This window comes from Cyphomyrmex costatus, unplaced genomic scaffold (genome assembly GCF_001594065.2).
Source record: "Cyphomyrmex costatus isolate MS0001 unplaced genomic scaffold, Ccosl1.0 scaffold273, whole genome shotgun sequence".
Lineage (NCBI taxonomy): Eukaryota > Metazoa > Arthropoda > Insecta > Hymenoptera > Formicidae > Cyphomyrmex > Cyphomyrmex costatus.
In genome coordinates this window covers 1-66174 of record NW_017276833.1, presented here as the reverse complement: position 1 = coordinate 66174, position 66174 = coordinate 1, and the positions used below count along the sequence as shown (strand labels likewise).

At 33.2% G+C, this 66174-nt stretch overlaps 4 protein-coding genes across 4 annotated transcripts; 1 reads left to right on the top strand and 3 right to left on the bottom strand.

Annotated features, from left to right (window-relative positions):
* Positions 1 to 1107: 1107 nt before the first annotated feature.
* On the bottom strand, positions 1108 to 5945 carry LOC108774758 (VWFA and cache domain-containing protein 1). Its single transcript, XM_018540937.1, has 9 exons — positions 5444 to 5945; positions 5009 to 5374; positions 4640 to 4810; positions 3954 to 4426; positions 3667 to 3868; positions 3324 to 3570; positions 2580 to 3246; positions 2129 to 2498; positions 1108 to 1755 (listed from the first exon to the last, which is right to left on the bottom strand). The coding sequence occupies exons 1-9, from the start codon at positions 5943 to 5945 to the stop codon at positions 1217 to 1219; spliced, it is 3537 nt and encodes a 1178-aa protein (XP_018396439.1). The 3' UTR covers positions 1108 to 1216.
* A 1960-nt stretch (positions 5946 to 7905) lies between these two features.
* Positions 7906 to 15214, top strand: Sbf (SET domain binding factor). Its single transcript, XM_018540976.1, has 10 exons — positions 7906 to 7993; positions 8202 to 8421; positions 8505 to 8746; positions 8818 to 13127; positions 13204 to 13351; positions 13677 to 13822; positions 14019 to 14245; positions 14347 to 14553; positions 14640 to 14722; positions 14926 to 15214. Exons 1-10 carry the CDS (start codon positions 7934 to 7936, stop codon positions 15016 to 15018), a joined length of 5736 nt encoding a protein of 1911 aa, XP_018396478.1. The 5' UTR covers positions 7906 to 7933; the 3' UTR covers positions 15019 to 15214.
* A 2858-nt stretch (positions 15215 to 18072) lies between these two features.
* Positions 18073 to 32851, bottom strand: LOC108774726 (neuromedin-U receptor 2). Its single transcript, XM_018540896.1, has 4 exons — positions 32438 to 32851; positions 32035 to 32371; positions 20363 to 20589; positions 18073 to 18742 (listed from the first exon to the last, which is right to left on the bottom strand). The coding sequence occupies exons 1-4, from the start codon at positions 32849 to 32851 to the stop codon at positions 18101 to 18103; spliced, it is 1620 nt and encodes a 539-aa protein (XP_018396398.1). The 3' UTR covers positions 18073 to 18100.
* A 5546-nt stretch (positions 32852 to 38397) lies between these two features.
* LOC108774696 (neutral ceramidase) lies at positions 38398 to 61233 on the bottom strand. Its single transcript, XM_018540856.1, has 10 exons — positions 60921 to 61233; positions 47929 to 48062; positions 45807 to 45929; positions 45528 to 45722; positions 44825 to 45055; positions 43889 to 43984; positions 42898 to 43068; positions 39474 to 39589; positions 39118 to 39286; positions 38398 to 38759 (listed from the first exon to the last, which is right to left on the bottom strand). Exons 1-10 carry the CDS (start codon positions 61231 to 61233, stop codon positions 38715 to 38717), a joined length of 1593 nt encoding a protein of 530 aa, XP_018396358.1. The 3' UTR covers positions 38398 to 38714.
* Between the last annotated feature and the right edge of the window lie 4941 nt (positions 61234 to 66174).

Here is a 66174-nt window from a genome sequence, read left to right as displayed (position 1 = left end):
CCCTCTCTCTCCCCCCCTCTCTCTCTCTCTCTCTCTCTCTCTCTCTCTCTCTCTCTCTCGAATTGTTAATACATGGTAGATATCAAAAGTGGCTTTTCGTGTCCAGACTTTTATTAGATCTCTAATTTCGTCTTATACGCCATAAAAAATTCTAAACGTAAAAATAAGTTTTTTTTCTCGTTGCTTAGTGTCTCTTAGATTATTAATCATTAATAAATTCTTTACTCTTCTGATTTAATTATGGAACGTGATGATGGCAGTATTTCAAACATTAGGCTAAAATTCACTTATTTAAACAGGAAGTTGCCATTACTAGCATAAATATTTCATATTATTAGTTTTCTATACTTAATAATAACAACTTTAAATTTCTTAATTTATGTACAAGATGTAATATAATATGTCAATTGCTTTAAAGTACTGAATTCTTTTCAAATGAATCTTTCCTCTTATGTTACATCCTATGTAATTACGAATACATAACACCTATCTGAATATACTAGGCCTTACTTTGTCACAAAGATACTTGGCAAGTCATAATATTATCTGTCTAAAATAATGTCTAAAATACTTTAATATTTTACATATTTCTAGATTGCTCAATTCATATAATCCATTATTATTTTATCTACTTATAAAGTACACTTTAAGTTCTTCGCTTATACATTTATAGCAGCCATCTGAAGTATTTTTATATATAAAACTCGCACAAAATTGCTTTTAATACTTGTTTAGAAGGCTAATACTTAATCAAATGTTTTTAGATTTATGGAAGGCCTTTGTATTGAGTACAATTTATAAATTACGCTTTTTTTTTTCCAAGTATAATAAAAAAGTATTTTTATCTTTTGATAGTAATAAAAATAATATGAAAAGTTTCATAGTAAAATAATACATTATCTAACGCATCAAAAATCGCAAATAAAATAAATCACTATTATATGATACTATCATAATGGTACTCATCACTTAATTCTGATGTTCTGAGATTGTATCTACAAAGAAAAAGCAATTGTGACGATTTCTTAAAACAATGGCTGTATTGAAGCTGGACGAAGCTGCTAGAATGATCGAATGTGATTGATAAGTAAGAACTAATCATGTTCAACTGCTAAACAAACAGGCTAACTGTTTTGTTTGCTTAAACATGCTTAATGTTTCGAGGAAATAACGTCTTATCTTTTTAAATAAATGACAGTGAATTCAGTTTTATCAGTCAACAGTAATTCGTTTCCATATCTCGATGGACAGTCACAAGTGCTAAAACATGATGTGGCGATCCTAAACATGTCGTAGGAGAAGGTATTTCAATGCCGGATTGTTTAATCAAATCCGTTTCGTTGTCATTTTCGACGGCTAATAGGGGTTCGGAGGCAAAAGTTTGTTGTTCTGAATCATCGTGAGGTGTCATTGTACTATACCCATGATCACTGTCCCCACCAGGAGGTCTTCTGTAGTTAGTAGAAACTCTGTACGGTGATATAGGCGCCACACTGTCTCTCACAAGACAATCTAAATTATTTTTAATCTGATCTAATTCTGCAGGTTCCGGATCGCCATCGATATGTGTCATACGTAATGTATCGGGTGAGGTATGAAGATGCAAACATTGATGCTCCAGACCCGAGTGCATCGATCGGAGTCTGTAGCAGAACAGAATGAAGCCTAGAATCAAAAACAGTGCAAGAATTCCACCAGCTACCGGTCCAACTGATGGCCATTCTCGTACCGCAATCTCGTCGGTCGATTGCGAATCTGAAAACGCATAATTTTGTTATCTATTAGGTTAATGCAAATATAAACAAAAAAGAATTTTAAAAAACAATATATTATAAAAGGCTCGTAAGAATAAAATTCTATGATATGAAGGACTATTCAGCCAAGCCGATTGTTTTTGCTTCTAAATTTTTTAATGTCAAATAAATATAAATAAATAAATTGTCAACACATACGTTTCAACCCTTTACATTGGGTTATCTTCAGTATAAATTAACGCTTTAAAATCTTATGGACCGTTGTTAGTCGTATATATTTATATTTATTTGACATTAAAGAATTTAGAAATAAAAATAACCAGCTTGGCTCAATAGCCCTTCATTATCTACATGGAAAAAAAAAACGAACTTACTATAAGTGCCGTCGCTGTAAGGTACTAAAGAACCGAAAATTCCTTTAAAACATACGGACATATCAGAGCAAAACGGTTGTTGTAAAGGAGACTCCCCATCGGTGTCGACATGACACCATTGACAATCCGCTACACCTAAACAGTCTCTCTCCGTTAGATACGATTTGCAGTTGGTAATTGGGCACGATTTCAAATTCATCGGCTCTATCCACGGAGTTTGTAAATTAGATCCTTGCTCATATATAGGTGGACAAGGATCCAAATTGTCGATATTTTGTTGCATACAGGTAGAAGAATACAAGGAGCATTCGCAAGGACATTCGCAACCAGTTTGTTCCATACTTTTGCAATTCAGGCATGAATGATCCATCTGTAATGTTTAATAAACAGACATAATATATTATTTAGTAAATAAAAAATTTGTCTTAGAAAATAAAAATTGTGAGCTTACCGTACTGCACGGACAAAAAGCTCTAAGCAAATTACATTGAGTAGTCATATTCACAACACCAAGGAATACATTGGTGCCTGGTACAGCTGCTACCTGATATCTAACACAGTGCTCGCCATGTGCCATATTAGTGAGCACCTCGTCGAGCGACGTATTAAATTGATAGTATCTTTGCACAGTACCATCTAAGTAGCTAGCGCATGATTTCTTTTTCACGAACATTCCATGATTCAATATATCATTAGCCACTAAAAGTTCCTTGTGTGTTAAATGCTGTTGTTCGATCTTGCCTGTTGCTTCTAACAGCTTTGGATGTGATACCAAATAGCCTTTGTCATCCATCAAGAAACATTTTACAGTTGCATCATGACAGAATGGAAACGTTTCTAACAACAATCTCATAATGTAACCCATTGTAACATCCATAGATAGAACAGCAATTACGTAATTTGTACTTCCATTAATCTTCACAGAATATTTGACAGTTTGACTCAGAGTGACAACATAGCCTGATCCACCTGCATCTAAGTAAGGCGGAGTTAAGATTATCTTATCAAATTGTTCCAGTATCTTCCCGTACCATATTCGCCTTTTGGGATCAAAACCAGAATCCAATACCATTCCTGGAAATATTTCCAATACACCACTAACCGTACTAACAACATATCTAAAATCAAAATAAAATTAATGTAATCTTATAAGTCATTGATAATTATGTGTAAAATTATAATTACTTATAATTACCTTCTTATAATAAATTTATTTAACGAACTCTCGGCGTGCTGTTTTTTAAAATATTCTAAAACTGGTGCTAACATCGATACATCTGATTTAACAGATGGATGTAAACCAGGATTAGCCAAAAGACCCGTTACATCTTTTAGATATGCCATGTAACTTTGTACATTGACGGTTGAACCTGTTTCTAGTAATTTCAGTTGTTCCATTGGAGATTGAAAGCACCATGGTGATAAATAAATTACACCTGTTGCTAAAAAAAAAAAGAAAGATGAGTTTTTACAATATTTTATATATTATTAAGATCTTACAAACAAAATAACTAAAGTAATAGATTTTAATCTCTTACATAAAGTTACAATCTTGTTTCTGTAAATGCAAAATATATCTTTATCAACGACAGTTTGAAGCATAAGATCGAGGCGGTGATGTAATATATTTGCCGGTAGTGGAGGTGCATTTCTCGCGATTGGCAATATTCCTTCCTCAGTCGTCGATACCAAGCATATTATCAAATCATTATAATTTAAATGTTTCCATCTATATCGCTTCTATATTATACATTAAAGAAAAATATTTTGTGTTTTATTTTTTCTTATTTTATCTTCAAATATATTTACAGATATATTATCTTACCTGTTCCCCTAATTTTGTTTTTACATTTATGATTCCTTTAAACTCATTTATCATCTTCAATACTGTTTGACTATCTATATTTTCAATGTCTTGTAAATGCACTTTAAGCGGTTGCTCAACCATTGTTTCAAATCTAGGAAAATTTTTATGCATCCAAACCACTCCTTTGCTATCAAAGAATATAGCATATATGTTTGAACCAACATTGAAATATGTTACGTCATCGAGGAAATCACGTAGTTTTATATCCAAGGATAATAACGCAGTCTTTCTAACTTGCCCGATAGATATTGTCATTGTCTTGCTATACGGCTCAATATATGGGTCTGATATATAAAAATCTTTCTTAGTACGATCAGGACATTGCAAACACGAAAATAATTTTCCTATCTCATATCCAAGAACATTTTGCATTGGAAAAATGATGATACTGTCATTGCTTAATTTTTTAGTAACAGTGGACGCTTGCTGATCTAAAAATAAATTATGGTATAGAAACATTTTCTATGCAGGGTCTGGTCAAATAATATGTAAAAGCAAACACCACATGATTCCTAATGAAAAAATAAACAAACATCAAAACATTTTATTCTATGTTTTAATTTTTCATAAGAAATCACGTTGTGCCCGCTTTTATATATTATTCGGTCGGATCCTGTATAATTAAAGTAATAAAATTAGTTTACCTGTAACAATAATAGTTTTTAGATAGACTTTAAACTGTTCTGAAATAATTTCAAAAATTCTTTGTGCATTTGATGTATTTTGTAATCTATTAGTTAAATGTAAAATAAGCACTTCACCCTTTAGATTTTGTGTTAATTTTATAAAATCAATCTTTATTACTTCATTTGAATCTAAAAGAAAATTAAGAAAGGATAAGATTAGCATATATTTTATAAACAATATATACATTTCATTAATAAGAACGATAATAAGAATAAAACAAAATAGATAGACTGAAGATAACTAGATTATATAAAAGATAACAAATCATATATTATAAATAAAAAATTCAAAAATAAGAAAAAATATAATTACTCTCATCTATTTACCTATTCTAGTTAAACTATCAATATAGCGGGTCAATTGAAATTTATTAATATCCGTCGCTTTTAACAAGCTATCATTACAAAGCAGAGGAACAGTATGAGCCAGGCCCACAACAGTAACATTATCTGCTTCAGAAAGCATATCTATAATAGTTTTGGCTGTCAATTGAACCAAGGCTAGCTCGGATTCAGACATGAATGTGCCATGTTCCAAAAGTAAAATGACATTTTTTTCACGACAATACTGGGATAATAAAAGAGGTCCTACATTATAAGCCAATGTAGATAATCCACACATTGTATCTGGTTCATTTACTGGCAGTATATGTATGCTTTTCCAGTCTTGACCTCTTAACTGCCTTGTAAGTTCTGTAATCAAACTTAATAATGTGTCACATTATCTCGAGAAGCAAGAACTGTATATTTAACAAAAAATACCTTTCGTAATTTCCATACATATATTTGAAACTCTGTTCATCTCCATCATATCGTAATCGACTAATTGACTAGAATAAGTATTAGGCAGTGGATTGTGTTCCAGTATACGGTGTACGACTTCGTAGACTTGATTGAAGACATTGATGTGCGCCACCAATTTATTATTAAATTTGTCAACTAAAACGCTCAATTTTGCATCCAAATTGCTGGAGACATTCGTAAATTCTATTTTATCGATCATCTCCTGAAACGAGGAAGCGCCGAGCTCTTCGTTGACGATAGATTTCAGCATCTTCGACAGGTGGATCACGACATCGCGCAAGCACATGCCGTTCAGGGGTTCCGCTGGCACCTGTTTACGCATCGACTTGCCAAACTGGCACCTGGCGGCATCGTCATTAGCGGCTACGCACAGATTTATCAATATTAACACCGAACCCAAGCACAAAATCTTGTTTGCAGCCATTCCAGCGAAGCTTCGGTGGCAAGCGTCTTTTATCATAAAATCATAACCTTACAAATTCATACTATGATAACAACAACAGTTCATGCCGGCGATATTTAAATCTATTCTAGAGAGGAAACTGAAAAAGAACAGACTTGAGCGCCGCGACTTAACGCCACAACGTCGGAGTGGTCGGAGTCCGAATGTCGGAGCGACGGAGACGCGTTTTCTCATCATCCGTTTCGTAAATCGTGGGGATGTTTCGGCTGGTTTCGGCCCGTGTGCTACGTGAACGTGAACTCATAAACACCCAATGTGGCGTTCGAGTTTGGTAGGTTATGGATTGAGGTTTCGGGGTGTGGCATCGTTATTCGGCGGGTGGAACGTTGCGAAACGCGGGCAAGTAGCAGCACGATTGGGCGCGATGTCACGTTGTTGAGATTACGCTTGAAGCGCGCGCGACAATCGCAAAGTGGGTCCGTGCATACGAGATTACCTCCGGTTGTGTGTATCTTTTTTTTTTTTCCCCCCTTAATGCGGATACTCGACATCTCGATGCGGTCCCATGATTCGATTTGACGTTTACTGACGTTTTCGTGCGTTAACAGAAGCGAGAGAGATCGTAACGTGGACCTAATTGCAAAAGCTATGCCCGGGACGTTCTTATGTCGTTCCTCACGTTAAAGCGCTCTCGTCTTACGTTTTTGACGCGAGACAGAACGAGTTGCTGAGCCGCAACGACGAGGCAGGCCGTGGTCCATGAAACCACGTGTAACAAACACGACGTGGGATGTTGAGCGCAACCACCCCCACTCAGCCCCACGAGTACACCGAGATGTCTCGGTTAGCCGACTACTTTGTTGTGGTCGGCTACGATCATGAGAAAGAAAGTAAGTTCATTGTCGAGACGCACTTGACACTCCATCGTTCGCGTCGGCATTTTTCTGTTCTTGTTCGGTATTTTCTGAGTTCAATTTTGTTGTATCTTTCCCATTAAAATTAACAATGTCTAGACTTTGAAGAAAAGTTGAAAGAAGTTAAGTGAAATGTTGAAAATAAAACAGAATGTAGACTATTTTTGGTTTCAGGAGATACGTGGTGTATTTCTGAAAAAAATATACAGTGATTGTTTCATCTTTGTTTAACATCGTTAAACAATAAGTAATATTACACTGTGTCATCTTTATTTCTTGTTGGAAAGTACCTACTGATAAGTTGTTTTTTTGTTTCTATCAACATTTGGATAATTCTCATTTGTGACATTATAACTCAGTTGAATGCACATTCCTTTTTATTCTGATCAATTTGAAACCTTTATGCATAATTGATATTAAAAACGAGATTATTAATCTGTGTTGTTATGCAATAACTGTCAGTGAAATATTTTATTTTTGTTTAACATTAATGAACAAGGATATAATGATTCACTGTATTATATTGTGTCAACAATATTTCTTACTAGAAAGCATTTTGCAGCATTTAATATAAAACAGAATGACACTTGTATTGATTGTGTCTTTTAAAAGTAAAGAGAGCAACCATAGTTTAACTTTCTATACAAATACATATAGCAAATTCTTGGTTGATCCATAACTTATTGCTGTAATAGTTAACATCAACAAATATATAATATAATACGTTTGTTTTATATGCATGTGTTACCATTGCAGGGGGTGGTGTAAGTAGTGGAGTTATATTACAACGATTTCCAGAAAAAGATTGGGTGGATACACCTTTTATTGAAGGAATAGAATGGGTAACTATTTCTTTCTGAGGATTCATTATATCATATTATTTACACATGTACTGTTTTACAGTTTTGTCAGCCGCAAGGATGGGCTTTATCGACGGAAAGGCAAGAGCCACGCTTCTTTGTTTCAATATTAACAGATATTGATGCAAATCGACATTATTGCGCTTGCATGTGCTTCAATGAAACGGTATCAATCGTGCCAAGCAAACCCGTAGACGAGGAAGAGGATCCCGTAGATGGAGATAGTCGCCCTTTGGTCAGGGCAATACCCGCCATTGCACATCATAGCATTATGTATGCACCCAAATGTCTGGTGCTGGTTTCCAGACTTGATTATATAGAAACATTTAGAGTATGTGAATATTTATACATTTAATACAAGATCTGTTTTCTATATCTGAACTAGTGTACACTTTAAAAAATTTAAAGTAAAATAGATGTATATTTGCTATTTAGCAAAAGCGAGAAAGTTCTAGTTCAGGAATAAAAAACAGATTCGTAATTAATACTTTATCAACTGTGCTTTCCATCAATTTAATAATGATTTATTATTTTTGTAGAACTGTCTTGGTATTATATACACGGTGTACGTGGAAAATCTTGGTATACCATTAGAAACGTTAGTCGGAAACATATTAGGATGTATCCAAGTACCTCCCGCTGGTGGGCCACAGGTACGATTCAGTATTGGAGCAGGGGATCGTCAGGCACTTCAACCACCCATTAGTCCTTCTCTTCCTATAACTCATACTAGTGTAAATTTATTATTTCAACAATTAGGTAAGAATGTAATAAAGCACGCAATTTGCAATGAACTGTCGATATATATTGTGTCACTAGCTAATATATAATGTTATTTTTAGGTATACGCAATGTGTTAGTATTATTTTGTGCAGTTATGACAGAACATAAGATACTTTTCCACTCTGCCAGTTATTCTCGACTGACTGAAGGGTGTCGTGCTCTGACAGCGTTGATGTATCCATTCAGATACTCACATGTTTACATTCCTCTTTTGCCAGCGGCTTTAGTTGAAATACTCAGCACCCCAACACCATTTATTATGGGTGTACACAGTTCGTTAAAATATGAAGTTGCTGAACTCGTAAGATTTTTATATATAATTTTGAAAAATTATTTTAATTTCAACGCTTATTACGATCTTTACGTTTACAGATGGATGTAATAGTCGCCGATCTGGACGGAGGTTCGTTGACAGTTCCGGATGGTGTTTCGCTTGCTTTACTACCGGAACCGTTGCTCTCGCAGACGCAAGACGCGTTATCCTTAGTGTTGCAGCCAGAACTGGCGTGCGCGGATTACGCATTTCCTCCACTCGCTACTAGGGCTCCACATTCTCCTATGCTCGACAAAGAACTCAGGGCAGTATTTATGAGAACCTTTGCTCAATTGCTGCAAGGATACCGAAGCTGTTTGACATTGATACGAATACACCCGAAACCTGTTATCACTTTTCACAAAGCGGCATTTCTAGGAGAGAGAGGTTTAACCGACTGCGACTTCACCACGAGGGTTCTGGATTGTATGTTTTTTACATCTTTTATCGCAGAAAGAGGTCCACCGTGGAGACCTTGCGATGTATGGGATGAATTATACAGTAATTTGAGTGATCAGTTGAAACAGGAAACACAGGATCATCGAGTCATCTTGACACATATTCAAGAGCTAGCTCAGCAGTTATATTTGAACGAAAATCCGAATCCTCAACCATATGTGCAGAAAATTTTGAAGCCACCCGAGGGCGCATTTGCGAGGATTCACCAGCCTCTCTTGCCACGTATCAATCCGGAGCAAGTTCAAGCGATTATCGATGAAGGCCTTGCGAAGAATAATCTTAAAGTCCGATTGTCGTCCCTGCGGCCGATTCAACCTCGTATCGTGCCTATAGGCCCGCACATTTCATTCGTTCATGACACTAGACACCTAGTTAGTAATTCAGCTCGCAGATTAGAAGTATTACGCAATTGCATCAACTGTATATTCGAAAATAAGATTTCGGATGCTCGCAAGACATTTCCAGCCGTCTTGCGAGCTTTAAAAAGTAAAGCTGCTCGGTTGGCACTCTGCATGGAGTTGTCACAGCATGTGGTCGGAAACAAGGCTATGTTAGAGCATCAGCAATTTGATCTGGTGGTACGTTTGATGAACTGCGCGCTGCAAGACGACTCGTCGATGGATGAGCACGGAGTTGCCGCTGCATTACTGCCGCTCGCCACCGCTTTCTGCAGGAAGTTGTGCACTGGCGTAATTCAATTCGCATACACCTGCATTCAGGAGCACCCGGTATGGCAGAATCAACAATTTTGGGAAGACGCTTTCTATCTAGACGTACAGAAAGACGTTAAACGTTTGTATTTGCCAGGGGACAATTCACCACCTAGGCTCATGAACGATGTTATTTTGAGTCCTATCAGTCCACGAGATGGTAAAGAGTTTCCATACCGTGACCGATATTCCATTTATCAGGCTCAGGAGCCATCAGCGTTAGAGATAGCTGCGGATCAGATGCGTATCTGGCAGTCCATTGATCCCGAAAAACAAAAAGAACTCGTGAATAGTGAAGAGAGTACCATGTACAGCCAGGCTATTCATTATGCCAACAGAATGGTCTATTTATTAGTGCCGTTAGATATTGGCTCGAAAACGCATCGTCAGGATCACATCTACGACGAGGAGCGTGCCAGTAATAGTATCACGAATAGCGTGGCGAGCGACAGCGGCGACGCCGAATCAGGATTCGAAGAGACCGATCCAGGTGAAACTGGCAGTGCTGTCATTCGAATGGTCTCGCGATTTGTCGATCGTGTGTGCACAGAGGGTAGTGTTAGCGCCGAACATGTACGTTGTCTACATCAAATGGTTCCGGGTGTTGTTCATATGCACATCGAGACACTCGAAGCAGTTCACAGGGAAAGTAAGAGACTTCCACCGATACAAAAACCGAAGATCCTGACACCGAACATGTTGCCTGGCGAGGAAGTGATAATGGACGGCTTGCGTGTTTATCTGCTGCCGGATGGCAGAGAGGAAAGTTCCTCAGGATTACCCAAGATACCGCCTCTCTTGCCAGCCGAAGGTGCAATCTTTCTCACTAATTATAGAATAGTGTTCAAGGGTATACCTTGCGATCCATTTGCTTGCGAACAATTGGTCGTTCGTGCTTTCCCTGTGACGTCTTTAACTAAGGAGAAGCGTGTCGCTGTGCAACATTTAGCGCACTTGGATCAATGTCTTCAGGAAGGCCTGCAATTACGTTCCTGTACGTTTCAGTTGATAAAATTGGCCTTTGACGAGGAAGTCACTCCCGAAAATATCGACACTCTGAGGAAATTAGTTCATAAAGCTAGATATCCGCCTCACATCTTTCATCATTTCGCGTTCAATGGTCAAGTCTTGGTTACACAAACAGCGCATCACAAAGGCAAGGAAAAAAATGCTACTCTAAAGGGTTTTGCGAAAAAAACGTTACTGAAAACCGCGCGAAAGGCAGGTTTTAAGCCAAAACAATCATCCAAGCGGCAAAAGTATGTTCTACCGAATATGAATCTCATCAACAGCAACAATAAGTACATGACATCGCCTGGCCGAATGAGTCTACCGATGACCGACAGCAACGAGCTCAGCCATGATGATGACCTTAGTGTAGATGATTTCGAGATACCTGGCGTAGTAACACAACCACCGACTGACGCCAAGACTCTCGAACGTTTGTCTGAGCGTAGCTACGTCAGAGACTGGTACCGACTGGGTCTCTATTCGAACGGACCACATAACAATCGGCGTAATGAACCTTTCCGATTGACTTCGGTGAACTGCGCCTACATGATTTGTCGGAGCTATCCTGCACTTTTAATTGTGCCTACTTCCGTGTCAGACGAAAGCATTAGACGATTCTGCAGACTTCACCGTCACAGTAGAATGCCAGTTGTCACCTGGAGACATCCGCGAACAAAAGCATTGCTAATTAGGGGCGCGGGTTATCACGGAAAAGGCGTAATGGGCATGCTGAAAGCCCATCCAACCTCCGGCAGCAATCTAAAGACTACATCCTCGGAGACCACTTCCTCTCTGGAGCAGGAGAAATATATGATGGCACTTGTTGCTGTAACACCGCTTTCCGTACTGCGGCAAGGTTCCGCTTGGGGTATGTCTGACAGCTCTCTAAGTATAGACTCTCTATTACTAGCAGCAGAAGATCGTAATGCCACGCCTGAACAATCGCGCCGCAATCCATTCAACAAACCCCTCGGTACTCTCAGTTCGTCGGGCGGCAAAGGTCCTAAAAATTTCGGTCGATGGGGTTCTCTGAAGGACAAACGGCACAATTCCCAAGCTTCCTTAACTTCAGTTCATCACCAGCGCGGAACTGTCAGACATTCCGCGGATTCTGACAGCGGTACGGAATGTGTTCACACGTTTCAACGCGCCGCTCTCTACATTCTGGGTGAAAAGGCGCACATGAAAGGCGTGAAGGCAGAATCCACCCCTAAAACGGACTTCATTCCGGTAGAATATTATGATGTCAGGCATACGAAAGCTGCATTTAAGAAGTTGATGCGAGCATGCGTGCCTAGCTCGCCGAATGTAGAACCCGATCAAAGCTTCTATAGACTCATCGAGAGTTCGGAGTGGTTGCAGCAATTGCAGAGCCTGATGCAATTAGCGGGAGCAGTCATAGACCTTATGGACATGCAGGGCTCGTCAGTAGCTGTTTGCCTGGAAGATGGTTGGGACACGACAACCACCGTTTGCTCCATAGCGCAGGTGTGTCTCGATCCACATTATCGAACAATCGACGGCTTTAGAACTTTAATTGAGAAGGAGTGGCTCGGTTTCGGGCACAGATTCGGCCACAGGAGCAATCTTGCCGCAAATTCGCAAACGACGAACTTCACGCCTACGTTCCTACAGTTCCTTGACATAGTGCATCAGATACAGAAACAATTTCCTCTGGCCTTCGAATTCAACGAATACTATTTGAAGTTCTTGGCTTATCATTCGGTGTCCTGTCGCTTTCGTACATTTCTGTTGGACTGCGAGTTTGACAGAGTAGAATGCGGTATCACTGCCATCGAAGATAAAAGAGGTTCCTTAACAAGTCACCACAAGGGTGTGGATACCGGTAGCGACGACGACACGATTTATCCTGGCGGTAGATTAGCGGGAACAAACAAACAAACACTTGGCTGCAATCTCGGACAGAGTATATTCGATTACATAGAGAAGCAACACGCGAGATGTCCGTTATTTTATAATTTTATGTATACACCGAATACGGAAAATCCTGTCCTGCGACCAGTCTCCCATCTGCCGAGTCTGGACATCTGGCAGTTTTACTTGGAAGAAGAACTAGCACACGGTCCGGCATATGATCTGGAAGTGTTGCAACAGGACTCCCAACAAGAGGAAGAGGCTGAGGCTGCAGATGGCGTGGTTAAGAGTAATCGTAAAGTGGTCACTCAGGGGTGATTATTACTTCAAATGCCACATTTAGCGCTTTCAAGGAAATCATCAAATTACAAATTACAATCTTTTTCGTAGATACGACGGAGTTAGCACAATGGTACCCGATCAGTTTTCGCATCTTTTAGAAGAAATTCACAAGTTGGAAACCGAATTGGGACATTTACCGCAAAAATGGAAAGTACTTTGGGATAAACTTGAATTACCAAACACTGATTCACTTGCTGTAAGTCGCAACAGAATGTATTCCTACAAGAAATTCTTTATTCTTATCAAAATATATTTTATTCTTATTAAAGTGTTCCAAATCGTTTTAATCATTTAATTTGCATTGCAAAAAACGAGCAAAATTTATTAATATTAACATTTGTAATAATTAAGAAAGAATATATGAAATATTTGTCAAATTTATATATCGATGTGTATTAAAGATACTTCGAGACTTTGTAACACAAAGTTTCGAGGTATCTTTAATACACATTAATATCAGATTAGTCTGAATATATTTAGTCTAAAACTGTTGCAAAGTCCTATTTGTAATTAATTTCTAGCGACACGCGTCATTCAGCACGGCACTCGTACGGTACCATGGTCGATTGATTCATAAACGATCTACGTTAGAACTATTATTGCGCGGCAAACTTGCTGGTGGAAGCACTACCGGAAACGAAGGCTCTGTGTACGCACATCCACATAGGTAAGAGTTCGTCCTAATGAAGAAAGAAACAGCGGAACGGAATTATAATGGAATTACTCTCATTAGTAATCCCCCACCATCTCTTTCCCGTTGTCGTTCCGTTCCGCTGTTTCTTTCTTCATCGGGACCCTAATGTCGATTTACACAGTTTGCTCAAATTGGTTAAACATATCATTAATGCGAACGTTTGCCAAAGGTTCGAACGATTGGATTCCGCGACACCGACTCATTGCGATGCGTGTTCGGGCGTGTTATGGGGTCCCGTGAAGGCTGGATTAAGATGTATTGATTGTGGTCACGTGTGTCACGACAAATGCGCAGATGCTGTGCCAAAGAATTGCACAAAATACAAGGTTGTGACAGACAATCTCCAAACTCACACACTTACTAGAAGCGGTGGCGATAATGGAAGCGTAAATTCAAGTATGCGCTGATTTCATTAATTTGAACGGATATTAATCAAGCATTTTTCACATATAATCTTCATAGCAGCAACTTTATATTAATATGAATTTTTCTTACAGGTGTAACAACTATACAAACTTCTTCCCAGCAATATTATGAACAATTCTCAAGTAATGTGGCGGAAAATAGAACGCACGAGGGCTATCTTTATAAACGAGGAGCTTTATTAAAGGGCTGGAAACAAAGATGGTTTGTACTAGATTCTATAAAGCATCAACTGAGATATTATGACGCAGTGGAAGATTCGCACTGTAAAGGATATATAGGTATGTAATCAAATTTAAAAAATATATATGAGTAAGAAAACGTTTGAAAATAGATATATACAAAATCACATTTTATCCATATATAGATCTGGCTGAGGTGGTGTCTGTTACTCCAGCTGCGCCAATGCCCGGACCACCAAAGAAAACGGATGATAAATCTTTCTTTGATGTGAGTATACATTTTATTTTAATAAAAGACATTTAAATATTTACAATATTTTTACAATATTTTATTTTAAAAAATGTATTAACTTTTCAAGATAAATAATTTTAAGTAAATTAAGTTTAATTCAGATACAATTTATGATATTTAGCTTTTTTAAATTTTGTATCATACCAAAACATCTATTACAAACATGATATTCTTCACAGCTTCGTACAAATAGACGAACATACAACTTCTGCGCTGCTGATGCAATGACTGCGCAAGAATGGATCGAAAAAGTTCAAGCGTGTTTACAATAATGTGACACAGCGTTTGATTATAGTACTAATTTCAAATTCTGGATGTGACTGACATAGAGAGGAAGACACAGATTTTAATTCTGTTATATAATCTTGTATAGTCTAATTGTATGCGTCATAGCAGTAATCTTGCTTTAAGTATATTTTAAAATGCAAACTCTCGTTGGACTGAAAAATAGTATCATAAATTAAATGTGATACATATCTTCAATATAGGATTAGTAATGTGAATATACTGTACATTCTTTTATAATTATATCGTTATGTTAAATTTGTTTATTCATTCAGCTGGAAGATGAGAGATCGTTATATTATACGTCGCGCCTAAAATTTTTTTTATTTTGTTTAATATATTTTCTAATATTAAATTATGGATTATATAAAAACAAATAAAGTTCATATATAATAAATTGTATACGTTCACTGAAATATATATACAGGTCGTCTCAAGACAGTTTCTGTAAGTTCTTTGAATTTTGGAATCAATTTTTCTTTAATAAAGTACTGATTATAAATGACTAAAAATAAATGATTGCTAACTGCAAACTACTTTTTGGCACAAATAAATTACGCTAATCTTTAAATAAATCTTTTCTCAACGGAATTTAATTTCTGTTGTACTATCAAGAGAACTAATATTTAAAATGTGAGAACAGAAAAACAATATACATGTGAACACTGTATCTTTACAGGAAATTTCTTTTTACTAGGTAACATTTCTTCTGCAGGATCAACACTGAAATAATCTGAATTTGATAAACTGGTCTCAAATGGTTCTGCTTCTTTGAAAAAGCTATGAATAGTCACGATTGCTTCATTTTTTACTGGAGGAGTCAGGGTGATGGTATACGGAATATACGGAGTATGGTGAATTGATCTTGCAATTCAGGATGTTGAACTTCATATTCTGTAGTTCTGTAATAAAATATTAACAAGATAAGAAATCTTTAAATTGACACAGTCATAAAAAATCTGATAAATATGTATATATTTCTCATTATGCTTTATATCAGATTTTTTATGACTGTGTCAATAGATTTCTTGTTAAAATATATTAGGAAAGAAAAACAATTTTTAATCTCTTTTACTAAGATACGAAGAAACTTGCTCCACCCGCTTCATCTAAGTATTTAGTGCTACTTACAAGAGACTGATGCATTTTCAATTCATAGACCGATTCAAGATCATAATAAATGGGCAAAGTTTCCTCCGCATCCTCCACTGTGAGCAGTGTGAGCATTATCTCATGTTGATGAATGCCACTGCATAGATCATTTAGGTTTTGCTAAGTTACGGTATCATATATTTCTTTTAATATATTTAAGTACATTTTTTGTTATAAAGAGCAATGAATGTATTGTAAATTTTAAAACTACTTGTTAATCTCGTTATTAATACTAACATGATTATTATGTGACAAAATGTTTGCAATTATGATATTCTTCAAAAAAATTCTACATACAAAAATATTGCTTCCACCAGGAACATCGTATTACGGCAAGAATTTTTGAAATTTGATAAAAGATAATAATTAACATATTGAAAATATTTGTAGGATTCACTTGTACCATTTTAACGATTCGCATCTGAGTTAAATTCAATCCTACTGTATTTAAAAGTAAGGGAGAAAGATAATAAATAATCAGATAAATTTCATACATATATTACACATGTCTTATCTGTATTTATAAAAAATATCGATCACCCAAAGGTATTTACATTTTACGTACAGCATACAGCTATGATCAACATTCAATAAGCACGTGAATAAAAAAAATAAAAATAAATAAAGAATTTTACAATTAACGGTTTATATATAATACCTATATTATTTACATAATGAATAATATCACATTATAAAGATCAATGTGAGAAAAGCCACAGTATTTTACATTAATTTATTATATAAATCTACACCCTACAGCATAACATTCCACGTAACAAAATATATACATATCTATCTCTGTACATTCATACATTAAATTTCAATAAATTCGTCACACACACACATACAGATGCTGCAGTTTATATCAATTTTATCAGATCAACTGAATTAACTCTGCAGTATATTTCTATACAGAATAAACTTACATAGGTGAGAGAATATTTAAATTTTATTTAAAAATTAATGTCGTAGTTTGCACAATTAATGACACGCGATGCGTTTCAAGACGCTTTATACGTCTATGAAACTGGGTTATCTGAAATCATTACTCTTGTTTTCATTACTTACTTTTAAGCGCGTATTATATTAATAAACTATGCAATTTTCGCATTTAGGAATTACAATTGGATATCTTTAGTGGTGCACTCTTGCTGTAGTATACGCACCATGAACTGTATAGTCTAGAATTATCTGGTCATAATTCCTGAACGCATTCCAGTAGATTTACTCAAAACTGATTTCATTATTGTATCCAATGATAATTACATCACGATATTTACACGTACTATTACAAAAATGAGTTACAAGTAGTAGACATAAAAAAAAAGATATAATTTTGATTTAGTTCTTTAATTACGTTTTTAGAAAAAAAATTCTCATTGCTTATTTATTAAATTAGTAAACGTACAAATGATTTCCAACAAAAATCAAATAAGTCTTTTTTAATTTGCATTACAGCGCTAAATTTTTTTTTCTATCATTCAACATTACATTATGAAAAAAATTTTATTTCGATAAAAATAAAATAAAAACAGGAATATATACACTAAAACCTCATTATAAAATGCACGGTAATTTTGAACTTAACATTCTCATTTCGAAACCATGAAAAATGGTAAAACATATTCTCTTTACACAACCAACTCCAAATGACTTCCTAGTGACTTTGACCATGTTCGTTGAACATACATTAGGATGTTATTAAATTAATCATGAGGCAGAGCTGCAAACGTCACTTATCTTAGCCTTCTCCAGCCCTCTCATAAAAAAAACTTTAAACAATCTCGCTTTTATAATTAGGCCTCGAGAACATATCGCCGTCATCAAGTCAACGTTGCAATGTATCGTCGATGCAAATAAATCGATGCAGAAAAAAAATCAGTCTTTTCAAAGTTATCAAAATCACGAAAATATTTGCTAATGTTCTACCGGTTTGTTGTTATCGCGGACATTCCACATTGTCATCGATAGCTCCTCGTGGGGATTCCTGGTCTCGTCGAACATGTGATCCTCAGGCACGGTCGAGCCCCTGGAAAACCCGAGGACTTTCAAATCGGGGAACCACTTAAAAAATCTCCACCATTTTTTATTAGAACTATCAACGTTGGAGATGTTGTGCACGTTTTTATACTGCGTTCTCTTTATCCACGAATTTTCTTCATTCCTACGAATTGATCGATTCTTGCGATGCTCGCTGATTAGTAACCGCGAGTTACTGCTCGGCGAGGTATTCCTCGGCGGAATGTCGTTACTGTTTTTCGTTTCTTTAGCGTATTCACTTCGTATCGAGTTTGTCCGAGTTGTAGCTAGAACTCTAGTAGATACTGGTAAATTTTCTGGATTATTTATAGACTGTTGTTGATTCTCCTCCATGGAATTTCCCGAGCCTTCCATGCTGTCCGCAATTATATCAGATTCTCCATTCGCTTCCGCTATCCTTGACCCACCGATGGTTCTTTGTTGGGATCGCGACAAGCTAGAATAGGATCGTTGCACATTACGTGCTGGCAATCCAGCGAGTCTGAAGCTCTTCGATAATGTTTCCTGAAATGGGCCAGACTGAATTCATTTGAAATTGGTAAAATAAATCTCATTCTTTAAAAACGAACGAAATGCACCAATGAAAGATTGCGGTAATCAGAAATAGGAAAAGTCGTTAAAAAAAAAAAAAAGGATTTAACTCTTTGGTATCATTCATAGTATGGCATACTTAAAGCTTCTTTTATTTTGTATGTATATGCTATAACCTTAAGAATACATAAAGCTGACCGCACACGATACATGATTTCCTGCATAATGAGCTTATATATCCTTATATGCTGCTGCGCCTGCCCTGATGAGTGTTAAACACCTTCGTGCATTGAACTAAGTATGCTATCATCTTCAACTTCTGTGCTTGATATGGCGCGTTAAATTTCATGTTTATTTCTTCTTGCACGCGCCAATGAAAACGTTAAGAATTAGTCATGCGACTGATTATGATGTCATGCGTGATGTATTAGTATATAGATGTAAATCAGGAGACGCGATAGTGCCTCCGGCTATTCAAAAACTGAAAGCACTACAAGTCTCTCATCACCACCAAAGTCCATCTTTCGAGGATGCATAACTACTAAAATATAGAAAATTTTGAATCGAACGTTATCTGTCCTGAAAGGCGGCTATGAGTAATTTGAGTCAAAAAAATGTTCAATGAGTCAAGCCGATCTAGAAGATATAAACGGTCGAAAAGTGGTGATTTTAATGAAAAATTAAGAAACGTCTTCTTCTTCTTCTCCTTTTCCTTCTTCTCCGTCCGCATCCACGGCCGTAAAGTATTAAAACTTTTTAACATTCACCCCCACCACCCCTCATCTCTTTCGCCGCATTTCACTCTCTTTCGTTATATAATATTTTTTAATCATTTTTTAATACTTATATTGTGATACATTTGTACTCTAAAAAGTAAATGACACCCGAACAAAATCATATCACAAAAATGAAAAGTTCAAGCCATGTTCAAAAAAGGAGAAATACACAAAAATTTAAACCTTTTTATCTAATAATAATATATTACCATGAAAAGTAACTGATATATTATTAATTAAAGGTGCCAGTACAAAGTGAACATACATAAAGTGTGTGGAACTTTCGGCCGATTTTCGAATCGCCTCCGCCTTCCGCTGTCCCCCTCATCTCACCGCCTCGCGCGCAGATCAAAAGTCGCTCGAGCATCGTGCGGCATAACGACACGCATAATATATTATGGGAAGAAGTAGCGATGGCGCGCGCGTTCCGGAAGTTGAGAAAAATGTATAAGAGACGGTGGTGATACCATGCATGATGCAGCGCCACGCAAAAGAAAGAGGGCGAAATAAGATAGAATAAGATAGAACAAAAATTTCAGTTTAATTTCAGCGATTTTTATTGGAAAATTAATTTTTAGCCAAATTTCAAAGAAATTTCAGCAAAATTTCAGTATGTCAGTTAAAAAGTTCACTTATTGTAAAATGTCAACAATTTTTCAACGATTTCAACTGCAATGTTCCAAGACGCGGAATAATTTCATTGAAATTTTTCCTCAGGGTTGAAGTCACAGAGAACAATATTTACATTTAAATTTAAAGATGTCATAATGTAATTTTTAATTTCATCTGAAAGAGATATCTCTTAGAGAGAAGAGATTTTTGTTTTGCTTACCATAAACGCCATACGAAATTTGTTTGACATGATATTGTAAAGGATTGGATTGATCGTTGTGGACACATAATAGAATACGCCCGACACGTAAGTCATTAGAAGATAAAGAAACTCCATCCATGGACCATTCGATGTGATGTGATCTTCTGTATTAGTGCCGTATATAGCGATCAATCGTTGCACGTGAAATGGGGCCCAACAAATGAAGAACGCTATCACAACAGCAACTGCAACAAATGTTCAAATATAATATTCAGACGAAAATATTGTTCAATGTTTAATTACACTACTCTATAAATTGAAATCTTGGAATCATTAACCGCATATAAAGTTTAGCATAAAACGCGCTGAATCCGAAAATAACTATAAGATACCTGCAGAACACAAATTATAACCAAATACCGACGAGAAAATAAGTCATTTATTGTCAAGCTGGATCTTGATATGCTTCTAATATAATTTCGTGTGAGAGAATTTATATATACTATATGTATGTAGATCCTTAAATGCGATCCCTACAACGCGAACTAATAAACTATCACGAATTAAATTGACTAACAATCTAACTTTATCCGGAGAGATAGGGACACCCAAAAAAAAAAAAATATTCTGCCGTTTAGCGGTTCCGTGTTAATACCACAGGATTTTCCACTTATATATGACCTCGAGAGGATACTCTCCAAAGTAGAGGAATTTCGTTTAACCATGCATTACGGGTCGGATTTAAAATTGGAATCCTCTTAATAATAGAAGAATCTCCTCCTAATTATTATGATAACTTTGAAATAAGAAGAAATACAAGAAGTATCTTGCATATCCTCTTATTTTAAAAGACTATTCGAGTTATTATAATATAATTTTCTATACAGAGGAATTTATTTTTGATCGTAGCTCATGTGTCCTCATTATCTTGCTTAGAATAAATGCCAAGAGGAATTCCCCGCTTATCGGCAGAATATTTTTTTTTTTTGGGTGAAGAAGTCAACTGGAGACAGATCTATGGAGAGTAGGGTGGTTGCGGGACGATTGGCAGATTGTTTTACGAGCGAGAAACTCTCAAATACGAAGCGCAATATGTGACCGCGCATTGTCGTGATGCAATAGCCATTTCTTGCGCTTCTTCCATAACGCCAGACGTTCTCGTCTCACGTCTTCGATAATTCGTCTTAGTCTCAGATTATAGCTCCCTCTCAGTGACTGTCATAGCGGTCTTCGGCGAAGAGATTGGTGATTCGTTCCTTCGTTTCGTCGTTAAATGATGTGGATGGCCTTCCAGGCCTAGCTAGGCTTCTCTTCCATCGACTGAATAGAACTCGTAGTCTCATCCCCGTACATTTCCTTAAGCAGTTTGAATGTCTCCGTGCACGTTTTTCCCCAACTTTTATAGCAAAATTTCACGCAAACACGCTGCTCTTGCAACACCTTTATTTTAAAAACGCGTGATAAATCGTAGAATGGTTCAAACACTCGGTTCTAGTACAATAACTTCGAAACTACTGGACCGATCATAACGAAATTTCTACAGCATACTAAAGAAGGATCTGCTATTTGTCTGTAAATTTTTAAAATACATCCGTGAAATTTTACGCGCTCGACGATAGAATTCCGGTCTTTTTTGATCTATCTTATTCTATCTTATTTGTTAATATTCTATTTTATTCTATCTTATTCTATCCTACAAGGTTCCACCTTGAAAGGTGAGAGAGGATGTTAAAAAGTTTTAATACGGCCTTGAATGCGGACAGAGAAGAAGGAGACGTTTCTTAATTTTTCATTAAAATATGTAAATTTTTACGTTAATTAAAATACGTAAATAAATAAATTTTTCATTAAAATAATAATAGTGGATCATCACTTTTCGACCGCTTGTATATCCAGAACGGCTTGACCGATTAAAAATTTTTTTGGCTCAAATTACTCAATTATGTCCTGAAAGGCGATGCCGCCTTTGGTGGCTCGGGATAAGAGACTTGTAGTTGACTTGCCCTCGTAGTTTAAGGAAGAATGTTTATTATTTTTAACGCCTTTTTCATCGCATTTTTTTTACGTGTGATAAATATTTGGACTCGATTTTGACGTAATGTTAGCACTTTAAAAACATAAAAATGTCTAGTCGCAATTAACGTTCTTTACCGACTATACTGGGTGTTCAAAACGAAGCAAAAACAAGCATATCTCTACAGGACTCTTCTTAGTTTATCGATCTCCTACACATTCCTGAAATTTGACCATTTAAATTCCAAACACCCTGTATAATGTTATTTAATATTTTTGTAACAAATAAAATATCTCATCAAAGTTATTTCTACATTATCACCAATACTATTATTCCAGCTTTTTAATAGTATTTGTAGATATATAATGCATTTATAATTTGAAATGATTTGAAAAACTGATATTTAAATGACATTAAGCAACTAATGACATATTGAATGAAGTGTCTGAAACGTGCAAAGGCTAAGAAAAAAATAGATGGCATAGTATTTAATTTTATATTTTTACGAGATCAAAAATCTTTCACATAATTACCTTTCGCAGACTAGAGATAAACAAACGTGGAATAAACACGTTACAAATATCATACCAAGATTAATTATGACTTCCATTAGAAATTGTCGAATTACAATTGCAAATGAAGTTTGTATTCATGAAATTCAAATCAATCAATTATTGCAGTATTTCACAGCATAACTTTTCCAACAGAAATCACTAACGTAGGCCACGCGGGAACTTCGAACTTTTATTTAAGTATATATTTTTATTGAAGCGTGTTCGATGTAACAGTATGACCGATGTGTTTTCGTAATTAATGGATTATGCAGTTTAAGTAATCGAAATGCGGTTTTATCTTACGGAGATGATATATGACACTGATATTTTATAATTCATTTTTTTGATAAGCAAAAATTCATACGCTAAATAATTAAAATCTTTTTTGACATTATGATATTTTATAAAGTAGTTGGTCCACTAAAATCGTCATGTTTATAATACATATTAAAGACCAGTTAGGTTACCAGTAATCGCCATGTTTATAATACATATTAAAGACATGTATTAATCCGTTCAAAATAAGCTAAAGATGTGATGTGATTGCACGGTACTGTTCGACGATCTTACTTTGAACATAACTTAAATATACCATAAAAAGTTTTGAAACTATACATTATTATGTTACATAATATTTTACAAAGTAATTAAAATAAAACAAATAAACTCTTTTCAAACACAATAATTGATTGAGAAAAATAGCGAGAAAGATTGCGTTTTTTTAAATGTAAAATGAAGTAAATAATAACCAAAGCATGTATAGGCAACGAATAACTTATTTACATAATACGAAATTAATGAGCAATATCTGGGCAAAGAAAATAGTTTGATTCTTTGCTGAGTTATGTGTAATATTCCTTGTTACATACAACATGCAATACTTACTTTTAATTAATTCAATTATAAAATTTAATAACATGGTATCTGAATAATTTAACGCAGTAACTGAATAATTTAACATAGTATAAAGTTATTATTACTCTTCAATTATATATTTATTAATTAATAATGATTATAAAAAAAAAATAATAAAAAGATAAAATAACGGATGTATTAACTTATGTCTTATATTTTAGTTTGATTGAAAACTTTATAGAAATCTTATTGACTCTATTACCTTTATTACTTATCACGATATATTCAACGATAGTCTGAATTCGATGTAATTTACAGAATTTTGTTCAACCATTGTCAGCTACATTGAATGTAATAAACTGCTATTGATCAAAATCATAATATATGTTACATTATTCGCAGATAAAACTCGTGTGAGAACATTTACGTTATCATAGAGAGTATATCGTGTTATTTATAATTTATATTATATATTGTAGCTTTCCATTGCGAGTTTTGTTAAATAAATTACTATAATGTCTAATAATGATAAAATGTTTCATATTGTGAAATAATCAAAGGCATTATAACTATATTTATTAATCTTTTCTACTTTTATTGATATACATTATTGATTAAATCCATATAGATGACTGATCTTATTTGAAATTTCAATAATTACTGACAGCTCTTTATTCTTTTCATTGTATTCATTTCTGATTAACAACATTCTCAGACACATAATGTTTCACATTTAAAAACATTTATTTAATACATATATTAAATTTGTAAAACTTTACGAAAAATGTGTCCAATTTTTTTCAGCTTTTATTTTATTTGATATAAAATAGAATAAAAAAAAAATTATTTTAGATATTTCAAAATTCGCAACATAAAGAATTTTATACTAGAGAATTGGGGAATCCTATATTTGTAATATAAGGAATTGTATACCTATATTTTTTTTAAATTCATGATAAAAAGAATTCTAGAAAAGATGTCTCTCAGATTTTCTGAAAAGGATTTTATTTGTACAAAGAAATCTGAGAAATTTTTCAAAATGTTATAAAATTATTTAGAAATTCTAAAAAATTCAAACATTTATATAGAAGTTCTTATAAATGTTGTAAAAAATTTTAAGAAAAATTTTTATGAGAAAAGTTTGAAACAATGATTATCCTTTGACGTACATTTCATGTTAATAAAAATAATAACAGTGGTCGGATTAATTGTTGCAAAAGTGCGTTGTGATAAAATAATAAATAAAATTATATTCCGGCATATTGTACAACATTACAGCGCAAAACATTGTGTGAAATATCTACATCTTCGCAAACGCGACGTCTTAATGCATCGTTGCTTTTTTATCGATCATCAGTGAATATTCTCTGAAAGTGTTTTCCAATAATTATGGCCGTACTTTTTGAGTGACTTTGATAGAATTGTACACTTCGTAGGACTTTGATAGAGTTTTATAAAAGAGAACAAGCTGAGAATAAGACAAACAAACTAAAAATTGAGGACATTACATCATTACACAAACTTTTGTGTCTTCTTTTTTTATTTCACATATATAACTAACTCTTTGAATGTAAAGGGGGAAAAATTTTTGAAAAATTTAATATTAATTATCGTAATTAAATTTTAATAGATAAACACTTTTAAATAATTATTAACAAAACATATAAATAATATATTAATGTATTTATAAATAACTAATAATACTTAATGATGTATAATATCACATGAGATCACAACAAAAATTACGTCAAATTATGTGAGATCAGATTTTATTTTTCAAAATTGTATTTTCCTATTAAATATATTTTATGAATACATTATCTGATTTTTTTAATAAAGAATTATAAAATTCCTCACATTTTATAATTAGTTGAAAATGATTTTACACTTATCATTTTAATTTATTATTCCATACTTGTTATTTTTACATTTAAAAGAGGAACAATAATTTATAATCATATCTTTAATTTGAGGCGCGTTGTAAAGAGGAAAATTTAAAATTTATGACTGTCCTTTCTAATTTGAAATGATTTATTACTCTTATTGTAAGATGTATTATACTTTTCAACGTGATCGTCACGCCAAAGTTATAATTTTAATTAGTTTTTAATTAGATTTTAGGACATTCTAATTAAGTTTATTTTAACATAACCGGTTAGTCTTTATCGTGTCTGTCACAGTAGAGGTCCTCCTCATGATAAACACGAAATGGAAAAGTTAATTGAGTAGGCGAAGCTTTCAGTGCTGTATTGATAAAGTGTAATTTCTTTCGCTCAGCATGTGTCTTCGATAATTACAAGTTGACCGCGTTTATTAGAAGATACCTCATCACTTTCGATCGAACGATAACGAGCGACCATAGAAAGACATTTCTGTTACGTTAACTCTCACAAGAACATGAGAGTTAAATTTAAGAGCGTGTAAGGATAGATATGACTATATCCTCGCACATCATTAATTGTTGCAAATATTATTCTGTTATATCACGAACAATAATTTTCTATGCACAACCATGAAATTTCATTTTCTTTGAGAAGAAAAAGTTTACAATTTGCTAACATATAACGGCTATTGAAATTATCGAAAATACAAATATCAAATGCTAAGACTCAGCTACTGAGTACAAGCGATCGAGACTGACTAGTAATGACTGATAATTTCAATTTAATACCGTCAAACAATTGAAGTGACTCACTGTGTCTGAGACTGATTGGCCTAAATTATTCTAAAGACCGGTTTTTTAATATTGAGAACATTTGCGATACGGTATCGTTGTGAACATAATAATCCATAAAATTATTCTACCGCTGAGTACTTCAGCATACTATTCATTTCTTTTTCTTTAATTATTTGTTCATGTCTCTTTATATTAATATGTTCTGTAAGATGGAATTGACATCAGATTTTATTTCTTGATTGTGGGGGAGCTCAATGAGATTAAACATCACTTGATCCTTTGTATTATTTTTTATTTATAATTTATTTATATAATTTGCTTTGTCTCTGAAAAAGGCTCAAAAATGAGCCGAAACATGTAAGAGCACAATTATATAATAAATAAGTTTTGTTTGATTCCTAGTGCTCTTTTCTTTCCAAATTTATATTTGTATTATTATATATCACACAACACACAACACAATTAATTCAAACACATTTATTCCTCCAACCAAAGTTGTAGTAATTTATAGTTATTCAATCTTCCTTCAAAACATTACTACATCGCATAATTGCATTACTTTATTCATTTCAAGTGTTACCACAAAGAATTAAAGAAATAATAGTACAAAATGAAGAAAATTAATTTAAACAGAAAATTTTTTTATGTAAAAACATTTGGCTCTGCTAGTTCTCGATCTCGATGTAATAACATCGTAGTAAAAATATGCAGGATGTGACATTTAGGATAAAAAAGATAAGAAACATTCCCACGAGAGTAAATGTAACCAATGTTTATATATTCGCGTATATGTAGATATATAGCGAGTGAGTTGTATCTTGCGATTCCGATATTAACGTCATAGTAAAAATATGGATGTGACATTTAGTACGAAAGAGATTAGAAACATTTCCACGAGAGTTAAAGTATGCAGTATATGGTATATTCGCATATAGTATATGCGAGTGAATTATATAAAAAGAAATTAACAGTAAACCGTATTTTTATTAAATGTAATAATATTGAGAGAAGGCTCGACATTAATTTATTAAATGTAAAGTTCATATTAAGTTTACTATTATTTTCAAATCAGCATTACCTTTACTTCTATATTTTTTAACAGCGCCAAAAGATTTTACATAAAAAAATTTTTTCATTTAAATTAATTTTCTTCATTTTGTACTGTTAGTTCTTTAATTTTTTGTGGTAACACTTGAGATGAATAAAGTAATGCAGTTATACGTTAATGTTTTGAAGGAAGATTAAGTAACTAATGGAACTAGACACCCATTTAAATGGAAACACCTAGACACCCATTTCCTCGATGCCGAACACCTAGACACTCACTTCCTTGACGACGAACAAATAGACATCTCATAGACACTTAATTCCTCGACGGCGAACACCTAGACACTCAGTTTCTCGACGGCAAACACCTAGACACTCTTTTCCTCGATGGCGAACACCTAGACACTTCCTCAACGGTGATCATTTAGACACTCTCTTCCTCGACAATGTAATTCGTCAAAAACAATCTCGATATTTCCTTTTTAATATGTATATACATAAATATTGTAAATTATATTGAATTTTTTTCTGGAGATACGGTAGTGTCTCGATTTATTTAAATTTAAATAAATTACATTACAATGACAATCTCGATATATGATATAAAGTTAAAATCATTTATTATCGAAGAAATGAACCGTACATTTTTCAACTAATCGACAAACATAACGACGAAAATATTAAAAATCAACATATTCACAGACTTTACATTACAATATCTCCGCTCACAGGGCTCTTGTAGAGAAAAAATAAAAATACTTTCATTATATTCTAAGCAATCGGTTGGGCACACATAAAACTTGATCGGTTTAGTCTTTATTGAGATCCAATAACCTCGATTCTCTGAAATTCACCCGGCTCGAGTAAAGTATCCACGGCAATGTCGATATGATAATACAAATTTCAGATGCCTTTCCTGTTTCAAAATATTGTTGCTTTCACGAGTCACTCTTCTGTAAATTCCTTTTGAATAAAAAAGTTATTAATTGCAGCTTGCGATTTGCCTTTACATGTTTTACAAAGAAGCTGATGATTGAATATCTCTACTGCTTAGTCGATCTGTTTGAATTATACATATTTGAACACTGGGAAAATTCCGAGCAGTAGAAGATAGTATACACATGGAAACTGTTACACTTTAATCTTGCATGCTTTAATCAACTTAACTTCTTTCCGTCAAGAATCCGAATAAATAAACCAATCAACATGCTGAGTGTACTGTAATCACACACATGAATAACATGAAAAATACTACGTTGCGTTACGATGGACAGATGAGGACAAATTTAATTTACTTTTGCTGTCGTGTGAAAAATTAAAGATTCATGATTGTTTTTGTTGATTTAAATGTAACTTCTTGGTTTCTCTTTTTGTAATAATATTTTTATTTCGGCTCGTTGCTCCTTAAATTATTTACTATTAAAGCTGATGATTCCGAAAGGCTACGCTAATCATTTTCTGTTCTAAAGAAGATTGAAAAAAAAATATTTGTGATAAGGCTCAATAAATTTAAAAATAATTAAAGGAACACTTTATCTTTTATTCAATTATTTTAAAATTCACGCTTTGGAACATTACATCATTTTCTTATTATTTGTTTATTTACTCATAAATGGTGCTACCTTAGTACTAAAAAATGTTAAACGTAAATTTAACCTAAAGAGTATTTGATACCGTAATCACTATGCTAAATTAATGCCCAGATACATAGAAATTATAAACAAAAATTTTAACACCAATTGGATTCAACCAAGGATTCAACACAGGTATAAAACGTTCCTCATTATGCAGTATATAGATAAAGATGGCCGAGGTTGAAAATAACGGGGGGGGAGGGGGGTTATAACAGAGCTTATAATTTTGTCAAGAAAAGAGATGATAGCTCTATAAAATTGAACGCGACGGCTATCGGCTTATTGCCGCTGCATTGGCGCCACGACAATCGCGTCTCGATCTGCTCAGTGTGGCGTATCATTTGAGGAAATTCAAATAAAATGTTGACAGTTTTGAATGTACTTTCGATGTAGTATTGTTATGATTAATGAGAATGCAGTAATATTAAATCAAATAAGTGGACGTGAAGGCTATAAATATATTTCTATAAGTCTAGAAAAACTACGTATATACGAGAGATGATATTGATCGCGGAAAAATAACCGACACGATGAGCTTTACCATCGAGTTTGCTCATTCGATACAGGAATATACTGTCTGTTTGTCCAGCGAAACAATACAACATGCAACACTGTAAATACATAATATATATAGATGCATTTACGTTCCATGCGAAATAAGTTTGAGCGATGTTTATCCAACTATAGTATGACTTCCGAATAGTGTAATGGAACAGTACTGGAACAATCAGTTATTCCTCTCTTTATTACTTTTTTATGCTAACTTCGTTTATGGCTAACTGCGCACGTAGTTATTTATAGTATGCTCTCGATTTATAGATTCGTGCTAAATTAAAAAAATAATGTAAAATTTGTAAAGCGAACAACTTTCCTCTCTGTCCTATTTTAGTTAATACACTTACAAAAATGAATAAAAAGTAACTTTTAACGGCTTTTTTTGGCGCGAATAGATCAATTCTCGATATACATCATGCATCATCGCAAAGTTGGACCTTTGATTATTAGTTTGCATGTTCTTTGTTATTCGACATTTTAAAAATAATGGCCTAGTATAATTCTCATTCAAATAATCTTAAAATGGACATTTCAAGCTTAATTTTGATTTTTTAAACATATTTTTATCTTCATTACTTATCAAGTTATGCTCATTTGAAGTTTGATAAATTTCTCCCAAATTTATAGTGTACCACTTTTTTTGGAACTGAATGTATCATATTTCAGTTTAATATATTGTTATAGAAGTACAAAATTAATAAATATACTGCATAATTATTTGAACTTTCGTTTTATTTGTGAAAGTACTTTTAGGTATAAAAATGTTAGATATTATATTAAATCAATTAATTAATAATCAAAATTTACGAAGAAAAAATTAATATTAACATAAAAAAGATGTCCGGGTTTCAGCTGTTTAAAATCCGGGGATTTAGAACTCATTGTCCTAGATTAGTGATTCTAGAGATGGCAACTCTAGCCTAATGCAGAATATGTAAAATTATTTGTTTTAAAACAGCGCTTCATCAAAACCATTCCCCGTAAAATAATAGCAAACAGTTTGCTATTTGATCATCTTCAAGCATCTCAACTTTAAACCACCTAGCACGAATGATAAACCGTGTGTTGCAGTATCTGTATAATTTGGCAATGTGTAACTTTTCCTAAATGAGAATATGTTGATGTGTCATATACTTTTTCTTCTGCAATTCATATTTCATCCATTTGCAAGGAAACATCCTTTATCTCTTTCGTCTTGAAACTGCGATACTTTGATGTTCAAGAATTCAAAAATTTCATCTAATATTTTGACTAACTATTTCAAAATAAATTAAATACAGAAACTAAATACATTTACATTAAATATTTATGTATATTTAATTAAATGTATTATAGAATATATAATTTTTTAGTGTTAATGAAGTCTACAAAATTAAACATGGTAGAAAGTGCGGAGATAGCACAAGTGCATTTTTGTGTTCTCTGACACTATCATGGATAATAATCTTCGTTTGCATAATGCTTTGCATAGAATAATAATGTCCCAGAGCTTTAATACTAATTTCGCGATATTTATAGCAGTCACGTATAATTATAAACAAATTTTAATGTTTGACCTAAATTTATCAAATTTTTAAGATGTTTAAAATCGGTTATATGAAAATATTAAAAAACACATAACTATTTTTATTTTATATATAATGTATATATAATAATTTCTTCCATGTAATTTTTGGCGACTGTATTTCATAATGCATAAAGTAAAAATCATGTCCCGTCAAATATGATTGTACATATTTGAATATATTAAATTAAATATATAAACTTTCACGCAACAAAGCTTATTTAATTGTTTTTTTAACCCTTTGTTGTCACACAACACACACACACAATTCTATAAAGTTTCACAGATATCACATTGGATCAAATTAGCTAATTAAAGCTGCCGTAAAAACATAACGTCATTATAACGTTTGGTATTATATTCATGTAAATCTGCAAATAAAAGTGCTCTGATATATATGCTGGTACTGTCAAATAGCGATAACGTCGCATCGTAACGCACAAATAAATAGAAATATAAAACTTATCACATGAACGTCACTACATATTCGTGCCATTGCTACTGACAATATGAGTTCGTTACCATTAGCTTTATCCGAATTCTTACGAATTCTTGATTAAAAAATTACTGAAAAACTAAAACCACAATAAAAAATCTAATACTTTTAAAATAAAATTGGTGCGATCAATAATATCAAGATCTGGACATATCGATGTATGACTTAACAATATAATATAACAATATATGTAATATAACATGAGAATATAGTTGAATACGAAATTATGATACTTTAAATCAGTGTCGACTGGAACGAAGGAAATACCGCAAAAAAAATTTCGCAAAGACTCACCTAGCATCTTCAACACTCTCCTAGATGATCGTCCAGGATAACGTCTGCAGTTTCTCGATTCAGTTCTACCTGGGATAGTCATGTTCGACTTTCTGAGTTTCAGGCCGATCAGCACGTAGAGAAACGTGATCAGACACATCGGTATCACGAAGAACAGGAACGTGGACAGCTCGAACGAGTGGCTGACGATGATTCTTTTGACTGTACACATGACCATGTCCGGATGCTCGTTGTGTTTGACTACGCCGAACTGCAAGGCCTGCGGTAGCGCGAACAATAACGCTACCAGCCATATTATCAAGATCAGTTTGATCGCACGGGAGAGATTCGATAGAGTCTGCGAAAGAAATGGATGACAGATCGCTACGTATCTTTCGACAGTAAAGGAAGCAATGGTGAGTACCGATGCGTTTGTAGACGTCTCCGACGCGAGGCCGCGCAACACGCAGAAACCCTCGCCGAAGATGTAGGGATACTTGCACCAGACCAGGTACATCTCCGCTGGCAGACCCGACACCAGTAGCAACAGGTCTGACACGGCCAGGCTGAAGAGATAATAATTCGTAGCGGTGTGCATAGACTTGTTGCGCGCAATCACGATGCACGTACTGACGTTGCCGACGATCCCCGTGAGAAAGATCGCCGCGTAGATTATAGTCACCGGTATCACCACGTATAAAGAATCCCGATACGACCCGGGCGACATGCTCGTGGATCCCAAGTCCGTATACGTATCATTGAAGTGATCCGATGACGACCCCGAAATATTATCGTAGCTGGCTTTGAAATAAGAGCTGTTTGATAGGATAGAGGCCATCGCAATCTCAATCACTTGATATATGCATACTTGGACAATACTTTGTTCCGTTTGACATCATGAATGGACTTCTGCTAATTAAGTCTTTTTCCGATAATTTATAGCAAAATTATAGGACATTTCTTTATTCTCGTCGGTTTGTTGATTAGTCTCGTACAACAAAGTTTTGATCTGCTGTAACGCACCATTGCATTCTGTTTCTTTCGTCAGTACCTTTTTCTGTAAGTACATTTCTTTTCCGTTTCGCTTTACCGTAAATATTTGACCTCTTGCATGGAAAAGATGAAAATAAGAGAAACTTGATGAATTCACTTAATTTTGAAATTCAATCTCAAAAGTTGTGGAATGGAATTACATACAGATCCTATTTTTGTATATTGAAGTTATAGATACTCCTATATTTATTACTACCGTAGAAATTCGTTTTCTTCCTTGGCATTCTGGATCACTCGCAACAATTAATTCTATTTTAATAATTCGAAGCAAAATTAAAATGTTCCTTCAGTTCGCTAATTGTTTTTATATAATAAAATTTTGCACGCACTGTTAAGTTCATCTTCTTTTGTTTAAGTTTTTCTTCATTTTGTTTCGTTGCAAATAAATTGGCCCCTTATAAAAAATGAGAGCGAAAGAAACTTACGACTTATTTCACTTAATTTTGCAAATTAATTTCCACAAGTTTTGTCGAAATGACGTATTAGGTCTTGTTTCAGTGTTGGTCTTGTTACTGTATGGTTATAGATCTTCCCACATTTACTATAGAAATACACTTCAAGCGCGGGGCGATAATCTTATTATTATTTACTTTATTACTGAAGTATACACGAGCGTGAGATTATGAACGTCACGATGTCGTTTTTTTTTTTTTTATCAAACGCCAATTCGAAATACCTATCTTTTTGATTTTCGTGTCGATAGATTGTCGTTTATTTATAACTTCCTCATGTATGTGTGATAAGTTGAGAGCGGGCGACTCTTTCTCCCACTCAAGACTGATTGCGTGATTTTGCTCGCGATTTTATTTACTTCCGAGCGTTTGTTCATGCAAAGTACGATACCACTATTACTGACGCCGGTCGAATCATGACTGCAGGCCGACGTCGCGACGCACCGGAGAACTCTGGCTGTTCATCTATCCGGCAGCTTCAGCGCTGGCGCGCTAATGTCTCTCGATGCCTCACGTCTGCCAAAATTTTCCCCTTTTATTTTGGATCTTTTTGCTTTCACGAATTATGAAAGACAATAACCAGAAATGTCTTCGTTATTTTTCCTTAGAGTTTGTGTCCTTAAGTCGTGTACCTGTGCTTCAAATAAGCACGTTTAATCTCTTTATGGTGATATTTATATACCGAGAATGCTGAAAAAACTTGTGATTTTGTTCCATCCCTCTCTCGCAGACAAAATTATTTTTATATATTGATTTAGTGGCTTAAAAAGAGAGAGAAGTAGTGATTTCTATAAAAATAATAATCCCTCTTTCGAACTGAAATTATTACCTTGCATTAGTACAGACGTTTTTCTTTGGAATCTCGTATTCTATGAATCAAAAGAAATTATCTTAACGTTTTTATCTTAAGTCCGCATACAATTGTGATATATCTTCTATTTCAATATAATTTCTTTCTATATTTTTGCACCTCTCTTTCTCTCACAAATCCTTTCGACATTTTTCTTTTATTTTAGCATACTTTATTAAATATAAAGTAAGTCGTTAAACGCAAAAGAATAGAGAATAAAATAATCTGAAGATATTAATTGATGTGTAATTAAAATTGCGATCGTGTGATATTTTTAGATACTTCCATATAAATATGACAAGTAATTATCTAATAGCAATTATGAAGCATTGGCAAAACTGTTTACAATCGCGTGCATTTCCGTACATATGCTCTGCGTGTCATTATATAAGTCAAAACTGCATAAACTTGCTTCGAATCAAGCGGCGCAGAAAATAAGTTTAACGCATAAAATGTCTGCTATCCGTGGAAAAAATAAAATTATTAACTATTGTATACATATAGAACTATACTTTAATATTCTCAAGCGCTTTGCTGATAGACATAAACTCAAAGTCGCTTATCGTAATGAGGCACACATTTACGTGTAACTTTAGATTAGATAATTTTTATCTATCTGTTTTGTTCAATTAATTTGCGAGCAATAATCAGATGTCATTACTATGCGTTAAAATGGATTATCCTTCGCACTCCTTATAATAGTCTCATGGATCTGTAATAGTTTATATTTGAGGATGCTAGCGTTTATCAAAACAGAGTACAGTGCGTTGTCGTCCGCCTCTGCTTTCGCAAAAAAATTTGCGGCAACCTTAAGATTGTAAACGGAGACTATTATAGACATCGTTAAGACCGTAATGCAATATAATCACCTTTGTCAATTAGATAATATTTGAAACATTAGTCTTCCTTAAACTCTAGTGCCTCTCAAATTTACTGCGCTTTACTGTACTTCTCTTGTCTTTATCTTTACTCTATAATCCTGAAAACTGCCAATTATCTTTCTCTCTCCATTTACTAACGATTCCTGTTTTAAAAGTGCGTTCAAATTCTTATCCGAGCGCTTCCTAGATATTGTACTATCTTCGTTTAACTCTCGGTAAGCAATAAGAATAAAGTAATACCTAAGTGGCACCGGCCGGATGAGAATCTACATAAAGTGTATTTACTTTGACTTTAATGATGTTGTACAACTTTTAAGGAATTGTATATTTGATAACTTTTTTTAGTATTTACTGTTATACGTTATTTATTATTAATTGCTGTTCTACGAATGAATTGTGCAGTATAGTTTGTACGCCAATTTTTGTTACAAAAAACGAAATCGTACCAGAACTGTTATTTTTCGTGAGCACTTAATAGTACATGCATTGTATAGATTACCAATTCTTAAGCTTTAAAAGCCTTCGCGTTAATTGATTATTTAGACCGAGGAGGTAACCACTATCCGAAATATTGTCCCACCCTACATGATTTCATTCGATTTTATATATATTTCTTTGATGACAAATAATTTTCCTCACTATATATGCGGTCATTTGGTAAAATAAACGATTTTATCTAATATTATAAAATTATTTCTTGTAGTTGCATATGTAATTATCGGATTTCATATATCGAAATTTCTTATAAATTTTATGATTTTAAGACTCCATCCCACGATCACATTAAGTGATTACCCCCTCGATTTGGAGGTGAAGCTGACACGCATCTCTTTCAATTATCTTCCTTAATTAATATTTTTAGCAACGTTGCACGCGATCAATCATTGCTGTCCAAATCATTGTTATCTCATCCTGAGAGAGCAACGTAAGATCCATTCATTATATTAGAACTAATTACACTATTAACAGATAATGTTAAATGTCACGACATTATAAAGAGAGAAATCGACTTTTACAAACGACATATTAAAGCTAAAATATTAGAGTAAACAAAACGTTTTCGTAATCACAAGCGGAGCGCGAATGCGACGCATTCGAATTGTAATCGTATCTGTCATGAGAGAAAATGATTTTCCTTTAAAAGAAGACCATTTATTCTTATAATTATTCGAATGCACTGCATTCTGCGGAGCATGAATGCAATGAATAATAAATATATTTGCATGTTATCTGGTTACATAAGCAACAAGTGATTAAAATAAATCATGATTGTGTAAGATATTTAAAAGTTACAGAAGTGTTTTATTCTTCTGCATGATTCAAATAGCATGTTGATATATTATATCCATTTTGTAAATTTGATATTTTATAATCTTTTAGGAAATATATATATATATATATATATAATGCAAATGTTTTGCCTGTTTTATATTACGATTACAAAAACTCGATCTATAATAGGAATTGATGTATAAGTTGTTATTATTGTATAATTTTTGTACGATATTGCAGATATAAAGTAGCAGTTAATAATGATAAATAGTGTACAGTTGTAAATAATATATTATTAAACAAAAATTAGAACAATTGAAGTGCTAAGAGCCAGTTATAACTTTAATTTGTTTATTCTCACAAAGCCTATTATTATTTACTATATTTATATATTTATTATTAAAATTCCTGAGTACAATATTTTAGTTGCACAGCATCATTAGTAAATACGTATCATGATTTTAATAGCTCGATTAACCGTACGACATCGTTCGATAAACTATAATATTCCGTTTGACAAACTATACTTTCTCAATTAAGATTATATGTAATACTTGATATCATATGTAAATGCAATTATAATTAGAAGCAATAAACCACCGATGTGCTATATACAGCAACCAATTAATGCAAATTGAATTCAATTGTTAGAATCTCAGTTATACGTGTTGAGAAATCGGCAGAGTTGGGAAGTAACGCATTACTTGTAACGACGTCATCTTTTTCGTTACTTTCTTTTTAATAACGCCGTTACTTTTTTTATTAGTAACGAAAAAGTAACGACGTTATATTTTTATTGGTAACGAGTAACGAAATTGACCTCGTTACTTGTATCGTTACTTCTTCGATTATACACTTTGATAGGTCACGGCCGTCATTGATTATAGTAAATTTTTTACTATTCATTGATTATAGTAAATTTTGGATCACAATGAAATAGCCGGATGGCATAACTTGTTTTAGGAAAATTCCTAAGGCCAGTTCACATCGAGTGACTTATTTCTATTATCCGCGTTGGGATTCCCTGTAACACTTGGGTGGGAAATTTCCACTGAGGGAATCTAAACGCACTCATAAATGTTTCGTTTTTTTTGTAACAATATATTCAATAGGCGCATTTAGCGAACTCAACAATTGAGTGAGCGCTCATTGTTATTGGTGTATTCCTTCTAGATCATGCATAGCAATAAAAATTGTAGATCTAGAGAAATACGTCAATAGCAGCAAACGCTCACTCAACTGTTAAGTCTGCTGAACGCAGCTAATGATTGTTTAGAAAGAGCGGGATATATGAGTTGATAAAAGTATAAAATAGGAAACTCAATATTTGCCTTAAAGAAGAAAGAGAAATGGGATATATGTAAGTAAATATCAGGCTTGGCGACGTTACCTCATAAAAATAACTCGTTACTGTTACCGTTATTTTTCCTAAAAAATAACTCGTTCCCGTTACTCGTTATTGAGTTGCAAAAGTAACGTTATCGTTACTCAAAGTATAATGAATCGTTACTTTTTCGTTACTTTTTTTCTTAACACTGATATATATAATATTGAAAAAACATCAAAGTTCTATTTTTTAGTAGAGGAATAAAAAAATGTGTATATACATGTATATAGATATATAATTTTTAATTATATACATACAATATATAAAAAATATATATTCATATTAGGGTAGAATTTCAAATGATTTCGCTGGTCTGATCACTACAGTATACATGCTACATGTTAGCCTACAGGTGCATTCCGTTTCACCCATAGTGCGTACATGATACATTATTTTATCCTTGTCGTTCACCAAATAATTAAAGAAAGATATAATGATACATTATGCGCATAATGCGTGAAACGGAACGCAGCCGTATAATAATTGTGTGTTGTAGTGGATATTGAAACTATAATAAAAAAAATCGCAACAGTACCGTTGGACATTATTAACTTATAGGAGATGAAATATCTATTCAGAAAAGAAGAAACCGATCAATTTGCAAACTTCTGTATGTAAAGCTATACAACATCGTTCAAACAAAAGTTATCATTCCGTATCCACGTTTTGTGGCCATCCTTTATTCTATAATAGAATATCTATTTACACGTAGAACAAATATAAGATAGGTATAATTTAACTACGAAGTAAGCGTAATAATTTTCTTGTCGAAAATACAAGAAAGGACAAGAAAGGCGTCAAAGTGGTCATCCATAATAGCGTTGACGTATATTCGGTGCAGGAACTTTCACCTGTAATCACAAAATAACATAACTGAATTTATAATATTTATATAAACACACGGTTACTTATGTAATAAACGATATCATAATAAGACTTGATTGAAATATTTCAGTAACGAGCATATAAAAAATACAGAACTGTATATTTACTATGACATCATATCAAGCCGTCGATATCAGTTGTCTTTCTAACGCAATTAAGTATTTGCAAAATTGCTTCAAAAAGTAAATTGTATATATATATATATTTATATATATATATATATATATATATATGTATATAATTTTTCTTGTATGAGTATCTTTTAAAGTCACTGTACTTGTACATATAATAGCAAAAAAATATATTTACAACAACAAAACCTACGTGAAAATGATTGGTTGCACCATAGTAAGGATATACGCCACCAAGGACATAGCGATAATAACCATTATGTCTGATGCGATACTCGCCCAGTTTAACATCCTGCGGGACTTCCCACGTAATGGTCACCTGACTCGACCCCAGTATCACAGAAGTTCGTTTCCATTGAAATCTAAAAGCCCACGAATGTTCCATTATGAATTTATTACGCTATGAAAGGTAAAAGTGAGTTACAGCTATATGAAAGAAGTTAAAAGGAAGAATTACGTATTTCCTATCCTTTGTCTAATTATTAATGTACGTATTCTGGATACATCAAGATCGTTGATACGCAATAACGCGATTACGTATATACGTACTTGGTCTCCCAATCAGCATCCGTGGCTACTGGTATCCAAACTTCATCATCCTCTAATCGCTCCACGGCTAGGAACGTACTCTCGGTCATTAAATTATTACGAGGATGACCGGAGACCTGCAACATAATGCAAATAATGGCACTATATCCGTCCGCGCCGTGTAGCTGTGCGTTCTTCCTCGATCCATTATTGTCGCGCTTCATTTGTAATCGAATACACGTATACATGTCCATCTATCAGCAAAATAAACGAGGCTCTCGCTGTTTCTACCTTGAAATACGATCTTTACTTGGGACACGGAATCGCAAAGCGACGTGTTTACCGCCAGATATCATAAGCCAGATATCATAAGCAGCGTTCCACGCGAAAGAAGTTTTCTCAAGCGATCAATATGAGCCGGGATAGGCGGGAAGAGGGAAGGGAGAAGTTTTAAACTGACCTCGCGCGCATAAAGTCACGGACTGCGATTCATTTGTACCTGCAGAGACACCGAGTGCTTTCACGATGCATCTCGCGCCTCCGTCGCCGGAAATTATATAGCTATAGAAAGTAATTTACGATTGCTTAATCCATTCGCATCGCGTCATCGAAGGCAATCTATTTTCCGAGTGTTAGGCGAGTGCGCAGGAAAACGTCGCATTGCTTTTTATTGCATGACTCAATCGCGATAAAAACGCGGGTACGCCACGATTAACAATAAACGGCGATTTCCGCCGTAAAAGATCAACGTGACTATCCATTCTCGCCTCCATTCGTCGGATCGACAAAAGTGTGTAAAAAAAATTTCTTGAAAGATTGCACGTTAAAATAAACTAATTTTGCATTATAGTTTGTTACTAAAGTGTGTGTGAACAATCTGAAAGCTCAGCAAAATCAGAAGACAGTTATGGGTCTCTTTCCTTGTTAGCTCATTTATGGTAATAACTCAAAAAGCATGTTTTAGAGTCGTGTTAATGTTAAAATAAGGGAGCGATATGTATTGTATGATTGTAAATTGCGCAAAATTAATTAATTCATCACAAATATATATATATATATATATACATATATGTTTAATGAGGAATATTTGTATAAAATATATAATCAATAACTTGATTAATAATCCACGCCTTTTATAGTAATTATTGTGTCATCATTGTCGATAATTAACCAAATAATTATATTTAGCAATATACGTAATACTGAGTTAATTTATGATCGAAACCATAAAATAATATAGAATAGAAATCATTTAACATGTATCAATATTGTATCATTATATTATTCATTCATATATTTATTACCTATACAGGGTGTTCTCGTATTAGTGCTCATCTCTTTTTATCTCGGAACCTAACAGAGATTAAACAATTTCAACTAAACACTATTGTAGACATAGTGTGATTATTTAGAAAAATTATTTGCTTTATATAGTGAAAGAATTATGTATTTTTGTTAGAAACGGTCCATTCACGTTCTCGTTCATAACAGTTTGTGTTAAATTTTTTAACTTCTTATTTAGAAAGATATTAATTTAATATACTATAATTATGTTATTTAAAGATTTGTGTTAAATTGATATTCAATATTTATCCAATTGTAAGATGAATGAACAAAATGTGAGTTAATTTAACATATATCATAAATATTTATTTTACTGAAAAAGTATGCTACCGGTTTGCTTACAAATTGTGTCAATATTATCTTCTTTGTATTTATTCTCTTATATAACGCTTGTCTGACTTTCTAACATATTCATCTTGTGTATTAAATTAACCCAAAAATTTGAGTGCTCCGTTTAAGACATGCGATTTATGTAAAATTCGACACATTTTTTCCAAGTATAGAGAACTGACAATAAAATATGGCGACGTACATTAATAAATAAAAACACACGAAATTTATTTAGTAAAATTATTCGTGTATCATTTCCACGGTTTAGTTTATACATGACTGCGAATTCGCAAAATTTCCTGTTAATGTAATTAATCCAGTCGATTCGCAATGTGTTATGTTGCATCAAATGTTCATTATTGCAGTGTTTACGGACAGTTGATGTGCACGGGACAGCACGGTCGCATAGTAATCGGTCCATTTCTTAGCGTATCCATCGTTTAAATGACTCGCGAAGCAAATAGCACCGTTACATGCAAAATAGCATTGTATATGTCGTACGCAAGCTAGCGAGCACTCCTCCCCGACCTATCCAATCCAAATTCAGTTATGCAACATTTCGCGTAATCTCCATGTTTGACGCCGATACAGACTTGATTCAGTTTACAGTTTCATCGATGACTTTATTGTTTGAAAACGAATGACGATTTCACACGAGGGAAAAAGACATACTCTTCTACACTAAAAAATCTAGGTTCAAATCCTACCAGGCATATAAAGGATTTTTTCTAGGTACGATTTAAATTGTGATTAAGTGGTATATAAGATCTTGAGGAATAGGAGGGCGCGTTGGTACGTTCAGCACTTATTTAAGAAGAGCGCAATAAAAAGTGGAGAGAAAATGTAATTAATAAAAACTATCTAGGGATTGGACATAGAATTCTATAGATATCAGAAGTCATCATCCAGGTATTAGATAGAAAACATGAATGAGAAAGATTGACATAATAAAATGTTTCTTTTAATTTATATTTGCTATCTAGTGTAAGGCAGACAGTTATTAGTTAATTTTCTTTGTATAGCTAATTTTCCGTATACAGCTACTGGGAGAGATGAGCGTTACATTTTTTCCACATAGTAGCTATCTACAGACACTGGTTATAATAGATGAGACAAAACTGTTCTATTTCATATCTACATTATCCCTTAATCATATAAAAAAGGTTGAAACCAAAAACCTTTTATTTTAATGTATTTTTTACCGTTTGTATTTTTTTGACTCACGGATGCCCCGATTTTTCCTACATTAAAATACTTAGAGAAGTATACGTAGGGGCTTTTCGATATATAAAAAACTTTATACTTTATGAACAGTTTTTCGCAAAATTTTTTTTAGCAAAAAATGCAAGTGTCACTTCAAATGCCTGTCATTCTTGAAAATATCAATATTTTCACAAACCCCTACATATATTTCACTAGGTATTTTATTTTACTTTAAAAAAAATTTATTCTTTTGCTCTCGGTCAAAATTTGTGGATGCTAGATGTCGTGCCCCCTCAAAAACCGTACTGACTTCTGTCACTGGTGGTGCCGCCATTTTGAATGTAAAAAATAGAAAAGATTTTTTTATAGAACTTTAATATATGCACTAACCAGTGCTTTAATTTAATTTTATATTAAATTATTTCTTTTAGTTAAAAGAAAATTTTGATTTTATTGCTGCTTTTATGCCCGCTATACTGTGCGGCCATACCCTTTAACGTACTCTTTCTCGGAATAACATAAGTGCCTATCACAAATATAAGGGTCGAGATACCAATGAGATACTTACAAAAATCGCTATAATCTTGTCACCGGGCAATGCGACTTTTTGAGGCTGTTGGATAACATCCCCGAAGCTGTGTCCCCATAGCGGAGTGTCGTACAGTACAGGAGGTACAAGAGAGATCAACTTACTTTGCAGCAGTTTCGGAGCGGGTGGTCCTGGTGAAACAGATTTGTTCTGCAACAACAGTAAAACATAACGTGCGTTCTTAATATAAATTCGATATACGATTAGCAAGAACGAGAAAATTGTTTTATTTGATATGTCATGTCTATTTTTCTATTAATTTTAGTGTAATTGTTGCGTTCTCTCTCTCGTTCCCCGACCTTTTCCCGCTCACACGAACTACCTCCAATTCCGTGGCTGAGCTTATCGGTTATCGCCGTCGCAGTTAACGCAACTTTAGAGATTCGAAGGAAAAAAATTTTAGAGAGATAAAACGGAGTTATCGAAGAGTGGCACGATCTCTCGTGCCTGGCGCCCAGCCGTGTGAGTGATTGAGAGGAATTGGTAGCGAATCTCGCATAACGGCTACCGAGCGTTTGTTATAAAAATTGAGAGTGAAAAGCGATGAAGTTGCGCCGTTGCTCGTGAGTACGGTCGTAAAAAATTAACACAAAAAAATGTAATACTATTACATTTTGAAAGAAAATTGTAAGAGCTTTTTTTTTCACACGCCATATACAATTAAACTTTATATTGTAAATTTATTAACAATATTTATAATTATTAAATCCATTTAGCTCGATTTAGACCCTTTAATTTGCATTGCGATATAAACGAGCAAAATTTAATAATATAATATTATTTTTATTTATTTTTTCACAAATTGTGTTATCTCTATAATAAAAAATGTCGAGTATTAATTTAAAATAAAATATTCAGGCAACACAATTATATTATATTAAATTAATGCTTGAAAATATGTCAAAAGTTTTAACAAAGATCAGTTTTAACACAAATACAAAATATCTCTGTGCATGTTTTATTTACTCACTTGAATAGCCGCTTTTACTAACTCCTCATATTGCCTCAAGTATATTGTAAGTGTGTGTGGACCAAAAATTGTCGATGCGCCTTCATATCTCTGTATCTGAAAGTTAATTTAGTGACTATCATACATTATACACATCGGGATCCGTTTTAAGAAAAAATAAATCCACATTCAAAGAAAACCAATCGACGATTTTATGTATCATTTATTTCGCCACTTATTAAAAGACTTGTCAGAAAATAATGTAATACAAGACCGAGGAGTTTTGATATAGAGACGTGTTGCAATAGGAATGTAGTTTGAAAAGTTCCTTGTTTGTCCAGCTTCACGCGGGTCTGTTTGACACAGAAATAATGCCATAAATATCAAACTGTTATAATTTTAGGCAAGAGTTTGATCCTTTATAGGGCTACTGTTAAAATTTCAGGCAGGTGCGTAGATAATTAGTTTCTTTGTTACGTTCGTATAAAGCAACCAACTTTTGGTTCCATCATGACAATTCGCCCACATTACTTCAATTGCAGCAGTTGCAAAATTCCATAAATTAGTTTCACAAGCACCATATTTCATTAGATTTTACGTGATCTGGACTATTATAATTCATGAAATTTGCAACTGCAATTGAAAAAAAATGCGAACGGGTGCATTGATGGAATCATGATGGAAACAATGCAAAAGATTGATTGTTTTACACAAATGAGACAAAGAGACGTCTGTCTGATATTTTAACAGTAGTAAAGGATCGAACTAAAATTATAGCAGTATTTGTGCTGTGGCATCATTTCCGTGTCAAGCTGAAAACTTTTCAGACTACTTTCGTATTATAAATCGCGGTGACTAATCCAACACGTTCTACCCCTGGAAACCCCCAAAGTGGTCCCGATTCTCGAGTGAATTGTCTATGCTTGGTAATAATAATAATAATGATCAACAGTTTACTTGATACTCCTCAGGCGTGGTCACGTAATCGCTATAAGTATTGCAGAGCCCTGCAACTATTACGGACGTTTCGTCGTAGGATGCATCGTTCATAACTCTCCTGATAGTCTCTCGCAATCTTCTTCCGGACATTGTCGTGAATTCGCCAGGCACGCCAGCAATGACAACGTTTCCGATTACGGCGACTTGCGTCGAGACAATTTTTGGCTGCCACTGATACGGAATTTTCATCTGAAATCATTAGTCATCGTTCAACAATTTAGTGCGCGCCACTGACAATTAATGACGACGTAATGATTTCAAAGCGTCCAATTACGCCACGCTGCGTATACGTATCACGCATTACAGACATTTCCATTTTCTATCCATCCAAATTACGACTCGTTAATATCTAAACGCGATAATTCACATTCGCTCTTGTTGTCAATGTTTCTTAATTCGTAGTGTCTAAAGAAAAGATTCCAAAGTCTGTCTATCGCACAATATATACATAAAAATAACCATTTTGAGAATGTTACTTATTATTTTTGGCATTTAATGAGATATAATTATAACACTCCAAAATATGTTATTAGTAATTTGATAAATACAAAACTTTGTGAGTAAATTTTTTTATATTTTTACTTTAATCGAACTTTGAAATAGATTTGGGATTATATGGCCAAAGTGCCCTTGGTAGATAGACTTAGTAGTATAGACTTACCCGTCCAGTAGGTAATAAAATAGGTTTCGGGCTCTGACAACGAATATCATCTTCCGTGGGAGAGGCCAAAAAGTTTCGTACGGCATTCCAAAGGGGATTCGACGTTGTTGTTCCTTGCTCAAAAGCAAATGAGCCAGGTCCGTCGGTTGTACCAGCTGCAAAGCTATAACCCATCGCTGGTACGCAACCGCGCACCTGTAAAAAAAAAAAAACCCTCGAATAAATTTTTCCTTCATCAAGAATTTGCTCCCAGAATTACGGATGATAATCGTTATTCACCTCCTCAGTCTTTTTTGTTGTTTCGTTGTAAAATTCTGCAAATTGTTCCGGCATATTGACGTATTGATGAACTACTCGCAATGGTCCAATTACTTCCACCGCTTCGTTACTTTGCCATAATCTCTACAAAACAAAGAAAATTGTATACGAACAAGATAAGAAGTTTATTTATAATAATAAATAATAATACGGCTCTGTATAAGTATAAAACAAAATAGAACAATTGAAGGGCTAAGAGCCAGTTATATAATAAAAACGTTTAAAATTGAATTACAATCAGCTCAAATAAATTAACAAATTAAAATTAACAATAAACTTCCCAGGTCAAGAATAAATTGAGCAATAATGGTCGTCAAATATGTCTATAAATTCATTATAATGATAACATTAATATACGGTACGTTTCGACTTCACAGAGTTCTCATCAGCCGTAAAAAAAACCCCTTATGGATTAAACAATATTAACTTCGAATTTTTGTACACATTTTTAACAATAAGATCGCTCGGATAAAATACAATTATACCATCGCTTTGTTACGTCGCATGAATTTATACTAATTATACGTTTTTACAAACCAACATCAGAGCAACTGGTTTGTAAAAACGTATAATTAGTATAAATTCATGCGACGTAACAAAGCGATGGTACAATTGTATTTTATCCGAGCGATCTTATTGTTAAAAATGTGTACAAAAATTCGAAGTTAATATTGTTTAATCCATAAGGGGTTTTTTTACGGCTGATGAGGACTCTGTGAAGTCGAAACGTATATTAATGTTATCATTATAATAAATTCATAGATATATTTAACAACCATTATTGCTTAATTTATTCTTGACCTGGGAGGTTTATTGTTAATTTTAAAAACGTTTAATTTAAAATGTAAAGATAAAAATTACAAACGTTTCGACACCGATTGAGTTATTCTCTCTCAATGTATAAATTTATTTGTATTATTTCTCTGTTAAAAAATATATTTTACTTTCGATATTGATGTCGTTATCAATTAAGTTATTATAATAACTAATTAAACACAATTAAAATTGCTAGAACTGGAATTTATAATAGCAATTACATAATATAAGTATAAAATTTATTATTATACCGATATTTATTATAATCAGAGATAAAAATGACCAAATTTTACCATAATTTACTCGGTAATTAACTGTAAATTATAAAGATAAAATGGTAATTTAAAAAAATTATAAAATAAAAGTAATTTGATATAAAAGTATTTAGTAGGGCTGGTTCCTTCCTTAGACATTTTTGCGTATCATTAACGGTAACGGAAATATTGCCTCTTAGTTTTAAAATTTTCGTGTAACACCTGCGATTATAAAGGAATAAAATGATGTCCTTTGGCAGTAGACTTCTAATGTTTCTTCTTTGCAAGCAAAAATAACGACTTTTAACAATCATATTACAATTACATTATTGCGACAAATGATTGACACGTCTCGAACTCATGCATTTTAATACTATATGCGCAAAGGAAGAAAATAGCAGAGAAACTATCAAGAATAAATCGCTTTGTCTGTTCAATCAAATTCAGAAGAAAATTGTATGAAAAAGACAAGTAAGAAGTTAAGCGTGGGGCAGGGGGAAGGGAAACGGCGTACGTACGGAAGTCGGAGGATGTTTCGAAAAGTAGAAAAACACGGCTCGTATTTCTTTGACGCAGCGATATATCGCGCATGAAGGCGCGAAAGCATGGCACGCGAGCGAGCGCGCACGCACGGGACGCACGTATAATGTACGCACGCGTACATACGCGCGCGCGAAACGCATCCGTCGTATAACGTCCGGCCGCTATGTACAACGCCTTCTACGGCTGTAGAAACTGCTCCTCGCTCTCCTTTGTGATGCTAATGTCTCTTCACGAAACTGACGATGGCGATCGCTGGTCTCGTGCCCTCGTCACGCTTAAGGAACACGCGGAATATATAGGTATGTTAATTATAGCGGCAGTGAAGGCTTAGCCGCGCGCGTCCCTAGCTCCTGTATTACGAACTGCGAGAGGCGGGCAGTACACACATTGAAATACCCCGCTCTCTGTGCGGTTCGCAGCGAGCTGGGACCATAGCTGGATGCCCGACGTGAATCCGAATACGTCTTTACCTGCTTTGATATACATGCAGCATCCTGATTGCCCGCTTTTCCCTCGGTATAGCCGGAGATGTTAATAATTTCGCTCTCGCGCAACGCACCGCCGCTGTAGCGTATGACGTAATCCGCAATTCTCTTATCCCGAGCTTAAAATCGTGATCACTCTTCTTTATACCTTTTTACTTTTCTGTCAATATTACAATATTATGCCGAACGCGGTGGAGTATTCTCCACCATGCATATACTCGCGGGGAATCGACGTGGCTTGCGAATTTAATCCGCCCTTTGATTCCGATGATTTTTATTTCCCTATGCGGTTTATTTAAGGATGAAACGCAAATTTTTTGAAGTTGCATATATTCTACTGAGCGTTTCGCAACGTACTACCGCATAATTAGCCCCTTTTGCAGAGCGATTATTTTTTTTTTACAATTTATTGAGAGAGAGACTGACTATTCGTAAAAGCACGAAGCTTCTGTGCTATCGGACGTATTACACTTACTCGCAATTTTATAATAACTCGCTTATTTTTATATTGAGTTTTATTATATGTATGTATATTTAGATACTATATATGTATTCACAGTAGCAAAAAAATTCCATTATTGACATTCAAATAAGTTTTAGGGTATTATTTCATTTAACGTGCGTTTTTGTTGTACGACAAATGTTTCAAGCCTGTTGATTGACTATGGATAGAGAGATCAGAGGATGTCTCTGTCCTGCATACATTTGTCGTCCGACAAAAACGTATGAATGAAACAGCACCCTTACTTCGTTGACGTTGGATTAATCTTAACTCTACAATTTTCAATCATAGACTTCCATTGCGTTAACTTATCTGAGAGGAGAGAGTTATTTGCATCCTGCCAGTTAATATGGGTCTTCGCTCCTTTTAACACTCTGAAAACTATTTTGTACTTATATTAAAAATGATCCATTCACATTTTCATATAAAAATTTTGTATAACATTTTTAACGTGTCCGAGTGTTAATTTAACATAATGTGATTATATTGTTTGTATATTTTGTATAAAATTAGTATTCAACATTTTTTAGTATCAAGTAACACAATTTATAAGTAAATAAACGCATAACACAAAAATAAATATTTTTTTATAAAACGCAAATTCTGAGATAAATAAAATATATTATTATAATTTAATATATTAGAAAGGTATTAATCTCTTAATATATATGAGATGTGTTCATTTTTTACGTAATATTTATATTACTTTCCAACATATTCATTTTGTGTTAAATTAGAACAAAAATTTGAGTGTACCTTTTGGGACATGTAAAATATGTTAAAAACACAAACTTTTTATTATATAATAATTATATCGTGTATGTAATTAACTACCTCGTTAACTGTATGTATTATTAACTTTTTATTTGTTCTTGCTGGTTTTATTCAAAACTTTCGTAGTCTCATTAAGAGAGGTTCTAATTGTAAGCAAGAAGAACAGCGGAGTTGACACTAAAATTCGATTTACGAAATTTACGTCAGTGCAGAGTTACAAATGGCCTTACCGAGAGAAAGTTTTCTTTTTTCCATTTTTCTCTGTCCACGTTGACATTCGGAAACGCGCAAACCGGGGACCATTTGTATTCGAGTGTCGACGAGTCATCTATGTCTATATATAACATTACGACAAACGTCTTTAATACTTGTATACGCCTGCGACGTCGCGTCGGAGGGAAAGTAAGTGGCTGGCGGAAGGTGGCCGTGTTGCATGTACGAGAAGACGCGAAGCGAGATATTTCGATCGTACGGGTGCGAGCGAAGAAATAATGACGAATGATGTCCGAATGAATTAGGCACAAGAGTGCCTCGCGTATACACGTTCATATTGGTTGCGTCCGGCAGAAAATGTTCTAATTCGAAATACCACAAGAACGTATATTGTTATTCCTATGTATTTACATTTTCAGATAGCACGAGGTCAAGTCAATTAAGTTCTTGGAAAATCTGTCAGAGGGCACTCGCAGTGTCATGTCACATTACTTTTTGACAAGTAGCATCTTTCGGCTGATTACTGTCAACTTTTGAGCGGGAATTTGATTTCGTTAAATCAAAGTCAAGTTGGATAATGTTCATCGCGTACATCGACGCGCCTCGTTCGGGACGTCCAATTGAGGCTGCTACGCCAGAAATCATCGTTAAAGTCCACGATATTGTTTTGACTGATCGACGAGTGAAAGTGCGCGAGCTTGTTGAGGCCACAGGCATATCACATGGCACAGCGATTTCAATTTTTGCACGAACAATCGGGTATGAAAAAGCTATCGGCAAGATGCCGCGTTTGCTCACTGTGGACCATAAAAGCGCGACCGTGTGACGATTTCAAGACAACGTTCGGAGACGTTTCAACGTAATTCAGATGAATTTCTGCCTCGATTCATTACTGTGGACGAAACATGGATCCATTTACTTCACACCCGAAACCAAGGAACATTAATAACACAGGGGTTTTGGATCTCGTGAGATAAACGTAACGACATTCAATAAGATTGATATACGTTAAGAAGGAAACAGGGTTACGTCAAGTGTGCTGAATTAAGTGTAACATTAGTTTACACGTTATAGAGATTAAGCTCTCTCTCTCTCTCTCTCTCTCTCTGCTTCACATCAATAGTTTCCTGAGGAAGTAAATAATTACTTCGATTAATGTGAAATTTTATGATATTAGCCTTTATATTATAAATTCAGGCTTACAATCAGTTTTAATAAATTAATTATAAAGGGATTTAAATTAATTGTAATAAAATATGTAATGTGATCATAATAACATTATTATATCTATAACGGTTAACCGCGGTTAGAGGATCAAATTTAAGCTTAATAAATAATAAACCAAATTTATTGGCGTCAAATTTAATAGTTTAACTCATATATTTCAGTTAAACTATGTAACTTTATCGTTTCACGCATTTAAATTTACGACATATTAAATGGAAGTAATATGACGATCTATACTTCTACAGGAATAATAAAAACTGAAATTGAATACATTTTGACATTACGAATTTAATAGTGTTCGAATATTTTCTTAAAAAAAAAAAAAAAGAATTACATTTTTAAAACAACAAATAATACAGATTTAAATTCAATATCAATTTACGGCATATTTAATTTCATTTATTGACAATTTAATTAATGAATATTGCAACAAATAAACAAACAAACGTTTATGTAAACAATCACAACGAAAAATTAAAAATTATAACAATAATAAATATAAAAATGAAGCTCTTAACAATTATTTCATCATGTAATTATATAGTTATACATATATATACCAAACACTTTTTATTTTTCTCTGTAGAGATCATATATTACATTCCAGGATTTTATTCATAGACCGCTATACGCTATACTTGGTAAATGCTCACATAATAGTACCGGTATTATTTAAATCCGCTTTGAGATAGTAATCGGAGGAATTGCCACAAAGCCGCTTAAAATATCTCATTGGTCTTCATAAATATCATAATGTGAAGAATTGTGTATCCACACTTTCAGCACAATGCTGTAAGTTTATCTGTAGCCAATTTAATTCAACGTTTAGTCTATTTTTGAAGCGGTTATATTAAAGCTTAAAGAGTTTTTTTCTATTTCGCAAAATTCCTCAAGGGACTTACATTTTGCGGAAGACACGAAATGTGCTTCGGGACTTCGAATTTATTCGCTTTAAAAGCACTGAGCGATCAATGAAGTATGCACATCTGCATGCATTTTCGAATTATGCTGTTTTGTAAAATATGTAACGTTACTGCCTTTTAGCATAAAATAAAAAATGTATAGTTGTCAAAGGATCTTTTTTACACGTGCAAACCAGTTTTTCAGATCATTTTTTATTCTAACATCGCGTAGACGATAAAAAATATTCTTAGAGAATTAGGAGGATCTGTTATCAGTTGATGTGATAGAAACATACAGCATCGTACTATTCTCTTTTATTAAATTAATATAACAGTTTTGATGTAATTTTGAGATATTCGCAACAAAATAATGGCTACGTTTACACCGTGCGCTTAGTCCGCGACCTATACGATAAGTGTCTTTGTTTAAGCTACAGGATAAACAAGGACATCTATTGTTTAGGCCGCGGCCTAAATGCACGGTGTAAACGTAGCCATTTAGAAAGGGTATCTACAGTAACAAAAAATCGAAAATGGAAAGTAACATTAATTCCAATTAGCAGTCACAATTCAAATCTTTTACTATAAAGAACGTGTGGCTATCGAAGGGTCTTTCTTTCACAACTTCACAAAGATGATAAAAAAATTCTCAGATGTGATCAGAAGAATATATTAAATTACGAATTAATGTAATATAGATAAACTGTATCGCTGAGCTCTTTTGTTGAATTATAATAAATAATTGATATATTCGCAATTAATAGCGAAAAGTTTACAACAGGAAACAAGGAAATAGTATTAATTTTAATTAGCAGTCACACATAATTTAAATCTGTATCTCTAACAGACGAAACTTGTTCTTCGACACAAGTCATTGTATTTATCGAAATAAATGCTGCAATCTATCATCCGTTTTTACAGTTTTTCGCTATATAGAACGTGCGGGGCTTTAAAGTTTTAATTTAGTTTCTCGCTCGATTAATGCAAACTCAGGTCGCGGATTAGCATCAAATCGTAATCGCAAAGTACTTTAAATACGATTTCGCTCTCAAAGAAACATAATAAGGTTTTTCCATAACGCGGGTAACTTCGTTGAAACGCCATTCCGCCGTCAGAAACAAAATCGTCTGAAGCAACCAAGCAAGTCATTTCGATCAAAACGATACAGCGACGCTTAGAAGAAATGCCATTTCTCGCAAAACGCAACAGAAATCAGACCAAACAAACATAGCAACACGTTAGAAAAGTGCATAAGAAACTTATCGCGTTTTGCTAAAGATATAGCAATAACATTCAAGTTGTTGTGCCTATCGATAAAGATTCCCCGGATTTACGTATTATACAAATAATACTAATAATGAAGCTAACTCTAATTAATTTAATTAAAATAAAATAGCTTCAGTGCGTATATATGTGTGCGTGCGTGCGTGTGTGTTTGTGTGAAAATCCCGTATATTAAATTTCCTGCATAATCCATGGTCTTACAATTCGTATAACGATTACCGAACGTTCCTAATTACTTGTCCAGGTCAGCTCTCGCATATTTAAATGCCAATTATAATAAAACTTGATTGAGATAAGAGATTGTGCATTCTATGTGCAATAAATTAAAAAACTTCTCCAACTTACCCAAACGCCATATTTGACTAGCTGTCTATTGACAAATTGTGACTTACTTATTATATTTTGTTTATTATATGAACATACATATTTCCGATAGACGGAAGAACAGAAGATTTCTACGCACAAGTTAATCCTATTCTTCAGCAGAGTGCGAACACGAAGCAAGTCTGTCAATTATACAGTTATTAGAGCTACCAGGAAATTAATAAATAGCGACGTATACCTATCTACAAAGTGTTCAATGAATCGTGATAAAATAAAAATAATAAAAGACCAAGTAAAACACATAAGGGAATGATGAATTTTTTTTTAATTGAGTAACTTTCGAGAATAAAAAATAATCTTTCAATTTCGTAATTTATCGAGCGCATTCCAAATAATATTATTAATACAATATTAAATTAAGTGTACGGAAAAAATAACTAAAGTATTTAAAAATTTAACCAGATACAGATCTGAAAATAATTTTTTTAAACTAATTAAATAATTATGTAGGACGCTCGAACTGACATTTTGCTCAAATCTCAAAATTATTTGTAGCACTATACTCATCATGCTCGTATTACTTACATAGTTATTTTGATAATTCAGCAAAAGTTATTTTCAGATCTATAAATTTTTTAATCAATTTTAGGAAAATTAATTTTTTATGGAATAAAATAATTAAAATATTAATTGTAAATAAATGTCATGTACTTTATGAACTTTTTCATTTCAAAATAAAGGATATTAAAGGATAAGCTCTTCTTTACTATTAATTTAATATTATGTATAAGCAAATTTATAGAATATATGTATATCATTGTTGAATATTCAAAACAACTTGATACATATACATTAGTTTACATATCCAATAAATGCTCTTCCGATAAATATCGTTATAAAATTCTATTTACACGTACGCAATCAGCAAAATAGACCAGCAACACGAAAATCAACTAAATGGTTTTTGTTATATTCGGCAATAAATCGTTCAATTTTATTTTCTGTAAAATCTTTAAATAAATAGACAGAGAGGACATTTCTAAAGGTTGACAAAATGATTTGAGACTGTAAATTTAAATTATTTTTATGTGACCAAGTGTGATATTTTAATTAATAGCCGCTAAATCATGTTCTTTGATGTTCTTAAGTTAAAGGGGATTACGAGCGCAAAACGCGTCTATGACCGCTTCATCTGAACGTGCAGTGCTCTGACATATAACCGGTAATATACATACATGCATTGACGATGTCCATCAAATTGCACGTTCAATCTCCGCGTTGCTGCAATGCTGCTACATCGGACAAACTGGATGTGATTCTCGCTCAATAATTAACACTGTACGACTGTGCAAGTGTTAATAAACGGACGGTAATATTACTTTCTAAATTAATTAACGTCGAGCGCGGTAGTGCTCGATGATCCGCAGTAAGTGTTTCCTGGAACCAATTAAAATCACGGATAATAATCTACAGTATGCACACAACTATTAGGTTTAATATGGAAATAATTAAAAATTATCGTATACATTATTTTTCCTTCGTTAAACTCGTTGACACAAGAAAGTCATTGTAAATTTTGCCATTTACTACAAAGAGAACTGAAAAAAAAAAAAATAACGTACTTAACGAGAACAGTTCAATTTTATTATAGTTGTGTGTTCATATATGTACCTAGAATATTCCTTGTTTATCATAGTTTAGTTTTAATTAGATAAAAGATACAGTTAAAGATTTACAATACACGTAATATTTGCAGTTCACGAAAAATTATTTCCCCTTAGTAAAAGAGTCTCATAAAAAATTTTTTTAATGCATTTTAAAAAGGAAGAACAGAATTTCAAATCTATCTTTTAGTTTGGTCCGGATGACACTTTGTTCCTAAATTACTTAATTGAAAATTAGTTTATGTTTACATAGTTTTCTTTTATTTTAAAGCGTTATTTGATAAAATATCATCAAAGAGAAAAATATCAGTGAAATTCAATAAATAAATCAGACAAATAAATAAAGTATTTTGAATTAAGTGTATAAAAATTGATTTTTGTTTTCTCTCTTATGATCGGTTTTCTTTGCAAAAATAGTATTTTTCAAACAATATTAAATTTTAGAGATCGTCAGTGCAACAACATAACTAATACGAATACCAAGTCTATAACAGTCTAGCTGAATCTCAACTGCTTTACAATTTCGCATGAATTTATACACTGATATATGTAGTCTATCTAAATTGCGCGATCCGGGTTCTCCCGGCCGAGGTAATATTTTAATTGTGGTAGCAAAGTCCGAGCGTTTGGTTAAATATAGCAACGACAGTTTTGCTGCAAAAGCAAAATTATTTTCCTCCGCGTGTCATTAAATTTTAGTGAGAATACGAAGTATCGACGCAATTCTTTGCAATTAGGCAGTTTTCGTTGCAGCAATAAAATTTTCGTAACATCAATTGTCGCACACGTGTTGCAAATCCGGAATCCCCTTTCTGTGTAAATATATTACAATTGTAGAAAACACGTATATTCTTGACGCAATAACGTATAATTATTAAAACTTACAATCTGACCAGCGGCCTAAAATTTCTATATTACATGTTAATCACACATATACGCACGTGTAATATAATTCGTATTATAATATGTACATTTAACATAACGTAATCCGATGAATCCTGATTAAAAAGCATTAATTACCGTGAGCTGTTTCCACAAATTCGTTCTCAGTTTATTGAGCATATATCTATACGTAATATATCATATTTCCTATTATAATCCATAGAAGCAAAATTTACGCACCTGCGAGAATTTTCTAAAATGTTGCATCACTATCAACGCGGATCTTAACCGCGATACATTAATTAGTAATGTTGCGTGTATGCATTTGTAATAAACTCGGAGAGGTTACGCGCCCGTGTTCGCATGCGCGAATATTATTATCGTTTTATGGTCCATTTTTCCACTGACAAACAATTCGAAAGCGGATGAAACATTACAGCCCGTCTATTACAATAGTTGTATCCGATGCCCGAAAAGTTGCGAGAACGCACAATTCCTGGAATGCGATTATCATTTAACAGTTATTTTAATTAAATAATCGATATGAAAAAGAAACTATCTAAAAATATTTAAAAATTAGATTAAAATTCCTAAGTTCCGGACTTCTTAATTACGAATTAAACATTTTAAGATGTGCTACAATATTATAGCTATAAACCTTAGAGAAAAAATGGATCTAATCGCAAAAAAAAAAAGGTAATTCTGTACTGATTGAAGGGAACAAAATGCAAAAGAAATTAAATCCTTAAATTCCTGTTGTATATAAAGATACACTCACCAGTCATAAAAAAATTAAAAAATGACAGATACTTTATTAAAATCCTTTTCTTCAGCTGCAAAATCACACTCTTAAATTCATAATTTTAATAAATTATACCCAGTATATATTTTTAATCATTTTCTCGCCACGTTAATTTAACTCAAACAATAGAGTTAAACAATTTAACCTAAGAAAATGTATTAAATTTGGTTTATTATATTTCTTAAGTGCATATACGGATGTTTGCTCTAAAACTAAATAACTATGGTAATGGATTAATTTAAATTTTTATAAGTACACATAGAAGTTAAAAATAACAAAATATTTTTTCACACTCATGGGATTAGGTTTCCTACCGTTCCTTTGATATCTAGCAGTGCTGAAAGAGAGAAAGATAGAGTGTTCTATTTCAATAAATAGAATTTCTCACGCGCCAAATTGTGAAAGTTTTGTTATCTAAACCAATGAAATTTATAATACTAATTTAAAGGAAAAAGAAAAAGATTTTATCGATAACTTGAATGTGTAAATTTATACAAGATTTTTGCTCTTGGAAAAAGAAATTTCAAGTGAAGGTAACTTTTATTCGTATGTATATAAGCTATTCAATTTTAAGTGATAATCGCGAAACGAAATCGCGCAGAGAAGTCAGAAGCAAAGTCGTCCTTGCGCACAAAACCCGGGCAAGACACATCGTATCGCAATTTGCAATAGCGAGGCGCGCGGCACGAGGCGTGGCGCAAGGTGTTCTTGGAAGATCGCGAAACAGGACACTCGCAAGATTCTTCAAAGCGCGCTGAAACAACCTCGTTCGACGGCACTTTCCCACCCGGCAGTGGCTGAAACATCAACGCTCCACCGTCTTCACTTTTACCTTCGCTCGCAAAGCGATGGCCGGCCACGACTATCATCCGGTCTACCTTGGAAATGATTCGACTTGCGACGAATCCTCGAAACGGATTACGTGATGCCGATCTAATCGCGATCGAGTATAATCAACGCGTGCCCACGCATCGTCTTCCTCGTATCGCCGACTTATTGAGAACTTATTGAGAATAATAGCCGAGAATAATAAATAATTATTATATTTATATAATAATTAAAATTCTAGATATTCGGAAATTGGATCTATGATTTATATAATAAAGTCTGAGTATTATCATTATTATCACATTAATAATAATTATAACCTTTAAACCCTCCCGAGAACTGACGATAGTTTTTTCTTAAGCCATATAGGTCTCTTTGTCAAAAATGTCAATCATCAATTTAATCTTTACATTATTTATCTTATTAAAATATATTCATTCTTTTTTTAAATGAGTTACATCATTTTGTTTTTTTTTAACACAATAATTAATGCCTTATAATTACAATATAAATTAAATCCGGCATCAGTAACTACGATACAGATTTTGACATCAGCTCTGGAAGATTGGGTAATGGATTCATACTGACGAGTCTTCGTGATATGTGTTTTCGTGTTCGAATTCATCGAGGCGCATTAGAGGGACCCGGAATATCTCGCATCTTCGATTTCATTTGCATTCCTTTTCTCACCAAGGCCGCATCGAGCCCATGGGACCCATAGCTCCAGGGGTTCCCGCTCGGTTGTTTCACCGCGCACGCCTCTCGTCTTTGGCTTTCATTCTCGCGCGAGGCGGTGCGTATTAAAGGTCCACCTCGATAATAATGACAAACGTTCGTCCTCGTGGCGAGAATTATTCGTTTCGCGATCGCCCCGTCGAGGGCCTCCACGGAAATGCGGGCGTTAAATCAACGACTGGCACAAACTTAACTTACCTCGTTACTTATCGCCCTTACGTTCTACGCACCGTGTGTTCTACGCGAGATTTACTTAACAATGATGACGATGTCTCCAAAAGGCAAGTGCGAGGATCGTTATTCACTAAAAATAATCAGTGTTTCGTAATCCATACAGTCTCGTTACAATCTTTAATCAAATCTTTAAATTAAGACAAATTATGCATTAGAATTAAAAATCAATATTAGTATAAAATAAAATTTAAAAAGTATATTTTATATAGGTATATATAATTACAGTATAGGATTCCAATTTTTCATATAAAATATAACACAATGGGTTATTTAAATTTTAGGGAGTATTTAATTTAGAATTCTTTGTAAATTTCATTCTGTAATTAAATACAGATATCAACGTTTTAATAATTATGTTTTAATAATTTAAGAACTAATAATCGCTTGATATTGTAACACAATTAAATATCTAACTTGTAAGATATCCATAGATGAATTTTGTGCAAAACGAATCTAAGAAATAAAATAAAAACCATGCAATAAAGTAAATCTATTCATCGGAGAATTTTAAAAATGTAACGACTAAATTATTTTATCTATTTTGTAATATACGTTATTATTTAAACGATTACCGCACAGCCTTGAAGTTTGTTTTGATGGCGGTCGGGCGCGGTGAGCGGTTAGCGCGTCATGTTTACGCGCAGTCATTCCATTACCGAGGCTCGTACAGTACAGTAGGTAACCACGTGCCGCTCTTCTTTATATTTCTTTTTGAAATATATTTGCGACAAATACTAGATGATACGATACGTCGCGTACTTCAGATATTAAATAAGAAATAAATCAGAGTTTTTTTAAATATTAAATGCTGAAAGCTAAACTGTTTAATCTTTTTTTATTTAAAATATAAGTTTTTAATAAAATTATTTTAAATATAACCGACTCTTAACTAATGCGATTTATTTAAAATATAAAATAACTTCTGAAAATTTATTTAAAATAATAAATACTGTGTGTGTGTGTGTGTGTGAATAACTTTTTTATCTTTTTTATATATTAAGAAACTTCATTTTTTTATATACGTGACCAAGTTCCCTGTACATTAGTATATCGATCATGTAACTTTAAATTACGTGGAATGAAGTAAAATTCAATTAGTATTTTTTGTCATGGAATTAATGAAACAATTTCTTATATTGATTTTCTCAAAACTTAGTTTAGTTTATAATGTAAAACATCGCGAGTTTTATGTGATATATCATGGTACATCGAGGAACATCTTTGTTAATCTTTTATTAATAATATTATGTACATTGCGCGGATTTCGTGTAATAAAATATTATTACAAATTAATAATTGCTTATTGTAGCACAATTCAAATATCTAATTGTAAGATATTCGTAAACTATGTGTGCACGTATAACGAATCTAAGAAATAAAACAATAATCGTGCAATAAAGCCTATTCATCGGAAAGTTTATTAAAAATATCAATTATGTATTATTTTCCTGATTTAATCGTAATATGTGTTAATTTTTCGACAGTTAGACGGTTGGAAAGTGCCTTGAGGGGAAGGGGTTTGTTTCAACGCGGAAGAACGACGCGTCATGTTTATCCGCCGTGACCCTGTCTCCTTACATACACTGCAAGGCTCACAGTCATTTAACTGCCGAGGCTCGTAGGAGCAAGTAGTTAATCGTGCCCGCTCCTCTTTTTCATATTTCTTTTTAAAACGTTTTTGCGATGAATGCTAGATAATACGAAACATTTGTACATTATAAATACTTACATTATGCGATTATTACGTAGCTCGTACAATCATTCATATTCATAAAAGGATCGAGATAACAATCGTGTATCATAGAATGGATATTTCGTACAATTCATTTATTTAGAATCAAAATGCTATGGGGCAAAGAATGTATTACTATACCGCGATAATGATGAATGACAATTATTTTCGTTTAATATAAAATTTTTCTCTTACTTGAATGTAACTCTGAATTTACATACTTCGAACGGTATCACGCGAGTTATAAGAAAGTGTCGTTAATAATTAATACTCTGATAGAAATAACGCAATTCATGCACGTGGTTACTACTATCACAACTAATACAGTTTGTGTAATTAATAATTTAATTAATTTTTCGCTTTTTTATATGCATCTTTCGCGATATATGTAGACAATGAAAGAAATATATTACCCTTTTTTATAAAAAGGCCCATTCGATTGACTCTAATCGTATCTTACGCAGATGTTATAATAAGAGATTCAACTTTCAAGTTAATTGTCTAACAGTAATTTATGATAATAGTAGGTATATATATTGTACATTTTATAATTGATATCTTCCCTCTCACGGGTACGACCTTGACGTGGTGAGAGGGCTCAGTACCCCGAGGATGTACACGAGGAAGTAAAACGATTTTCCTAAAGTATCTCAAAATTTTCGGATCTACCTGAGTGATACATATCTAGATAAATTTTTAGATACTTGAGTAAAATCGTTTTCTTCGTGTAAAAATCCAACGACGGGGAAGCCAACGTACCCTCGTCGCCGATTTAATTCAATATAAACGAACCGCAGCCGGTTCGTCGCGTCGCGTGTGCCGTTCGGGAGTGCCGTTGAAATGATTATCGGACTAATTGGACTTTTCACAATACCCATTCGATGGAGATCCGTTTCGACGGTCGATGGAATCACATCTACAACAGTAAGACAGGAAACGGAACTCTCTTTGAGACGTTGCTGCACGTGTGGCCACCATTGGTGGTCATTGCAACTCTCATGCCGAGTGCCCGAGCACGAGGTGATGTCGGCCGCGTACATGTCACGCACTTCGCACAGGGTGCTGTGTTCGCGCGGTTTCGACTGATAGAGGACACGCTCCGTCTGCCGGCAAACGGTTCGGCCCTTAGCGGTAGAAGCGATCGATTGTCCCTCGGGTTCATCTCTGGGTCGCCCAAAAGCGCTCATTTCTCTGCTTTATATCCGTTTGAATCGCTTTAATCTGACTTGGTCAGAACCTAGCTGTTGATCTTTATGGTCTGCTCGGGACGAGGGGTTGGATCCTATTTCCGATACTGTCTAGATTGTTAGAATCGGCAATCGGTACCAACTTTTCTCTTGTCATCAATTAATCTTGATATAAATCAAGAGGCGCTCGTCACGTCTACTAGCCGAGTGTTATCACACGAGGTACAGCACCTTTTGTGTCCACGACGAAATGATAGTTAGGGCGTATGGCTGAGTCAATTTTAAACGTGATTTTGTTTAAATCAGAGGTGATGAACTCGATACGATCGATTACGTCTTCTATCGTGTGGGGCTTAACCCTTGTTCGGCAACAACCGTGTGTTTCGCAGTACTCGTCGACGTGTGGTGTTGATTCCACCGACCGAAATGGAAATCCTATCGTGGGTTTTGTAAACCCGGAAAACGACAGTGTCGCGCGAAAGACTTTGAAAAAATTATAGTCCGCGCGCGATTATAGTGTACTATTCGCGAGTGTTTTACGCGAGTGACCAGTGCGAGAGGATGTCAACCCAAATCTGAGAGGAGGAGGAGGACCGGGAGAGGCATCAGGCACCGGTGGAGCAACCTTGCGGTAAATATTATTTTTTACTTGTGTAAAATCGATATCTCTGCTCAATTTATTCTTCAATTATTTTACTTTACAATAATTTAAAAATACTAGTATTTAATTAAAAAAAAGGATTGCTTTAAAATTTGAGAAATTTTATAATAATGTTCTTAAGATCCTTTTATAAAATTTATAATTATGTTTTAATTTGGATTATATATTTTTTTGTTACAGAATCATCGTAGCGACGTTGCAGATGTAACTCTGCTGTTGCGCATCGGATCGGTGAGTGATAAATCAATGTTCTTATTGAGGTAATGGATGTATGGTAATTTTATCAATATATTATTTATACTTAGATACACAAGCATATATCAATTTAATAATAGTAATATACAAATTTAATAGTTGAGAACTTAATATTCCATACATCCATTGCCTTAAAATGGATAAGTTTTAACAGATTAGGATCAACTTAATCTTGGATGCTTCTTTATTGTTGAATATAATTGTGCGTATAATTTATGTGCATACGAATATGTTCGAATGCATATAAATTTTGTATGAAGGCGAAATTTTTCAAGAAATTAGGAATACCATGAGGATATAATAGATTATTTATTCACTCTTATATTGTGATCATATAATATTTTTTTATTAATATTGAATCTAAGTATTATACATAAAAATTGATTGAATTTTAACGTTTATTAGTTGAAAATATACAATCATATATTTTTTTAAAATTATGAACATATAATTATACGTAAGTTAAGAGATTAAATAAAGCTATAAAAGATTAAAATATGTTCATTTTTTTACAGTTGTTATTTAAATTGACTCATGGTATTCTCTTATATGATTAAATAGAAAAAAAAGTAAAGAAAATCTTAGAATACAAAAAATAGAATGATAGAAAATAGTAACATAAATATAATAAAAAAATAGAAAATGTATATTAATAAAATATAGATAAAAACGGGGAGATGAATATACATTAAATTAATTAAGATTGAGAGAAATAGAGAGAATAAAAAATATTTATATATATTTTATATATTTTAAATAAAAATCTAATAAAATAAAAAGGAAATATAAAAAAATGGTTAAAGTTATTTCCTATATTAATAAAAATTGTGATGCTTGAATTATCTCAATCATGAAAATTGAATTGGAGTGTTTTACAAATGTTATTTTATTACTTTACCCATCTATCCTATTCCAAACAATTATCTAAGATTAAGTTTTGTAAAAATTAGTGCGAAAAAGCAATTGCATATAAAAAGATTTTGTTCTCTAAGTAATTTTATCTATTGCTTCATAATTCACACATAGTCGTGCGTTTTGTGAAATAATAAAACGTTTTAATATTGAGCAGTATATATTTCATATAATTCATTTTGCTTTTTGATATAAATCGTTTTGATTTCTAATTATTATTATTATTTATCTTACCGCACTAACTTTAGCCTAAACTTTTATAACTTATCCATATGTAGTAATTGGTAACTTATACCAGTTAAAGTAGTAATATGACGTCAGATTCAATTTACGTCGCATTATAAAATAAAATAAGAATTTTACTTAATAACTGTTTTAAAACTGTAATAAAATTTGCGTCACTTGATTTCGAATTAATTATTATATAAAAAAATAATTATAATAAATTATAATTACTAAAAAAAAGTATTTATATTGACACTATTGAGGGAAATTTATCATCCTTATCGAATCTTACGTCATTTTTCTGAATTTTTCATCTCCGCATGCTTTTGAGATGAAATTCAGTAACGAATCGCTCGAATCGATGAAAATGAGCCTTAGATTGTATCAGATAGTAATTCATTAAATAATTTTTCTTTATTTATTTTTAAATTAATATTTTATTTTCGTTTTATAAATTTTAGGTCAAAAATAAATCTAAATTTCATAATATTTTCACAATTTTTTTTAATCATAATCAGAGCTTCAATATAAAGATTTTTTTTAATTTGCATTTATTTTTAATAGGATAAATATATATTTTAATAAATATAGATGCAATTTTAGTTACACAGAAACGCGAATAAAGAATAGATGCAAAATTGAATCGTATTATAGTATATTGTTAACAATTTATTTTCGTTTAGTATAATTATAATTTCATTAATATGATGGCTCTTCGCGACGCGTCCGTGTTTCGCGCATCAAATAAAAGCGTAAAAATTTTACGCTTATTGTCGTTGACGATAGTCAACAGGTAAAAAGAAGTTTCATTCTTTTATGTCGATTCTGGCATTCGAAGCCAGAAACTATTGGCCGAGATCATCAAAAAGGTGGGTTCAATTCGGCCAGAAGAAAGAAGAGGATCTATACAAGGTAGGTTGGTGTGTAACACCAATCAAGGTTATAAAGGTAAATATGTAAGTAAATGTCTTAGCGTCGAGACGCTATCGTATCTCTTGATATTTGGGAGGGTGACTTTCGGGAGGGCAAAATTGCTCGCAATCTAAATTGCGATTTCTTAAATTTCTTATTTGTTCTTTTCTTATTCGTTTAGTATCGCGCTCAGGTTATCCCGTCTATTTATAGGCGAATAGGCACGAAAAAATACGGGTAGGTAAGACAATAGGTATATGGATAGGTAAAGTACAAATCTCTTTCTAATTAATAAACTATGTATAGGTAGGAAAATATAAGTCCCCATTTCGTTTCACACATAATGCGCAAGATGTATAATTTTATCCTTGTCATTTACCGAATATACTAAAGAAGGATGAAATAATACATCATGCGCATCATATGTGAAACTAAACCACCCATAGGTATCATATAATACTTGATAATTGGAAAGAAGGACAAAATTGAATAAAATTTCAAATTTTATTCAATTTTATCAGCATTCTGTTCCAATTAGCAAATATCGAAATGATCTTAAATTAATTTTGTATTTTATTGTATTTTTAGGTGTATCGAAATAAAATTTTTTTGTAAAATAGGTGTAATTTATGTAACGCGTTAACGTGATAATTGTGATTTGTATTGTAAACAAATGTTTATATTATTGGATACACAATGTAAAATTTATGTGAACTTTGTCCAGATAAACGCCATCACTTTTGTAATTTTTCATATAATTATTACTAATAACTTATATGTTTATTAGACTATTAAGGTAATATATTATATGTATCGGATTTAAATATCCTGTATTTAATAGCATTTATCTTGACTTAGTAAACCAATTTGTTACTTCACTGATGTAAATTACACGAAATCGACGAAACATATGATAATAAGAATTGTTGATTGATCTAAAGATTTTGGCACATACATAATTTTAAAACATATTTTAATTTAAATTTAAAAAGTCATTAATAATTTTTTTTATATGCAAAGGTCTCGTTATTGCATCTCGCGTCAGATAGTTATCTGTGAATGCGTGGTTTATACCGATGAAATTATTTTCATAATGGAGAATTATTCTTATCGTTGTTTTTTGTAAAATCTATTTATAAAGTCTATTTGCATGGTTCCATTGGAGATTCTTGTTGTAAGATTGGAATTAATCCGGAAGGTTTTGTAAGCTGTTCCCGCGAATAATAATTTTGCCAATGAGAGTCAATTACATTTATATTATCTATACATTTTAAAATCAAATTACGAAATAAATTCAGTGTGGCATATTTTGAAATACAATTGTCTTCGCTTTCTTAGTTCTACTAAATGTTCTTCCATTAGTAATCATACTAGTAACAATACTGTCCCTTAATGGTAATAAAACTTCAATATTATATGTAATACGATTGTTTAAATTAAAAAATCACATTAAGTAAATTAATTTAAATTTTATACAAATAATTTACTTCATTTTATTGACTCATACTTTAATGAAAATGTGGTTACGACTGTATATACTTAATTCTCTATCTGTTAATTGTTTTAAAAATTATTTTCAGGTATTGGACATCCCCCGTCATTCTAGAATATTAATTAATTTAATAATTGCAGCTTATATATCTATGTTTATGTGTATATATCTATGTTTGTAATAAAATGCATGTATTATAAGATTACATTTAACAAATTTTGATTTTTGTCGACTTAGATAAATGCTTTGTACTCTTTCAATAATGTTATTGTAAATATATGAATTTGATTAAAAATGTGTGGATGCAAAAAATTCGAGATAAGTCGAATGGGTACCCTCATATTAGCGGGATTATAATAATTAAAATGTTTATATAATATGTATTGGAAATATGTATTGGAAATATTATCAAATTTTAGATATAATTATTTCAATATGAAAATAATTCTTTAAAATCCCACTATTATTGGGTTCGGCTTATCTC

Bases quoted from the DNA above. Each gene is read 5' to 3' on its own strand.
- Sbf (XM_018540976.1), top strand. From the start codon at position 7,934: ATGTATGCACCCAAATGTCTGGTGCTGGTTTCCAGACTTGATTATATA. The intron at 8,747-8,817 runs GTAAGATTTTTA...TTACGTTTACAG, and splicing joins AATATGAAGTTGCTGAACTC to ATGGATGTAATAGTCGCCGA. The intron at 14,723-14,925 runs GTGAGTATACAT...TATTCTTCACAG, and splicing joins ATGATAAATCTTTCTTTGAT to CTTCGTACAAATAGACGAAC.
- LOC108774696 (XM_018540856.1), bottom strand. From the start codon at position 61,233: ATGAGCGCTTTTGGGCGACCCAGAGATGAACCCGAGGGACAATCGATC. The intron at 45,056-45,527 runs GTAAGTCTATAC...TAATGATTTCAG, and splicing joins TTTTATTACCTACTGGACGG to ATGAAAATTCCGTATCAGTG. The intron at 43,069-43,888 runs GTGAGTAAATAA...CTGTTGTTGCAG, and splicing joins TAGTAAAAGCGGCTATTCAA to AACAAATCTGTTTCACCAGG.
- LOC108774726 (XM_018540896.1), bottom strand. From the start codon at position 32,851: ATGGCCTCTATCCTATCAAACAGCTCTTATTTCAAAGCCAGCTACGAT. The intron at 32,372-32,437 runs GTACTCACCATT...TTTCTTTCGCAG, and splicing joins AGACGTCTACAAACGCATCG to ACTCTATCGAATCTCTCCCG. The intron at 20,590-32,034 runs GTGAGTCTTTGC...CATTTGTTGCAG, and splicing joins GAGAGTGTTGAAGATGCTAG to TTGCTGTTGTGATAGCGTTC.
- LOC108774758 (XM_018540937.1), bottom strand. From the start codon at position 5,945: ATGATAAAAGACGCTTGCCACCGAAGCTTCGCTGGAATGGCTGCAAAC. The intron at 3,247-3,323 runs GTAATTATAAGT...TTTTGATTTTAG, and splicing joins AATAAATTTATTATAAGAAG to ATATGTTGTTAGTACGGTTA. The intron at 1,756-2,128 runs GTAAGTTCGTTT...ATGCGTTTTCAG, and splicing joins TTACAGCGACGGCACTTATA to ATTCGCAATCGACCGACGAG.